The following is a 72,089-nucleotide window of genomic DNA, read 5'->3' on the forward strand; positions in this document are numbered from 1 at the left end:
CAGCAGTTGTGGACGTAGGCAATTGCCGAACCACGTTAAATTCTGTCCCTCTTTTATTTAGAATTATCTCTGTGTCAGAACAGCTCCCAACAGTGTTATCAGTGAGAAATCCGATCGCTCTTAGATCGCCATCCAACGGTGCTTCTGCGCCAAGATAAGCTAAAATTGGTGCGCTACGATTTTCACCATCCCAATACTTGGAATTAATCACATATCTTTGCTAAATAGTGGAGTAGCTTTCAGGCATATAGTTGAAGTGATCAAGTGTTTGATTACAGTAAAATGTTTCGAAGTCATCTGAAACATTAGTAGAGAATACTTTTTCAGGATCTTACAGAATTCCTCCTAGCGGACTCAGTCTAGGAATTTCGAATAGCGTTGTAGCAATAGTAGTACTGAGTACAGAGGTTGAGATGATAAGAAAGATGATTAAAGGAAGCCATTGCAATGAAGATATTGGAGATTTCATGATATCTTTTGATACAAGTGTATGTTTCAACAACTGCACGCCCGCCCAAGAGAATATAATTGACAACCCACATTAATTCCCCATATACACTTGAGATATTAAACTCCCTGCGGAATGGCTTTTTCACTCGGTATTATGCTATAAAATATGATCTCCACCAACAACTTGATGATGCTTATTGCTTTTCTGAATATACAGAGGGACATGGCCCACAAGCAAGGAGCTTTGGTCATTGTTTTTTGTCACGCGTAAACCATTTATCCTTTGGGCAGTAATTGCCAGGTTCACACCGGGAAAAGGTCTCCCACTAATGTTTTCTCTTTCTTACTATGGAAATGGATGTTGATGGATTCAGTTCAAAACAGAGAGGAATAGTACTTCAAACCCTTCTTTCCTGGAATTGATCATCATATGGATTGCTGCAGGCTGAATATACACATGAAAATCAAGTTAAAAGTATCAAAGTCAATAATAATTAAAAACATTAATAGAACATGTATGCAGAGAACCCATTGGCAGTTTTCTGAAGCAGCTAGCATCATCTATTTTGGAAACATCATGAATAGAGTTTGATTATGATAAAATAATTTATATCAAATTCAAATTATTATATTCGCAAGGTTTAGAGCGTATACAATAATGCAACCACATGCAATTATTGGGGTTACAATTGTGATAGATAGTGTCAAGTTTCTGATGAACACTTGAAAATATGATTCGATGAACACAAGATAGAGCAGAGGAGATGACGAGAAAGACTTTCGTGAAATTGACTTCATGAATTAATACAACTACATAATGTATTTATAGAGATAAAAGATAATAACAAAAAAATAACTAACTTTTTACATCTTTTTCTTACTTTAACCCGTGCTTCTTTGGACTTTAATTACATTGCTCAATTTGTGAAGCTATATTCCAACACCCCCCTCAAGATGAACATGTATATTAAGAATGTTCATCTTGTGAAGAGTGTGATGAAAAGGGAGAGAGCCTAAAGGCTCTGTGAATATACTTGCCAGTTGCAATCTGGAAGAAATGTGGAAAAGTTTGATAATATTATGTTGCAGCTTTTCTCGAACAAGATGGCAGTCAATTTGTATGTGCTTTGTTCTCTCATGTTGAACTAGATTGGTAGCAATAGATAATACTGATTTACTGTCTATATAGAATAGTGTTGGTTATTGATGGTTGATGTTTAAGTCTTGCAAGGCATAAAGAAGCCACTGGACCTCACGTGTTGTTGAAGCAAGGGCTCCGTATTTTGCTTCTACACAAGATCTGCTAATGGTAGCCTGCTTTTTACTTTTCCATGAGATCAATGAGTTGTCTAGAAAAATGCAAAGCCTGTTACACTCCTTCAAGTGTCAACACACCCTGCCCAATCACTGTCTAAGAAGGCTTTTAACTGCAATTTTAATGAAAAGGAAAAGAATAAGCCTTGGGGTTCAGTTTGGGTCCTGTTATTTTTATAACATGAAATCTCCTGTTAAATAAACCGACATGTCAAATCGATATCGCGTAGATATTTGCTGTTTTGACACAAGAATGCAAAAAGTTTGGATACACTTGCCACTAAACACACACACACACATATATATATATATATATATATATTTACCATTTTTCTCATACACTGGCCGAACTTGTTTGGAATAGTTGGTTGACGTATACTCATAAAAATTATTTTTCCTTTTGGTAAATTACTTACTTGCAAAAAGAAGAACGAGTAGCAAAAACTTGAAATATTGGTAAATGTAAATCTCTTTTGTTTTGCACTTTTAACTCTTTTATTGGTAAATTTCCATCTCCTTTTCTCTCTTTGTTCAAAGTATTTTCCTTTTATTTGAGTTGATCTCTAAGTGTTCTTCCATTTTTACTCTGAATATTATTTTTTTAAATCTAATTTGGTCTTCCAATCTCTACGACTGGTTTTCTTGAACCTTGTACTTGCTTGCTTTGCTGACTATATATATGTAGCTTGTGTTTGCCATTATTTCTATAGTTTGCTTGCTTGTGTTTTGCAGTTAGTTCTTGCTAGTATTCCAAATGTGTTTCGCTGGCCAGCGTATAGCAAAGATACAATATATCCATTCGGTTAGAGTGGCTAGGCCAACATAACTTTACACGACGACAGTTTACTTAACTAGAGATTTCCTGTTATTTTTATAACAGGACTCAAGCCGAACCCTAAGCCTTGCCCTAGTCTAGTTTTTAGATATCTGAGTACTCTAATAGATGCTTGGTAATGACTAACAGCTGGTTTGGCAAGGAATTGACTCAGAACTTGAACTGTATATGCAAGGTCAGTTCTAGTGATTGTTATGTACAATAATCTTCCAACCATTCTTCTATAAGCTGAAGGATCTTCATAGAGATCAGAATCTGTTGTTGTAAGTTTAAGATTTGATTCCATTGGAAAGGCAGTAGGCTTAGCACCAAGAATTCCAGTATCTTGAAGAATGTTTATGGCATACTTTCTTTGACAGATTGATATGCCATTTTTAGATCTTGCCACTTCTAAGGCGAGGAAGTATTTGAGTTCCCCCAAATCTTTAATTGTGAAATTGTCATGTAAAATTTTTTTGAGCAATTCAATCTCTAGCAAACTGTCACTAGCCAGTAGAACATCATCTACATAGACTAGGAGTGCTATAAAAGAGGATTCAGATTTCTTAATGAACAGAGACCAATTTGAACTTCCTTGAGTGAAGCCATAATCAAGTAAAGCAGTGGATTCAGTTTTGCAAACCATTGCCTAGAGGCCTAGTTTAAACCATAAAGGCTCTTGAGAAGTTTACAAGCTTTGTTATCTCCTTTGGCAGCCAATCCAGGGGGCAATTCCATATAAACCTCTTCATGTAAGTCTCTATATAAAAAAGCATTATTCATATCTAGTTTGTGAATATGCCAATTTTTAACTGCTGCTATAGCAAGAATCAACCGAATAGATATGATCTTGGCTACTGGAGAAAATGTGTCAAAGAAGTCTAAGCCTTCTTGTTGAGTGTAGCCTTTAGCAACTAATCTAGCTTTGTATCTTTCTATAATTCCAAATGCCTTGTGCTTAACTCGAAATACCCATTTGCAACCTATGGTCTGTTTATGTTGAGGAAAAGTAACAACTTACCAAGTTTTGTTTAACTCTAAGGCATTTAATTTATTTTGCATAGCAACTTGCTATTCAAGTATTTTGGCAGCTTGTTTATAGGTTTTGGGTTCTTATGAGGCTGAAATGGATGCTAGAAAGGCTTTAGGAGATGTAGATAGATTGGCAGAGAGAAAAGTAGAAATAGGATAGAGAGTTCCTGAATTAACAGAGCAACCAATAGAAGCAAATGACTGATTTGCACTTGAAACAGTAGAAACATTACCACAATAATAGTCCTACAAGAAAACTAGTTGTTGTTTAATTCTTGAAGATTTTCTAAGTTATTGTGTGTTTGAGTCAGATAGGTGGGAGTGATTATTATTGGAAAGGTCCTGAGCATTAGGCAAAGAAGGTGAGTTAGGATGTAAAATTGGTTCATTAGGAAAATAAGGTAGATTCTAATCTGACTGAATGGTAGGAGAAGAATCATGATCTTTTATGATTTGATCATAAAAGAATTATGAAGAATAGTTGGTTGGAGGAAATAGAAACGAGTGTGTCCCAAAATATGAAATAGGTGGAAGAGCTTTAAAGGGAAAACTGTTTTCATAGAAAACTACATTTATCTAGATGAATATCTTGTTTGTATTTAGGTCCATCATCTTATCACCTTTTATATCAGAGGGGTAACCCAAGAAAAGGTACTTTGTAGCTTTTGGATCAAATTTATGTCTGTGATTTGTAAGTGTTGAGGCAAAGCAAAAACAGCCAAAAACTTTAAGAAGGGAGAGGTTATGTGCTTTGTTAAAAAGCATTTAACATGGTGTTTTATTTTTTAGAAGGGTGTGGGAATTCTGTTTATGATGTGGGCAGCAGTCAACACACAATCACTCCAGAAAGTTAAATGTATATTTGTTTGAAACATCAAGGCTCTGCCAGTGTTTAACAAGTGTTGATGCTTCCTCTCCACAACTCCATTTTATTGTGGAGTTTCCACATGACTCCTTTGATGTATAATGCCATGATCATTGTAGAATTGAGTTAGATGGAATTCTGGTCCATTTTTTTAACTTATTGTTTTGATAGGAACACTAAATTGTGTTTCTACCATTTTATAAAAGCTTTTAAGTATAGAAGAGAATTTAGATTTTGTTTTGAAAATGCATTGTGTGAAGTCATCAACAATAGTGAGAAAGAACCTGAAACCAGAATATGAAATAATACCAAAGGGATCCATATGTCACAATGGATCAAATCAAACATTTTCTTAGAAGTAGTTTGAGATACAAGGAAAGAAAGTTTCTTTGCTTTGCCAAATGACATATCTCACAAACATTTGTGGAATCAAGAGATATGGATGATTTTAATTGTCTAAGAGAAGGTAATCTTGAGCTAGAAACATGGCCTAATCTATAGTGCCAAAGATCTAATTGAGCTTGAGTAATAGCTGAAACAAAGGATGAAGAATTAAACTGGGGTTGATTGCAGGAAGCAACTTTTGAGGTAGCTTGAGATAAGTGGTAAAGTCGATGTTTCTTAAATGCAATCCCAATCATCTTCTTTGCTGATTGGTCTTGTAAAAAGCAATAAGAATCAAAGAAAGATACATAGAGATTAGATTCTATTGTCAGTTTGGAAAAAAATAGCAAATTGAATGAAAAACTTGGAACACATAACACATTATGCTGAAATAATGTGTTCAAGAGGTAGATAGTACCAATATAAGTAGCTGGGATAGAGTTGCCATTAGGCATATTAATAGAAGTATTAATTGGCTTAGGTGTGGAAGAATAGAAGAGGGGTGCAACAGATCATGTGATCTCTTGCACCAGTATCCAAAATCCATGAAAAATTATGTTGTGAAGTTGAAGAAATTGAATAACAGGAAGTTGGTAGTTTACCAGATAATTGAGAAGTAACAAGATTCACAGCTGGTGCAGGAGATGGATTTGAATTTGCAAGTGCTAGTAGTTTAGTAAATTCCTCAGAAGTTAAAGAAAACTTTTGATTCTCATTATTATTTTGAATGTAGACCTCTCAAGTTGAAATGGTAGCATGGGCAATAGGAAGATTTCGCTTTCCTTTAGGTCCAGTCCAACCAGGAGGATAACCATGAAGTTGGAAACATTTTTCCATTGTATGTCCATTATATCCACAATGAGTGCGGTACAAAGAAGACTTCTTATGCTTGTCTTTGGAAAACTTTGGCTGAACAAATGACTGATTATTCTGTTTGACTAACAAGGCTTGAGTTTCATTGCCTACAGAATTTGTTAGTTATCGTTGGTTTCCTCTTGAAGCAATAAAGAAAAGACTTTAACCATGCTTGGCAATGTGAAAACAAGAAGTAATTGACTCTTGACTGAAGCATAAGAATCATTTAACCCAACCAAAAACTTCAACACATAATGAGATTGTTGTCGAACTAGTTAGAAATGAAAAAGACTGCATGTGCATGATGCCATCTTTCCATAGGTGCAAGTTGGGAATGGTCTGTAGCTAACATATTCATCCCATAAGGTTTTGAAAGAATTGAAGTATTCAGTGATTGATAAAGAACCCTGAGTTATAGAACTGAGAGCTTTTTCAAGATGAAAAGCTCTTGAAACATCACATTTTAAGTATCTAGTTTCCAACTCATTCCAAAGATCAACAGCCAAGATAACATAAAGCAAACTATTCCTTATTTCTTTAGATATGGAATTCATTAATCAAGAAAGTACCAAACTGTTGGCACAAAACCAAGCAATATGAAGAACTTGTTGAGTAGCAGGAGCAGTAATCGAACCATTGATAAATGTCACCTTGTTCTTGACAGTCAATGCTATGGTGATTGATCGACTCCATGCTATGTAATTATCTCTAGCAAAGATTTCTGAGATGAGAAGAGCACTTGGATTGTCACTTGGATGTAGATAGAAAGGACCTAGAGGAATCATCGAAGGGATTTATGACATAGTGAGGAGAAGTTGCAGAATTGGAAGCACCCATTTCAGAAATCTATCCAAGAAAGTGCAAGAAAATGTAAAAAAGAATGATCACTACAAAAATTCTGGAGCAGAATTTTGTAATGCAGATTTCAAGAACTCAAAGATTGGAAGATAAGAAGATGAATTTGCGGAAGCAATAATGTTTTCAATCTGATACCATGTCAAGTTTCTGATGAACACTTAAAAATATGACTTGATGAACACAAAATAGAAGCAGAGGAGATGAAGAGAAAGACTTTCATGAAATTGACTTGATGAATTAATACAAGTACAGAATGCATTTATAAAGATAAAAGATAATAATAGAAACATAGCTAACTTTTTACATCTTTTCCTACTTTAACCCGTGCTTCTTTGGACTTTAATACCATTTGCTCAATTTGTGAAGCTATATTCCAACAGATAGCAATATTTGTGGCGTGATCAGATTATCATGTTGATGTGATGATGGCAAATTGTATGCATACATGCAGTTAACATCATTTGACACCAAATAGTACTTGAACATAATTTAATTTATAAGATAAATTTTAAACTTTAAATTTTACAAAATAAATTTTACTATTTAAATTATGTAGATGATGTGCTCTACACACTAACTTAATAATAAAATAACTCTTAGTAATATGTTGGGTGTATCATTTTATACCAAGCTTCGAAATAAATTTTTAATTTTCTTATTTATTGTTAATTTCTTACGCATTTTGCTTTCTGCCCTATAAATAAACCACCAAATAGATTTTTTTCTGTTTTTCTTATTTATTTATTTTTTGTCTTAGGGTTGTGGAATTATATTTTTTGTTGGCGGGTCAAGCTATATGAGTACGTAAAACCATACGTGGCATCTGTCTAATATTCTCTCTATGCACGTAAATGGATATTATATGTAGAATGAAAAAAAAAATGAAGACTTAATAAGTCTCCAAATTATCATAGTTTCATGTATATATAAGACTGGTAGATTCATGAAACATCTCAAAAAGATGAGAGTTTTCCTTTCAAATACAAAAGGTTTTTATTGTTGCTCTTGAACTCAAATATTTCATCCTTTCTTAAAAAAACAACCAAAAAAAATTGCCACGTAGCATCTTCAATCCTATTGTATAATTTATAACATAGTTGTATATTGCACTACCTAGTTTTTACATGGATAGAGATCCCTACCATTCATATCTAAAACTCTAGAGTTTACGATGGGTGAGATATAAACACGACAAGAAGTGGGTCTCTTAATATTTACTAAGCATTTAATGTTGCTTGATTACTCAGACAGCTCACTACAACACAATTGAGTTTTTGTGATAATTTTGAATTTGTGACACTCCTAAAACCGTCATAAAAAATCATCTTCTATGACAGTTTTCAGAAACCGTCACTAAAGGTTGATGAGAAATGGTTATACATTCGAATGTAACTCAAACAATGTTGTTTTGGAATGAGTACATGCGAATGTATAAAATGTTACGTTCGAAAGGTTCATGTACATTCCGAACATTAAGCCCACTTACGTGCGAACATGTAAGTTATTCGTTTGAACGTTTGGACGATAGTCATTAACGTTTGAACGTGAACTGTTTTAAAATTAAAAATGGATTTTCAAATTAAAAATGATTGAGAATTGAATACAAAAACACTAGATATATTAAATTATATTATTCATTACATAAGTATAGAAAAAGAAATATATTAAAATATAAATACATAATACAGTAAAAGTGCAAAACACTCAAAACGAGTTGTTTACAAATATATGAAATTTCTCAATCAATGTGTTGAACTTTTCCTTTAGGATATCTAAACGATGGCCAACCTCAGTGACACTGTAATGTATTGACATGATCTGTTGGTCGATGTGTGCAGTAATATCTGAGACCATCGCATCAACCTGAGCAGGGCGACCCACATCGAGCCAAGTAGGGTGCGCATCCTTTGCAGATTTACACATCGACAACTAATTAGTACTCCCACTATGGGGAGCAACACTGGTCTCAGATTGGGTTGGAGGAATAAGATTTAGTATAGGCCTAGACTTAGAGGTGAAAATTGAAGGTATCGATGTGGTTTTGGTCCAAAACTGAAACTGCATCAATACCTTGAAATGATGTAAACCTTGACCGAAACCAGCCGATGAAGGGGAAGAAAACCATCGACATCGATCTTGACGTAACTTTGGTCTGTTTGTCGATGTCTCTAGTGGTGACAGAGGTGGCCCTACATGCAATGACTCCGTAGTGAGAGAGAGCAAGAGAGAGAGAGAGAGAGAGAGAGAGAGAGAGAGAGAGAGAGAGAGAGAGAGAGAGAGAGAGAGATAGAGAGAGGATACTTTAGTTGATGTTACCTTCTAGTCCTTACTAAATACTTTAGTTTACTTTTGTTTAATTAACTCTGTTTTAGTCTTTTTACTGTCAGTTAGTTAAAACTCAGTTGTATAAATAGAAGAGCAACTCGATGTAATTCAGTAAGTAGAATAATAACAGAAGTATTCATTTTGTCTTCTTCAATCTACTTTATCTTCTTGATTGAAGTTGTACCATGGTATCAGAGAAGTAAACCTAGGGTTTTGCTTTGAAATCGATACAAGATTTGAATTTCCACTGCAAGAATGGAAAATTATTCCTCCTCTGTTTTGTCGAATGCAGAAGATTCTACTCCATATCATCTCCAAAATGGAGATTCTCCTGGTTCAATATTGGTCTCTAATCTTCTCATAGGAGACAATTATAACAGTTGGTGTCAATCAATGTAAATGGCTTTGAAGGCCAAGAATAAAATCAGCTTCATCAATGGTGCAATTCCTCAGCCAGTTGAAACAGATTTGACATATGCCAAATGGGATAGATGTAATAGCATGGTTTTATCATGCATTCTTAATTCCGTAGTCAGGGATATTGGAGAAACAATTGTATGTGCAAGAACTGCCAAGGATATGTGGGATAAGTTGAAGCATCAATTCTCTCAAGGCAATGGACCACGGATTTTCCAATTGTAAAAACAACTTTCTTCTTTGTCTCAAGATCAAAACTCGGTGAGTGTTTATTATCGAAAATTCAAGTGCTTATGGGATGAACTCATGAAATATAATCATATGCCTAGTTGTACATGTGCAACATCTAAAATTTGTGCTTGTGGGGCTAGCTGCTCGTTTGTTTGTAGAATATCAACAACGCCAACATGTAATCATGTTTCTTATGGGTTTAAATGAAGATTTTGCTCATGTGAGGGGTCAAATTTTACTACTGGAACTCTTACCATCAATTACTAAAGTTTTCTCTTTAATAATTCAAGAAGAGAAACAAAAAGAAGTTGGCTCCATGGGAAGAGTAGGGTTTGAATCTAATGTAGCCTTTATGAACAAAAGAGTTGAAGGATCGAAGGTTAACACTGGAAAGCAATAGTACATAAAGGAAAAGGTATTGTGCCCTCACTGTGGCATGACCAATCATATAGTCGACAAGTGTTACGAATTACATGGATATCCTCCAAGTTACAAACAAAAAGGGAAGGTTTCATCAGCAAACCAAGTTATGGTTCAACCCTTGAATACATCCTTTGATCAAAATTGCATGCCTTTCTCTCAAGAACAATATCAACAACTATTGGCACTAATTCAACCACAACCAACTGAATTACCCAAAGACACCTGAGGCAGCTAATGTATTATCAACATTTAATATGCCTTCTTTCTTAGGTAAAATAGTTTTTCATTCACTTATCCATCCATGAAAAATGAGAATTCCACATCATTCTCTAGCACTTGGATCATAGATACAGGTGCTACAGACCATATTATTCATTCTGTAAATCTTTTCACCACAATCACTCGAGTTCTCAATACATTAGTCAAATTACCAAATGGAGAAAATGTTACAGGAACACACCTTGGTACTGTCAATTTATCAGAAGATTTAGTTTTGAAAGATGTTTTATATGTTCCTACTTTTTCATATAACCTTCTTTTAATAACTAAACTTACATCTTATCAGAACTGTTGTTTCCTTTCTTTCTTTTTTTTCTTTTTTTTTTCCTGAGATGTGCTATATATAAGGCCTTACCCCATGAAAGATGATTGGGCAGGGTAGAAAGACAATTGGTCTTTACTTTCTGCAACAACCATTAGTCAATACAACTGCTTCCATTTTTTCATCTAGTGTAAATTCCATACATAATTCTATTATCACTTGTGGCACAATAGACTAGGTCATCCCTCATCTTCGAGGTTGTTGTTCCTTTCAAGTCAATACCAAATTTCAATTTCAATAAATCTTTACATGAACATCATTGTACAATTTGTCCATTGGCAAAACAAAAGCGATTATCATTTCCAGTTCACTCTTGTAAGCCTAGTTCAATTTTTCATTTAATTCATTGTGATTTATGGAGTCCTTTTTCAGTACCTACTCATGATGGTTTCAAGTTTTTCCTGACGATTGTTCATGATCATTCTCGATTAACTTGGGTTTACTTAATGAAATCTAAGTCCGAAGTTAAACATATTCTTATAGCATTTTACAATCTGGTTCATAAACAATTTCAACAGAAAATAAAATGCATAAGAACAAATAATGGTTTAGAATTTCAAATGAGAGATTTTTTTCACTCCAAAGGAATTATACACCAAACTTCTTGTGTTGAGACTCCTCAACAAAATTCAATAGTTGAGAGGAAACATTAACATCTTTTAAATGTGGCAAAAGTTTTAAAATTTGAATCAAATGTTCCTTTAAATTTTTGGGGAGAATGTGTTTTGATAGCAACTCACATCATTAATTATATACCCTCCCATATTCTTGACAATAAATCACCACAACAGATTCTTTATGGTGATACATCTTCTTATAATCATTTTAAGGTGTTTGGTTGTCTATGTTATGCTTCTACCTTAAGTAATAATAGATCAAAATTTTCTCCTAGAGTAGGAAGTGTGCATTTGTTCGTTATCCTTTTGGAACAAAAAGGATAAAAGTTGTATGATTTGACATCTCACAATTTTTTTGTTTCTTGATATATAATCTTTCATGAGCATATATTTCCTTTTCAAATTATAGACTCTTCTAGAAATGTATCTTCTCAACAGTCTTGCATACCATTTGAGTTGGTGTTACCTAATTCCATTTTAGGCCATATATCATGATCGCCTCCCATCCACATCCTCTGAAATCTCACCTTGTTAAGTGAAGCTCAAAGTCAGGAAAGGAGGAAGCCACTGAAGAACCATAAGAGAGACTCAATTGCGACTTTCTCAGGTTACTCCATGAGCTCGCTTTCTTACAATAGTTTTACATCCTACAAGAAGATTCTGAGCAAGCATGGACATGAAGACAAGGAGACAATTACTCCTCTTAGGCGCTCTAATAGAATCAGAAAAAAAATCACCTCCCTATGATCATGACTAGTTCTATCATACTTTTCTACTTCTCTTGAATAGGAACGGGGCACTAACTAGTTGCTTTTTCTTAAATGTAAAACTTGTAAGTGGTACCTCCACTGATCAATCAGTAATTTTCTATAGCTAAATCTCATATCCTTGTGATTTTCAATTTAATATATATATATATATATATATATATATAATTATATCTATCACCTCCCCAGAAAGGGAAGGAGATGTTTTTTAGGTTTCCACACTTGTAGGTACAACTATAGGCAAGGAAGGGATCATCCTCGAGGCAATGAGATGGAGGTGTTATGATTGAGAAGAAGGAGAGACTGTTGAGAAGGGAAGATACATAGAGATGGGCATCCATGTTTAAAGGATATTCATGGAGAGAAAAAATAGCAAGAAAATCAAATGGCAGATGGGTATCCTCATCATTAGTATGTTCATCAATTCTGATTGAAAATTAAACACAACAAGAAAATCTCTTTCTTTCCCTGCATGGATTCTTCTTCTTCTTCTTCAACAACATCATCTTGGTGTGGGGAAAAACTCGGATTGACCCGACCCAAAATGTTCAGTGTCGGGTTGTTGTTTCTTGTTGACGGGTCAGGTCCAAACCCAACACAGGTGTCCGGGTTGCAGCCCTATTTGACAGTACGTTTAGGTCTCCAGCTTGCTGAGCAGGCTCTTGGTTTTGAGTTCGTGAGACTTTGAGACGTGGGGTCTGGCCCGTTTCCTTTTAAGGGAATATTCGACCTAACATCGAGGATATCATGGATAAAAAAGCTTCAGGCTTTGAGACTTTTCTAGCTCTTGAATAATTTATAAATAGAATGGCTTCTGAAAATTTAAAAAAAAAAAAAAAAAAAAAAAAAAAAAAAAAAAAAAGTGCAAGGCCCAATAATAATTAATAAGCTTATCTATTAAAACCAATTACTAGATTTTTGAATTTGCATTCTGGATCGAGTAGTTTTATTTTTATAAAACGTTGATTTTATTTTGTATTTAATAATGGTTTGTTAATAAAATTATAAGCAGAGAAGTGCGTAAAAACTTTACAGTCGCTTTAAAAAATAGTGAGGATTATTATTAAAAAATTAATTTCTTTTTCATATAAATGTCATATTTATTCAATTTTTTTAAAATAATGACACGATACTTACATACTCATGCTAATATCATTTTTATTAAATTAATGGCATCAGCCGGCTAGTACAGAAAATTAGTCCCATGTCTATTTGATCAGTTTTATAATGCTCTCAGCCTGAAATATTTTATAATGAGTTGACCAGCAAGACTACGTACCGTTAACTGTATGGACGGCAACGATACTCTCTGATATGTTTACAAGCACCCTGCGCGCATGCAGGAAACAGATCAAATATATTATATAAGGCAGTGTAGAGTACAATTAAATAAGTTTTTTTTTTCTTTTTTTCTTTTTTTAAATTTCTTTGTAATTCATGATGTTCATGATCATGATCATCATCAGATTAATTATGATTAATTACCCTCCGCTACTATAAGGATCTCTGAGGCCATTGGAGAATATGATGTTGCTTCCAAACTTGTTGAGAACCAATTTTATATCCTGCAATAATTTTCCATTAAAAAAACACAGAATATTTTATCTAATTAATACTACAAATGAAATATTTATATATATATATATATATATATATATATATATATATATATACAGACATACATAGCCTCCATAGTAAGTAGTGACCCAATGTGGCCGAGGAGGTACACCATATAAGCTTCTGCACCAGTCAGTGAAGTCGCTGAGCCTAAAAGGTGAGGGCTGGAACATTGGATTATTGGTAATCCCCATGGGTATCACCAACTCACTGCACGTCTAAATTATGCAAAGACAATTAAAGTCATTTTCGTAAAATATAGATCAGACAAAAATCAACTAAAATTAATTACAATATCATCAGCTTTCATGTAGGGGTCCAGGTGGAAGTTTTCAATTTTACAGTAAATTAATAGTACCATTTACCTGCCATCTCCAACCTACAGTTGTTTCAGATATATTTTCGAGTGCATTGACATAGCATTTACTATTTCCCTTATAGGCAACAACACCTGCAAATACTTTGTCAAGAATATCTGTTTCAGGAGGAGCTCCATCTATGCCACCGCAGACAATGGTAACCGGATATTTTGGTGGACTGTTATATTGAGCCGCATGGCCATACATCGACACCAAATAGTTCTTGAGCACATAAACTGAGTTTAGGGGACTGGAAAGATGAAATAAAAAAGGAGTCAATATCACAATTAATATTGAGTGGCTCTGCAGCCACAAGTACATGGCTGGGCATCCCGATCCCGACGTCAGTTCAAAAATAAATAAATTTATGTATTTTTTAATACTTTTAAATAGATTTTTTTAAAATAAAATTCACAAAATTATTAAAAAAATATTTCTTTAATCACCAAACAAAAAAAAAGAATATATATAATATTTTTTTGGCTCCGTCGGATCCCCAGTCGGACCCCGAGGTGTGGCTTCAGCATTTCTGATTAATATTAGTACAGATATTGTTCTTTTCATTTTATTGAAGGTAAAAGTACTTTAATATCTAATGTCTTTACGTACTTGCAAGTCTTGAATGTTTTGCTAAGGACAGAAAGACCGTCGGGCTTAGATGCAACTTCGTCGATTGTAGACCACGACTCTTTTATAGTTTGGTAGCAAGTCTCACTAGTTTCCTGCACATGATGCAATATCCCGAATGAGGTAAAATAAGAGAAAAATAAATAATACGTATATAATTCAGATGGTTACCCTAAAAACGTTGGTGACAATAGAGTAATATCCATCTTGTGGGGTTATGTCATCGAAGTAAAGGATTGGAGCTGACGAGGCCAAGGCGCCAATGGCGACGTGAGGATACTTTAGCCGAAACCATGAAGCTAGCACTGATCGATCAGCAAAATTATCCGAAAGGTACGTTAAAAGAATTCCAATCTATCAAAATTCAGTTCATACTCATTATCAAAAGGAAATTAATTAAGCAATTCGTCACCTACTTCCTCCATATGATCCTCCAATTACAATTACTGGAGAATTTTGTGCTTTTAGTTTTTCCTTTAAATAGATAATGATTTCTGCATAATCTGCTATAGCTTGGGCTGAGTTGAAGTACCCGAGAGTGCTTGCATTTCCAAGTGCTACTTTCCTGCTTGACCCCAATGGTATTGACTCCCCATAATATCGGTGCTAATTAATGAAAAAAAAATAATGATTTCTGTGTAACTAATTTACTCGTCACCTAAAAGCGAATTAAGACTTGGATAAATAAAATGTTCATGTGCCACGTCCTTGAAATAGAATTATACGTACCTCTATGTATACTAAAAGAGCCTTAAACTCCGCGGCGTTATCAGTGAGGAATCCGATGATTCTCAGATCCCCATCCAACGGTGCTTCTGCGCCAAGATAAGCTAAAATTGGTGCGCTACGATTTGCACCATCCCAATACTTGGAATTGATCACATATTTTTGCTGAAAAGTGGAGTAGCTTTCAGGCATATAGTTGAAGTGATCAAGTGTTTGATTATAGTAAAATGTTTCGAAGTCATCCGAAACATTAGCAGAGAATACTGTTTCAGGATCTTGCAGAATTCCTCCAAGCGGACTCAGTCTAGGAATTTCGAATAGCGTTGTTGCAGTAGTAGTACTACTGAGTACAGAGGTTGAGATGATAAGAAAGAAGATCAAAGGAAGCCATTGCAATGAAGATATTGGATATTTCATGATATCTTTTGATAGAGGTGTCTGTTTCAACAACCGCAAGCCTAAGAGAATATAATTGACAGCCCACATTAATTCCCCATATACACTCGAGAATTATACTCCCTACAGAACTTGTTGATGCTTTTTGATTTTCTGAAGATATAGAGGGACATGGCCACAAGCAAGGGGCTAATTTGGTCCTTGTCTTTTGTCACGCGTAAACCATGTGTCTTTCGGGCAGTAATTGCCAGGTTCGCACCAGCAAAAGGCCTCCCACTAATGTTTACTTTGTCTTACTATGGAAATGGATGGGGATCGATTCACTCCGAAACAAATAAGAATAGTACTTCAAACCCTTGTTTATGGAGTTGATCAGGGTTGGTTTCATTATACAAAATTAAATAATTTCATTTTATCTTATATAATCACGATTATTACGGGTGTACAAAAACAAACACCACTGGCCGCCACTGAAGGGAACCGACCGGCCGCGTCAGGAACAGGCTGAAACCGCCGGTGCACCAGTTGGCGAACGGTAGATATTCTTCAAAACCAACCTACGTCGGTTCGGCAGCGGTTTAACCTTGGTTCAAACCGCTGAACCGGCCGACGTAATAAGTTATATATTTTTTTGATTTATACATTATTTAAACAACATCGTTTCACTTAAATAAGTAAAACGGTGTCGTTTAACATCTGAAGTTCAAAAATAAAACGAAATGAAACGACGCCTTTTGGCTTAAGCCAAATAGCGCTGTTTCACTCTAGGGTTTCAACTCTTCTTCCTCGATTCTTCTTTAGTTCTCTCTCTCTCTCTCTCTCTCTCTCTCTCTCTCTCTCTCTCTCTCTCTCTCTCTCTCTCTCTCTCTCTCTCTCTCTCTCTCTCTCTCTCTCTCTCTCTCTCTCTCGGCACATGCAGTCATGCAGGACCTCTCTCTCTCACTCTCAAGTCGCACCTCTCAGGGTCGTCTCTCTCTTTGTCTCTCACCCAGTCGTTGCAACGTCATCGCCAGTGCTGATCAAAGTGGTTGTGGTGGTGACTTCGGTGTTTGTTGTTTTGGTTGTGGGTTTGGTCATACCTTCCATTAGGCTAAAGGACAAGGGTGGGGTGGTTTATGGAGGAGAAAATTAGTGGGAAAACATACATTTTTTTCCTTCTCCACGGTGTTGAACTGGAGCATTCCAAGGTAAGAATTAGCCTCCATCGCCACCGTAGATGCTGACGAACCGACCGGAGTGACGCCGAGACCGATGTAGACGGTTTTCTCCCCTTTCAACGGCAAGTTTCGGTCGAGATTTATAGAATTTAACATATATCGGTTCGGTTTCGGTTTGGGTCCAAAACCGAAACCGAATGGTCGGTTTTCACCCCTAATGATTATAATAATTTTATCAAATTTTTACATAAAATATAATAAATAATTTAACTTTTTAAAATTTTAAAATAAAACTAATATTAAAAAATTATTTTATAAAAATATTATTTAATTTTTAATAAAATATCTCATCTAAATTGTATAATCAAACAAGGCATTCCCGTGTTTATAAGAAAGACAATTAATATAGGCCAAGACTATTAAGACTGGGACATATTTTCATGACTAATTAGATCAAGACAATAATTCCTGCACAAATCGACGTTAATAAAAATAAAAGATTTTTCAAAATAATTGATGATCTATATATATATATATATATATATATTAATGTGTGTTTGAGTTTATAACTAGATTTTTCGTCTAAAGATAAAGCTCATAATTCATAGGATTCATCTTGCGATTTTAAAAGCTCATGCGTCGACATCATGTACTTAGTCAACACATCACTTTTACGTGTGACTCACGACAATAATAATACTTTTCATTATTATTATAAAATTCAATTTAGAAATACAGTATTAGGTACTGTTATTTTAAAATATTTAGATCACATATTACTTAGATCACATAATTTAATTTATAAGATAAATTTTAAATTTTATAAATCAAATTTTATTATTTAAAAGATATAAATTGCATGATCTACACATGACCGACGTTTGGAATCAGAAATGAGTTGAGATTGTTTTTTATGAAAATTGAAAGTTAAAAAAAACTATTGTTAGAATATTATTTTTTAACATTATTATTGTTTTAAGATTTGAAAAAATCGAATTATTTATTACATTTTGTATAAAAATTTAAAAAAATTATAATGATGAGATGAAGTGAGATGACACTCTCTGAATCCAAACGAGTCAAAACAACTCTTAATAATATGTTAGGTGTATCATTATCAAGCTTGGAAATAAATTTTTAATTTTCTTATTTATTGTTTATTTTTTACGCATTTCGCTTTTGCCCTATAAAATGAACCATCGGATAGATTTTTTTTCTTTTTCTTATTTATTTATTTTTTGTCTCAGGGTTGTGGAATTATGATTTTTTGTTGGAGGGGCAAGCTATATAAGTACACAAAAACATACATGGCATCTGTCTAATATTCTCTCTATGCACGTAAATGGATATTATATGTAGAATGGATTAAAAGAAAAAGGCTTAATAAGTCTTCAAATTATCATAGTTTCATGTATATATAAGACTGGTAGATTCATGAAACATCTCAAAAAGATGAGAGTTTTCCTTTCAAATACAAAAGCTTTTTACTGTTAATGCTCTTGAACTCAGATATTTCATCCTTTTTTTTAAAAAACAACCAAACAAAAAAAATTTGCCGCGTAGCATCTTCAAACCTATTGTATAATTTATAACATACTTGTATACTGCACTGCCTAGTTTTTACATGGATAGAGATCCCTAGTACCATTCATATCCAAACTCTAGAGTTTACGGTGGGTGAGATATAAATATGACACGAAGTGGGTCTTATAATATTTAGTAAACATTTAATGTTGCTTGAGTATTCAAACAACTCACTACAACACAATTGAGTTTTTGTGATAATTTTGAATTTATGACAGTCTTGAAACCGTCACAAAAAATCACCTTCTATGACAATTTTCAGAAGCTGTCACTAAAGATGGACGAGAAATGGTTATATATTCGAATGTAACTCAAACGATGTTGTTTTGGAATAAGTAGATGCAAACGTATAAAATGTTACATTCGAACGGTTCATGTACGTTCCGAACATTAAGCCCATTTACGTGTGAACATGTAAGTTATTCGTTCGAACATTTGAACGATAGTCATTAACGTTCAAATGTGAACTATTTTAAAATTAAAAATAGATTTTCAAATTAAAAATGATTGAGAATTAAAATACAAAAACACTAGATATATTAAATGATATTGTTCATTACAAAAGTATAGAAAAAGAAATATATTAAAATATAAACACAAAATATGGTAAAAGTGCAAAACACTCAGAACGAGTTGTTTACAAATATATGAAATTCCTCAATTAATGTGTTGAACTTTTTGTTTAGGATATCTAAACGATGGCCAATCTCGATGACATTGTAATGTGTTGACACGGTCTATTGGTCGATGTGTGCAGTAATATCTGAGACCATCGCATCAACCCAAGCAGAGCGACCCACATCGAGCCAAGCAAGGTGTGCATCCCTTGCAGATGTACACATTGGCTACTGATTAGTACTCCCACTATGGGAGCAACACTGACCTCAAATTGGATCAGAGGAACAAGATTTAGTGTAGACCTAGACTTAGAGGTGAAAATCAAAAGTATCAGTGTGGTTGTGGTCCAAAATCGAAACCGCATCAATACCTTTAAATGGTGTAAATCTTGACTGAAACCAGTCGATGAAGGGAGAGAAAACCATCGACATCGGTCTCGACGTAACTTCGGTCTATTATTCAGTGTCTGTGGTGGTAACGGAGGTGGCCCTGCATGCAATGACTCTGCAATGAGAGAGAGAGAGAGAGAGAGAGAGAGAGAGAGAGGAGGGGGGCGGCGTCTCTGAGAATAGTTGAAATGAGAAGTGAGAAATGTGAGGAACTAGAAGGAGAGAAGAAGAAGGAGCTCCCGCCTTGGGGGGGGGGGGGTGCGTTTAAACCCTACGGTGAAACTCATTTATATATTTTTTTTCAAACTTTCATTCCAAAACAACACTGTTTCACTCACTTAAGTGAAACGGCGACGTTTCATATATGTATAATTAATATATATATATTTAAGGTATCAGTCGATTCAGTGGTCTGTTCCAACCTCAAACTGGGACCAAACTTGTCAACAGTGGTTTTGAAAAACTTCTACCACCATCTGACCGGTTCTATGCTAGTTTCGGCCGGTTCCGAACTCCGGCGGCTGGTCTGAGTCGGTTCCGGTCGGTTTGACCAATTTTTGTATAGCCTGTCTAGGCTCACGCTGAGCACGCCCCATTTCTTGTCCGATGCTCCAACAATGTGAGGTCATGTCTAAGGAATTCATCTACTCAGTCAACCATTCCTCCACTTAAGGTGGCATTCTCTGATCCAGTAATAGCCAAATAATGATCACCTCATATGGTAGGTTATCAGTGGAGATTATGCTCGCCTTGTAATGGATCCTCTCAAATATCTACAGTCACAAGTCAATGGGTTCTCTACATGCCCCTCATATGAGGAACTGTGTGCGAGCTCAACTAAAGGTGGTCTTATGTGCCATAGGATTCACATTTGTTGCAATTATGAGATGCAACATGCTGAAAAATGGCAGCAACAATGTCTGGGAGAACGTGTTCTTCTTATTGAACGGTGTACGGTATCTCCCAGTGAGGATGAAGAAACCCTCATCGTAGTCGTCATCTTGAGGTTGATCAATCCTATTGCCCTCGATCTACATCCCTGGTCATAGACGCGACTAGGTCAATAGATGATGCAGATGTACCTACATTTGGTGCATCCTGAGCTTAAGCATCCACTATAGTTGATGCCTCAAATACATGACAAACCCCAAGTAGCTTGGTGACATTTGCCGAAACCTCGAATTGAACACTACGTACAATTACAGTGTGAAATGATGCATCCTAAGGCATGAACGAAATTTCCATGTAAAACTCATGGACCATGGAGGGATATATCCTCCTCCTTAGTTTGTAGATCTTGGCCCAACCTCTGAAAACACAAACAAATCTCAAACACTTCTCCTCCCATGTCAACATATCGAACTCGTTGATATACACTTTGTGTTCGGTCATAACAGTCCTATAGTCTATCTAAGAAGTGTCTTAGTTTTCTTCCCTCCCTCGTTTCCTAGTTGTCCAATGATGAGCTATATTTTGCAAAAAGAAAAGAAATATGAATATACATAAATATAAAGGGAAGCAAATTAAATATGGTCTGAAATACGTTCAAATATTAAACTTAATGTCCGACGTTAGAACGCACAACGTATATACAAGTAACGTGCGAATATTACAAATACTACGTTGTACATTATTTCCCATACCATACGAACGTGTCTTGTAAAAGTTCAAAAGTAAAATGAATGATTTTTTTATATATAGTATATTTATATGTAAATATTATATGTAGTATATTTTTTCAGGTATAGATCGACTAGGGAATCGAAATAGTATTTATAGTAATATATGGTAATATATGATTGTAAATTACATGATATGATGTCAATTCATAGATAAAGACCGATGGCAGAAAGCTGGATCGATCGATGTCTGTCGTTAGAGTGACTTTTCCTTTTGGCCAAAAAGTAGAAGGGAAGAGATATAGACGTAGTTACCTACCACTTTCTAAGCAGAGTACATCGATCGGTCAAAAGTCCCTCCACCATGCATATATAATTAGTGAGTGGTAGGACCATCAACCGTCCCTAGTAATGCTGCCGAAGACTTGAGGGTCAGCCCTCGTGCAACTGCAAGTAGCCATGCGTACTTCTTTCTAGGAAGGAAAATTTATGATCGAAATAATTATAGAGGCAATCCATGAAACCAATTTCTTCGAGAGTTTTATTATATATAAATAAAGTCGTGTACTAATCTGCATATTAATATTAATTTTTTTATATTTAAAATTTTAATTAATATTATTTTTAATAAAATTTATTTTTTAACTAATCACTTTAGATCAGTACACATATTAATATGCAGTTATGTTTATAACAAAATTTTTCATTTCTTCAAACTGTGATTTTGGGATTTGTTTCCTTTTTCAGAAAACTGATCATGAATACATATACACATGCACACTACCTAGCTAGCTACTAGTTGCCACTATTAATTCATATGAGAATATATATATATATATATATATATATACACACACTAGTAAACGCCCTTTGAGAAGCATTATTATAATAATACTTTTGTAGAGAAATACTTGAGGTTTAAAATTCTTTTCACGCAAAGTTTAATATAATTTGGCTATACATTTTTTTCATGTCTTTTGTCTTTTAATTAAAGTAAAAGGGCATAAAGAAGATCTTTTGGGCTTGTAACTTGTAAGTACTTTTTCGCTTTTCACCTTTAATTCAACTAAACAAGCGCAGCCCACCCTGATCGGTGTGACACTGTTTAATAAAAGCCATCAAATCCTAATTGGTTTTTTCATCTTCTCTATCTTTCCCTGCCACAACATCTACAATTTCCCTAAACTCTCTCTCTCTCCCCTCACTGTTCCGTCGAGTTTGTGCAATATAAGTAACTCAAAATAAAATAAAATAAAATTTTTTACAATATTAAAATTTTATTTATTAAAATTTTATTTCTATCAGATTTTTATGAACATTTGATATTTATTTGGAACAAAAAAAAAACTATAATAAAATTGGTAAACTCAAACATATTTGTAACAATATTTATTTCTCACCTAAAAAACAGATATTAATTTATTTTTAAAAAAAAATTATGGTGATCTAATTTTGAAATTTAAAGGCCGAAGAATAACAACTGAGGCCCAACCTTTGTAAAAGCCTAGTTGAAATAAACAAAGCCCACCCCCCTACATACCGTTTTGGTAAGGGTTAAAACTCTTAGGCCCGGATTGATTACGCAAAATTAAAAAACTCATCTCATCTCATCTCATCTCAATTCATCATTATAATTTTTTCAATTTTTCATATAAAATATAATAAATAACTTTACTTTTTCAAATCTCAATACAAAATTAATATTACAAAATTATATTATAACAATATTTTATTTATTACTATTTAAAACATCCCATCTCATCTGTATAACCAAACGGGACCTTAAGCTCTTCCCTTGCTTTTCTTCCTACCCTTCTCTTCTCTCCTCGTGCCGTACAACCCGTCAGACCCTTCCTCTTTCTTAACTCAGATTGTCTCCCCCTCTTAATTTACGCCAACAGCATCGTCCTCCTCTGTAACACCCTGCCTAAAAAGCTCCTTAAGCCATTACGTTAGTAGCTTTAATCTTAATTAATTAGGAGTTAGGATATTTGAAAGTAAGAACATTTTTAAATTTTTGAGTTGGCAAGAGGACCGTATATTTTGGGTTTTGTTAAAATTATTAAGGTTTTAGTGCAAATTTTATTTTGAGAAAAATGAAATTTTTGGATCTTGATTGGTTTAGTGGTATTATTTTAGAGAATTTTTAGTTCTTAATTAATTTTGAGAAAATGTGCCAAGAAGCTAATGTTAGAATGACAAATGGCATATTGGAGATTTGTCCACCTTATTGAGCTAAGTAATTTGGGTCAAATTTTTAGGCGAGTCTACACCCACTGTTGAGAGTTTCGCTAGGCCAAAATAATTTTTTTTTTTCACATAAATTTTTTAACACTTTTAAATATTTTTTAAAAAAGAAAAAAGTCACAATATTATTAAACAATATTTTTTTAATCACTAAGTAAAAATAAAAAAAGTTTGGAGCGATAGCTCCAAGCGGGATCACTATATTTTTCCTAAATTTTTTGATGGATTTAAGAAGGCCCAAGATATTGGTTTATTAGGGGACAAAGCTTTTTCGAATATAAAAGCTTAGGAGAGACACTAAGGTTGTAGGCCCAACTTGATGGATATAAGACTTTAGACCCTACTTGATGGATGTAAGACTTTAGGGCTCTAATTCAATAAGGATGTAATATGCTAAGGATAAGATGTTAGAAAGCCTTAGGCCCAACTTGGGAGATATAAAGTTTTAAGCCTTTATTGAATAATACTAAAAAATAGGCCCATTGTAAAGGACATAAAGTCATTTGGCCTAACTTAGTAAGAGTGAAGACCTTAGGCTCAACTTGAAAGACATAAGATTTTTGGCTTCACTTATTGGACACAAGGCTATGGGTTTATTAGATCTACGATATTAGGCCCAACTTAGCGAGCATAAGGCTATTGCGCCTAATTTAGTAAAATTCAAGATTTTGGCCCAATTGAGGAAAGACCCAAAGTTTAGGACCCAACCTAGTAGGCCTTTGAGGCCAAAGATAGGCCCCACAAATCTGGAACAAAAGCCTCCCATCAACTCACACCCAAAGCCCATGAACCATCAACTCACACTTATGGTCTTTTTAAGCCTAACAAGGACCAAAGCCTTGTTTTGCTTCTTTTCACTTTTCAATTTGAAACCCAATACACCATACCAAGGGTTTTCTCAAGCCTCTAAGTGATTTCTTGAACCCAAATTAAGTTTTGAGAATTGATTAAGACCATTAACCATCTTACTCATTATTAGTGATCTTTAAACATTGTTTTGAGTTTAATCTTATTTCTTAATCTTTATAGCCTCTTTTATCTGAAATTTTCTTGTTCCATTATTCAAATACCTCATTCTTACACCATATTAGAACCCTAGATAATCGTCCACACATGTCACTAAGGAAAATGACATGACAAACCCCAAACCATACCAATCGGCACACATGTGTCCCCTTTGTGTGCATTGGACTGTTTTGCCCTTAAGCCTAATTTTTATGTGCTTTGTTCTCAAGGGTAATATGGTCCTTAAACACATAATGAGATCCATTTAAACCCAGACCAAGCCTTGGAGGAGTTTTGTTTCAAGAACCAAACCAAAACACAACCGATTGAACCTTGGGTGCTAATTGGATGGAAATCAAGTTGGTTGAGAGTTTCAACCCCCCCCCCCCCCCCCAAAAAAAAATTTTCCCTTGGTTGAGCCATCACCCCATGCCACCTCCTTCGCCACCCAATTCCCAATAGGTCCTCATGAGCTTTGGACTCATTCTTTTCAGCCATAGAAAGCACAAAACTAAATTCTGCCCAAGAAAACCACCATTGAACCCATTTGCTTGTGTATGATGATTTTGTGTTTTTCTTTCTTTTTTTTTCTGCACCACGACCAAACTAGCTTCCTTAGGCTCAATTTAGCACCTGATTTGATGAATTCATGGTGATTGTAGGCCACTATTTCCCCTGCACAAGATGACACGAGCTGATGAAGGCAATCTGAAATTCTCAGCTCCTTACAACACCACCGAAAGCAACCAATCCCCAAGGGCTTAGGCCATCGTCCCGCTCCCCATTGCTGCCTATAAAAATTCCTTCCACCCCCTCATTTCCTCCACACCTATTCTCCAAGCCTTCTCTTGAGTCTTGAGATCATTTCTCCCCCTTAGTGAGCAATAGAGTGAACCCGAGTCAAGTTCTTGAGAGTTCTTGAGTGTTCTTGGTGTTCTTGTGAGTTCTTAAGTTGGAAGCTTTAGTGGGCCATGAAAATTGTAATTTTTCTTACCCTATATCTTATTTTACATGTTAGGACTTGTTTTCAAGTGTTGGAATGAATTTTGGTTGAGTTTAGAAAAGGTTACCATGTTTGATTCAAAACCTGGTTCATTAAGAATGGTTTAGGAGTTTAAATTGTTTTAAGTGGAAATTTTGGTTTTGGCATGTCTTAACATTTTATGATATAATTTATTAATGTATTAGAATGATCATGGAAGGTTTAGTCTTGAAATTAGAAGCATGCCATGATAAGTTTTGATTCTACCTTGTGTTGATCATCAAGCATGCTTGGTTTTTAATTAAGTTATGATTAAGGCATGAAGTTTTAATCTATTCATCTAGGGTTCATCATTAAGCATTTAAAAAACTTTGTGATTGGGATAAGAATGAAAATACATGCTTTGGGTAAATTTAGGAAGCATGCCTTTATGATTTAAGGTAAGAGCATCATGCTTGATTAATGAAGATTAAGGTTTTTAGACATGATTAAGTGTTGGTATGGACTTTCTCACTCATGAATCTGTCGTTACCATGTCATTAAAGACTATAGTGATTATTTATGATTTAAGAAAATTGAATAAGCATGCATTCATAGGAATAGTTGAAAACACACTTAAGCATCAACTAGAATGCATGCCATGGGTTGTGTATGTTTGAGCTAGTTTCACTTTGAATTTTACAATTCTAAGGGTATAGATGGTTTTACAATATAATAAATATGAGGTCCATGAAGTTTGGTTAAATTTGAGATTTGTTTGCAAATAGTGAAAAATTAAGTCCTTAGTAACAATTTTTAAGAGTTTAGAGGTATTTTTTGTAAATACCTATTTTTAAACTTTTTTTTATTATGAACATCTTCCGTAGTAGTACAAATCTTAACTTAGTATGAATTTGATTTTAGCCACAATAATATTTCCAAACTTGGGAAGTTTGTAAGTTAGCCTCTAACGTACTCTTAGATAATTTATTTATGATTCTTGTGTTAACGCCACATTCATATTAAAAGTCATTTTGAGCATGAAACGTCATATGATACATCATTGAGCATTGGATAACTTTCTTACATGACATATGAAATTTTCACCATTTTAGCATTTGCATCTATAAATGTCATTTTCAAATTTCATATAAAAGCTTACTACATATGCACATGTCATGAAATACATTTTTCAAGTATAACATGAAAATGAATTCTTTTCATGACCCCAAATGTTAGGATGGAAAATTATATAAGTGGAACTCCTCTGTCCACTCTGGAGTATTTAAGAATGGAGTGGTAACCCTTGGTTGACAAAGAACAGTCAACAGACTTCGAATGGGTTCTTTTTAAAGAACGACAGACCGAAGTCAAATGTTAAGACACCTAAGGTTGGTGGATGTACATGTTATGATGTTATGTTATATTACCAATGCATTGAGAATGATGTCTACAGACAAAGACATAGTGTCAACATGAGTTGTGCTACGGTCACGAGCAGGTGCTCATGATGCATATGAGAAATCGTGTTGCTACCATGCGTATGTTATTAATGATGAAATGTTATGATTTTTTAAAGCAATGATGTATGAAATGTTTTCTTTTGAAATATCATGTTTTTAAAATGAGAGTGAAAATATTCTCTAAAAATAGAAAGTACATCAAAGTTTTTCTAAAAATGATGAAGAATCTGGATGGGAGACAAATTATAGACTTTTCTGCATATCATTACATGCATCTTATGTTTATCATTAATCATGCATATCTTATCTCTGTGTAAGTTGGTTGTTTAACTTAATGAAATTTCAAGTAAATCTAACCCTTGTGGACCCACTATCATTCTCTCCAGAATGATAAAAGTTGTGTCAGGATCAGTAAGGGACGAACAAGATGGACCACTGGATATACATGGTTGAATAGGAGTCGAACCTTGAGCAAAAACTAGATATAATACGATGCTCATAAGCATTGACTCTTCATACTTTAGAGCTTATGAAATGGTTGATCTAACCATAAAACTTGGAGTAAGTATTATTGTATTAAGGAAATGCTATCCTTAAGTTTGAACTTATGATTATTAATATTATTGAGATGTTTAGTTCATTCTAGCACAAATTTTTATAAGTCAACCTATTTTTCGCTGCGATTATTGCATATTGCTAGTTGAATATTAGGAGTCTATGATGCATTACATGTTAACTATCAGGAACAAGGATATGTAATCTTGTGTTGCATTTGTCGACGCTCCAAGTTTCTGTTTCATCCCAAGCGAAGGTTGAGGGCATCACATCCTTAAACCACGACCACTGTGGGTTTCACCCCCAAACCACCATGGGTTTCGCTTGAACTCTCTCTATCCTAGTGGGATTCCAGTGGGTTTTTATTTTTTATTTTCTTTTTATTTTTTTGTGTGCTTGTTGTAGGGATGGACAACTGCGATCTGGCATGCCACAAGCATCCATCCTAAGTTGACTCACAGTCGGTTCTCTGGGTTTAGTCACGATGGCTTCTCCGCCAACCTACAACCACGCTGTGGGTTCTCCCCCATGACAGAATTGGACACCTCCCCTTCCCTCTCCTCCTTCATAGATCTGTACTCTCTCTCTCTCTCTCTCTCTCTCTCTCTCTCTCTCTCTCTCTCTCTCTCTCTCTCTCTCTCTCTCTCTCTCTCTCTCTCTCTCTCTCTCTCTCTCATTATAGAATTATTCCACGGGTCAGAATAATTCTATTTCACTACTAGTCAAGGTCGGTTTGGTCGGGTAATTACATGTTAACTAAAAATGAAAATGAAGTATTATTTAACTGCTTTTAAATGGCACCATTTTACCAAAGAGCGCTGCTATTCTGCCGTCTAAGTAGCACCACTCATTGTGACCAATAGGTACTAAAAAAAAAAGCAGTCCAAGCCTCTTATTATAAATACCCTCATTGAGGCGGAGGAACAACCGTCGAAAAATTACATCAAGAACGAATATAAGGAATCCCCAATTTATCCAAGCAAACTAAACCCCGAAGTTTGTTATGCACCCCAGAAAATCTACAATCTATCCTTTCACCCCTTCTTTTGCTAGAAAATCCACAACCACATTAACTTCTCTAAAATTGTGTCAAACCCAAGCCTAGAGCAAACTAACAAGCCTCTTTACTTCCTCCCAAAAATTCCATAAGTACCAATAATTGCAAATACCCGACGCCAACCATCCAACCACTACAATAGAGTCAAACTCCACCAAAAAATCCCTCAACCCAAGCAAATGACACAGTCGTAACCTGTCCAATAAAGCACGACACTCCGCAATTGTGTTCCTCGCTTGGCCAGAAAAATGAGCAAATCTAGCCAAGACTCTTCCTGGTGAATCCCAAATAACACCTCCACAATCCGACATCCTCGGATTACCACAAACCCACCATCCACATTTAGCTTTGACATACCTATAGCCGACATCGTCCATTTGATCAACCTCGGCACTTTCATACACACTAGCACAATGGGGCAATTTAAATCCTGCATCACTCGTAAATCTTAAGCTTCCATTTTTCTGAAATGCCGCAATCTACTAGTAATCTCCATTAACGTTACTTTCACCACCCGAATCAAATTTCTCCAGTCATAAGTTATATTTTCCATCCTAGCTTTGCACGAAAATTTCTAAGAGTCCAAGAGATAAGAATTGGAAGGATCCCGTGAATCTAGCCAACCTGAGGGGAGCCCCTCGCATGACCCCACCAGAATTTCATCACGCCTTCCCAGTTCTGAATTTGAGGCACCCGCACTCCACAAATTGCTACAAAATACCGCCAAGTTCTCGTCGTTCCCTCCCCTTCCCAGAGTAGATGATTTAATGTTTCAACTTTGGATTCAACACAACAGTAACAGTTGGAACACAACGGAATGCCAAGCTGTTGGATCACCGCATCCACAGGCAATGCTTTTCTTCTCGCCCTCCAACATAGGAAAGACATCTTTGCCAGCACATAAACCTACCACTGTCACCTCCTCCATGACAAACAATCCCTTGTTTTCGAATCAAATTCCACGCCGACTTCGTTATGAATTTGCCATCCATGGTATGCACCCAAATGCACTTATCAGCCCCTTCCCTCAAATGAACGTTTGCATGCAAAATTTTCTCTACCACTGGTGCTATAACAAGAGTTCTCCATAAGCCCAAGTTGCACCCGTTTTCATCCATCACCTCAAGCACCTTCAAATTCACATTCCCAACCACTGAATGTTCCTCTGCCAAAGGCCCATCACCCAACCAATTGTCATACCAGAAATTAACCTCCCCATTCTAGATCGGCCATCTTTAGTTACATAACACAGTGGTCATTAATCTCATAACCCCTTTCCAAAACTGAGTTCCTTTTCCCAAGGAGATGACTAAAGAAATATGTAAATTTCCCACATTTAGCAAAGAAAAAATTCGACAACAGCGAACCTCCCATAATTAATTTCCAAGCAAACTTTATAAGCAAAGAATTTTGCACCTCATCCAAATCCCTTAGTCCAAGTCCACCTTCCTCTACTAGCAAACAAATATTCATCCAAGATATTCGTTTCCTCTTTTTATTTTCCATAGAAGAATCCCATAAAAAATTAGAGAAAATTCTTTTAATCACCGACATTACCCCCTTTGGTAAATTCAACACTGAAAGCATATGAATTGGCATATTATTCAGAACATGCTTGATGAGAATCATTTTACCTCCAAAAGAAAGCAACTTGCTTTTCCAACTAGCTAACTTTTTTTGAATTTTTCCCAACAGTGGATCAAACATCCGTATTCTCATTCGCCCCACACGCAATGGAATCCCCAAGTACGTACACGGCCAAGTGCCTTATGCAAATCTAGAAATTTGCTTTAAGGCCTGTTTTTGATCAACAGATATATGCTTAGAGAAAAACAAAGAAGAATTATGAGGGCTAATCAACTAACTAGACATATTCTCATATTTGTGCAGCACATCCATTAGCTTCCAAAAAGATGCCTTTCCACCATTAACAAAAATCAAGAGATCATCCGCATACAACAAGTGACTAATCATAGTTCCGCCACTGGGGTTAAAAGTCTTGATCCTTCCCAACTAGGCACTTTTAGGCTTTTTTATTTTTATTTTTCTTTTCACTTTTTTAATATATTTAAATATTTTTAAAAAATAAAAAAATACACCAATACACTTTAAATCACTTCCTTAATAATTAAGTAAAAAAAACAAAAAACTTTTTGCCTAGCCGTCAACTAGAGCGGTATGGTTAGGGAGGCAAAGTAGTTTTTTTCTTTACCGAATATGTTGAATTTGGCTTCTGATTTCCAGTCTCTTATCTTCCCTCTCAATCCCCGACTCTCCTAGGCTCTTAGCTCTCTCAGTTGCATTTTTCCTCTCAATCCCTAACTCTCCCAACCTTCACCGCTCTCTAAGCTCCCTTGGACCCGCTCTCTAAGCTCCCTTGGACTCTCTCTCTCTCTCTCTCTCTCTCTCTCTCTCTCTCTCATACTGAAGGTAAGAATGTGTTTGGATTAAGGTTTATATGGTGGTTGTTGGGTTTGGAAATTTGTGGGTCAGTCTCGGTTAGAGAATTTTTGTATGGTTATTGTTAAATCGTTGGATCTTAGTAGAGTTGCATCTTGGTTTTAATTTTTTATATTGTTGGATTTAATTTTTTTTATTATTATATCTGCCCCTTTAACAAAACATGTTGTACCATTATTATCCTTGTGATAAGAACTTTGTATCATTGTTGTTTTTTGAACTAATTAACTGTGTGCAACCAATTTGCATTTCTGTTAACCCTTTTTTTTTCCTTCTTGTCATCTCATGTGTTGATCAAAAAGTCCCCATGATCTAAATTCATTTTCTACTCGAGAGCCTACTATGACCTTTTTGTGTTTCTTTTGGCTTTGGTTGTTGGGTGTTTCTCTTCCTATCCCTTGAAAAAAATGCAAAATTTGTTGGTATCTGAAATTATTCCTTGAAGAAATTTATGAAATAATGGTGGGGTATTTATGTTTGGAATCATAATATTAGCAATTAATAAAAAGATTAATTGCGCAGGATGTGGTTAATGATCACCAACCTTGCATTAGCACATGAATGAACAAGATGGGGCCTGTTACTGTTCTAGAGAAGCTTCCACTATAATCAGAACTACTCAAATACCCCAAATTAACTAATATATGCTCCAAACTCATGAGCCATCAGTGGTATATATCATTTTTTCTTTTTCTTTTTTTGGTGATTTTTCAAGATTGAGATTGTGTACCATGTCAAAAGAAGAATGTGTCTATACATGCATCTACAGGGAAAGCTACTTTGCTAAAGAAATTTCTTGCACATATATTTTATCCCAAAATAGTTAAGAGCTAGTTAGTTCACAAACTACAGGGAAATTAAGCTACTTTGTAAAATAGTTAGATTCTAATGTTACAAGATATTTCTCAAAATAGAATCATAGTTGTTGTCATAATTTAATACATATATATCTTATGCGCGCTCTTGGTGCTTTGTCTTTGTGTTGTAGTTCCGTTGCATGAGTGTTTGTTCTTTAAATTGTTAATGACGCTTGCTTTTATATCAAGTTGCATGAGTCTTATAAAACTTAGTGCTACCATGCCTTTGTCAGGGTATGAATCAATCCCCAATGTGATTCACTTGGATAGATGATCTCTGCCTCCAAGTTTGGATAGCTCTCTACCTACAATTAATCCTAGTGGTCGCCCTCCTATCACGCATAAAAGATCTCGGGATAGATCATAAGTATAACAACATTTTACTAGGATTAAGGATGTGGATCTCAATGAGCACAAAGCGGTATGCAATTAATGTGGTAAAGTTTTATTGTGTCATCCTAAAAAACAAGGTACTTCGTCCTTGAAGTACAATAATGGGACATGTAAAGCCTTTCTTGTTAGTGAGATTGGAAGGGATAACCCCCAATCCAAAATGACCGGAACTAGGAAGGGGGTAATAGTACAACTAGCAATCCTAGTCCTAGTGTTGGACTAGCTAAATACAATGAATAGAAGATAAGGTAGGATGTAGTTAAAATGATCATTCTAGATGAGATACCACTTAGAGTTGTTGAAGGTCAAGGATTTAAAGAGTTTATGGCCATAATTGAGCCTAGATTTCCAATCCTTTTTGCATTACTATTATGCAAGACTATTTGAAGTGATATATGTCAGAGAAGGACAAGTTAAGGGAAATGTTTGTGACATCTAGTTATAAGATTTCCATCACCACTGATTTATGGACATTGATTCAAAATCTTAACTATATCTACATTTTAGCTCATTTCATTGATAATGATTGGATCTTGCATAAGAGAATAAAAGATTTTATGAAATTTTCTGATCATAAAGGGTTACTGACAATAGGAGGAGAGATCGAGTCATCCATACTTCAATGGGGATAGAAAGAAGAAATTTACCATCACTATTAATAATGCATCTTCCAATTAAACGGTCATTGATTATTTGAGAAAAATGGCCAAAGTTAAAATTTGTATGGTATTACCTATTGAGTTTGGGCATATAAAATATTGTGCACATATTTTAAATCTCATTATCAATGAAGAGTTGAAAGAAGTTGATGAACCGATTGTGAAGGTCCAAAATGCAGTGAAGTATGTGAAATCTTCCCCTATAAGACTCCATAAATTCAAGCTATGTGCTGACAAGCAAAATATATTGGGTGGCGGGCTACTTTCTCTTGATGTTCCAACCAAGAGGAACTCCACATGTCTGATGTTGAGTGTAGCTCTAAAGTATCTTGCAGCAATTGATGATGCAAAATGAAGACGGTTAATGTACCACATCTATTGGGAAACCAAAATCTAATGATTGAGAAGCCATTGAGGCCTTTGTACAGTTTTTGAATATTTTCTATGATATCACTTTATGGATTTCAGGCTCAACTTATGCAATTTCAAATTTGTTCATTAAAGAAATTGCTACACTTTTTAGCCATATGAACAATTTCTAAAAGTGTTTATAAGAAGTTGGCAACCATGTTAGAGATGATGATATTGAAATATGATAAACATTGGGGGGAACCCAAATCTAATGATTAAGAAACCACGGAGGCCTTTGTATAGTTTTTGAAGATTTTCTATGATGTAACTTTATGGATTTCAAACTCAACTTATTCAATTTCAAATTTGTTCATTAAAGAAATTGCTACACTTTATAGCCATCTCAACAAATTTTCCAAAAGTGTTGATAAGAAATTGGCAACCATGGCAATGATGTTACTATTGAAATATGACAAATGTTAGGAGGATTTTGAGAAGGTGAACAAAATCTTATTTATTACAACAATGCTTGACCCGAGCGAGCATCCGAACTTGTTGCATGACTAAGGGGAATCATTGAGCAGTTGTATAAGCAATAATCAAGTGGGGGCCAATCAAATGCTGGTGAGACCCAAAACAACACTTCTTATGATGATGAGGATGATTTCTAAAGTAGGTATCACCAATATCAAGTATCAAAATGTGTTGTAGAGTCCAAATCAGAATTGGATAAGTATTTCATGGGAAGCTTTGAAGGATTGATACCCAACTTTATATTCTAATGTGATAGAAGATGAACTCAAGCAATCATCCTATCCTTGCCAATATAGCACTGGCTATTCTCATATCTACTATTGCTTCTGAGTCGGCATTCGGCATTGGGGTTGTGTGTTGATTTATTTCAAAGCTCCTTGCCCCAAAAAAATAGTTGAAACTCTTATTTACACTCAACTAATCACTCAAAATTAGTTGAAAGCTCTCTCTATTAATTAATGGAAGATGCTAAAAGCTATAAGCTGGAAAATGGTAAGATTCATTTAGAAATATCATATATTTTCATGTGGTCTTTTTAATAATTACATTTTTAACATAATTTTTTCCTCATGTAGAGAGAACTTTAAATAATGTTTTGAATATAGACAGCTGAAGAATACTAGGTATTGTACTTTCTTGATCAATTGGGGTTTGTACTCATGACATATATTGAAATTCAAGCAACTTTCCATTTCCTTTGTTGTGTTGTCCAGAAATATAGTAAGAACACGTCCATTGCTGTCTTCTTATGGTGATTTGGGTGTTTTTATTTTTCCTCTAGAATTTTTGGCCTTTTGATAGTGATTTGGGCAGTTTGATTCTCTCTATTTTGGTAATATTGTGCAGTTCTTTTATGAATTTGAAGTTTGTGAGACTCAGAAAAATGGAGTTTTTGATGACGTCGGTAGTGCTGCTTGTATCTCATATGCTAATTCTATTCGAAACTCAAATTCAGAATTTCGACTCAAAAATCACCAAACGGGAGGAGTTCATTTTCGGGCCGGGTTGAAAGGCTCAAATTCGGGTCGGGTGAACAGTCTTACATGCAACAAATTGTAAGGAGGAATCAAATGGGAACAAAACTCGTATACCTTTGCCAACACAAAGGTGCAAAGACAGACAAATTGTCATTCTCAATCACACATACTAATATAGCAGATTTTAAGTGGTTAATAAATCAAACGCCTTAAAATATATCACACCACCCAGTCGATGTGACTAAATATGACAAATTATATTATGCAAACTTGTGATCTTGATTATAAGTAATTCAGCCTCATTAGGATTTAACATGAAACTCCCTTGTGTCTTCAATCCCATGAAAGAGGATTCTATTTTATTTCTGAAGTATAAATCATGTGAATCTTTCCCTTGTCATCATTTTGTATACAAAATTAGGATGTATTGTATAACTTCTGCGCATACAACATCAAATGTTTGCTGGGAATAAAATGTGTTTAGATTAAAGTGTCATTTAACATCAAAGATAATAATAATATGTCCCATGAGTTTGTCCTCTCATTTTGACCGTTGATGTATTAAATTTTTTTTTCTCTACTTAATGTTTAAGAAAATAACTTTGTATTGGTGTATTTTTTTTTTAAATATGTAAATATGTTTAAAAAATGTAAAATAAAATAAAATTTGTACTAGTGGGCACGATCAGTGATCAAAACTGGGAGGCAGACTAGCGCCACCCTATAAAGATTTTAATTAACTGTTGCTGACAATTCCAAGTCTTTACAGAACTGAAATCCGAAGCTATTGGTATTGGTAAAGGAAGAAATAAAATTCTGAATTTCTTTCAGAAACCACATCCCTCCACACTTCTACTAATGCAAGTCAAAGTATGAATTTTAATATAACCCTGTAAATTGTATTCAAAGCCAGGAACCAGAAAAACCCGGTTTTTTAAGGCAACCCTAGAAAAACTGGCCGGAGAGAAAAAATAAAAATAAAAAATAAAATCAACTCTTTCTACTCTATATATACTCAGACCCAAAAAAAAAAAAAAAAAAAAATCAATAATTGACGCACAAGAGAAAATGATAACATACTATATGCACACAAAAATAACAGACAACCGGACTGCCTGCATAAGCAACAAGCTCACACGCACACCAGTATACTCAACTAGCAGCTGTAGTACATAAAATGCAACGCATACGACGCACACCCGACTGCGAACCTTCATCATGACTATCATCATCATCATCATCTACATCACCGTTATCATACTCATAGTCTAAAGGCTCCCGAGAAGTGGTTCCATACTCTTTCTTGCCGCCAACATTATAGGTAGAATCCATAAGACAGTTCGTGTGATAAGCATGACAGCAAAAGAAAACGATGACTGATACATTTTGAATAGAGAAGGGATCAAAACACATGCAACACCTTGCACCCCCCTTAGTTTTAGACTTAACCTCCGCGGTTCTTACACTAGATGATTTTTCAGTCACCTGAGAAGACATACTGCTGTTCCTCTTTGCCCGTGCTTCATCTTCTTCGTTGCTCAAGTAAATCCCATGTCTTGCCTCTTTGTAGTATTTAACCAAGAGGTTGACACAATCAGCCTATCACAATCACAGTAAAATTCCAGGCATTTCATACTGCTATTTGAATAAAATGCAACGATGATATGCGAAACAAGGGAGTACCTTGAGAATATCATTGCAACCATGTCTTAGAGATGTTTCAGTCCTGTAATCGGTAATGATCTTGACAAGTCTATCCCTAAGCCTGAATGAAGCAAAGAAAAAAAGGAGAAATTACACCCGGTTCCAACAGTGAAGGATTTGATGCTTCAGAACACGTCATACTGAAGTTCTTATCTTTTGGTGACGTGGAATCTTACCAAGGAAAAGCCCTCCAGACCAACCCCTAAGAGAAAACCCCAGATAGACATGACTCTACCCACCAGAATATATCAAGCAATCTTGGAGAATTCCAAGACTGTCCTTTACCTACTAGGCCACACCCTGACGGGTGATGTTTATTGATGTTACAGGGGAAAAACACATTTTTTTTTTTATATATAAGCAGGGGAAAAACACCATATTCTAGTCGATTTGGGGGCATATAAAGTGTAAAAATAATTAAATACCATAACCATCAACAAGAACATTTTTGAATAATTGAAGACAACATAACATGCATGCTAACAGCATTTTACTCACAAAACAATAAGTTCCAATAAGTTACTCCTCTTTTTTCCTTTCCTCATTCAATTTCTTTCAGATGGGACAAGGGGAAGGGGCAGGGTGGCAGGATGATAAGCATTTAAGATCACTACTTGACAGAGTTGTTAGATGAAAACAATCAAAGCTCCTGAAAAACATGAAACAAGGTCTGGGAATGTACGAAACCACAACAATTCACAAAATCTATTGCATCTTCAAAATATTGAGCTGCTCCTGGCACCGAGATATGTATTTATCATTAATATTCAAGAAAAACTACAGTTTTAAGAGGGAAGAGGAGAGAAAGGAGCTACAGGAAGAAATTCAGTATCACTCTGCTCTTACTAACCGAGGTATCTCCAAGCCATTGGGAACCATATTTACAATATAGAGAGGATCAAGATTTCCAACCGTGTGCTCCAACAAAACACCGACCTGGTATTAGCAAGAGCAATTTTAGAAAAACTTCTCAAAGAAAAAATAAGAAATATTCATCTGCATGTCAATCCATACATTGACTCAGGTGAATATGTTTGATACATACCATTTCAGGTTTGTGAAGACATTGCTTTATTAATTCTTCCCAAAGGTCATCATCATGCTGCATGGTCACAAACTCTACAGCCTGTGCCAATGATAATGCTTGCCTCATCACAATGCCAAACTTCAAAATTAACCGAACTATAAATAAAATTCCCAAACAACATGCAAAGTACCTCCTCTATATCCCCTAAGTTATTTATAATGACAGCAAGGGCTTGTTTAGAATTTCCCATTCTTCCCAGGATGAATACTTGTTCCCTTAGAAGATCTCTTCTGACGCAAATTTCATATGCCTGAGATTTGATTTCAGAGAATTAATTTATAAAACTATACATAAATTACTGAAACTGACCATGTGTTGAAGATTCAAACCTTTTCAAGTGTATAATGTTGACTACTACGAAGAAAAGGAAGTAACATCTTTGGGTCATAGTCTGCATAAAGCTCCACCTACCACGGTAAAACAAAGGACAAGAAATCTTCAGACAAGCTGTGTGTGTACTCAAATTTGTTTAACTGCACAAAATGCTGCAATGACCAGATCCAAGATCTTGAGAAAGTAGGGAAAGAAAAAGATCCAATCCAACACTATAGTTACCAATCTGCAATGATCGTATAAGACAATATCAGGGATAAGCATCATGAGAGAAGAACCCCTATTTCATTCTCTGACTACCACTAAGGTCAGACTATGGCTCCACCCGTCTCAAGGGAGCGCCTATGATTTTCATCCATTTGGCCCCACAAATAAGGGTACTTCTATGGTTATGCCCAAATAGAGTACCAACCTCTGGCATCCATCCCTTCCCCCCTCCCTCCCTCTCTCTTGCCCTTTATGCGCAACGGAACAATTCAAAATTGCTTCTTGGTTTCATATTGATCTAGCTAGGAAAATAGGTCAGAAAAATGAGGCATATAAATAATAATGAGAGGGCTTATCCATGGATAAGCTTTGCAAAATAGTTTTTTGATTGGCACAGGGTGTCCAGGAACAGCATCCCGACTAATCCCAAATGGGCACAGGCCCTCGGCAAGGAATTTTCAGCAAGTGCGGTAATTCAAGGGAAAAATACCCCAGTCCGATGGCCCCTCTAGATTGTTTACATCCAAGGGGATTTGAACCTTAGACCTGGAGAGATCACACTCCCAAGCCTAAGGCCTTTACCACTTGAGCCAACCCCTAAGAGTTAACTTTGCAAAATAATCTTGTGTACTCTCTTTTTCTCACTTAATCGTAAAATAATTGGTTTCAAAATCATGCCCTAGGACAGCTTAATTGACCACACACCCTAAATTGGAACTTGGTGCTAGTGTCAACTCAAACAAAGGCCAATTGGGTGGTTCAATTTGCTTCACAAGTCAATCCTATCTGGTAATTGAAGCACTACTTTCTTTAAGGATGCAAGTCGAAAAGGAAAATCATATATAGTTACATTCAAATACCTAATATTTTTTTCTAGGATTCAAGTATTTCTTAATCACTTTAATGAAAACAAAACTCCGGAACTAATTTTCAGATATCTGTACTTTAATTTACAAAAAAAGAAAAAGTGATAACATTCATAAACCAACATGCCAAAATATGCATCTGAAAGTTTAAAAAAATGGCATCTGTGATTTAAAATTTCTAACAGGCTGCAAGAGACTCAAAGAGGTCATAAAGAAAGAGCCGTGCAAGAAAATTCATGGTCTAGTTCAGTATAAATACATCATGGCTCATGAGGATAAATCAAGATGATTTGACGATCAAAACATTTTACCTAATTGATATGTCTGCAGTTATGTTTTAAACATGAACATGATATTTAAAACTAAATTAGATATTTGTATCTTCACTGGTAAACAGAGTTCAAAGCAAAATGTGGTTCAGCTTTTCTCACTACCTGCATGTCATGAAAATCCTTTCCAGAATGTGGATTTACTTCAAATAATGAATGGAGGTATAGGTGCAGGAAATATCTATGATCATGCTTATTGCTGGCGTTCAGAAGTTGTGAAACAACTTCAGATGGACTGATCAAGTCCTTATTTTGTATAAATAACGGAACTGCATGCTTGCAATCTATCATCATAAGTTGCACAACCTACATTGCAATTGGTAACATAAAAAGTAGTTAGAGATCTTATAATGGCATTAAAATGGGAAGCGTGTAACAGAAACTAGCATGCCTAACAGGAAAAACGGAAATAAATCATCCATTTACTTTTTCATATTTTGCAATTTATATGTTTCCAAACCCACATATTCAAGAATTAGGCTCCATTGAGTTCAATAGTGTCACAAAGTATCTCCATGAGAGCAATCACCTGATTAATGATATATAGCAGAGCCAGCTATGTTGTTCCTAAAAATCTATAAAATGGCCTATTAATATGCAACAAATATTGAACTGACAAAAATTTCTACTTGGAAAACAATGATAACAGCAAACATAGAAACCTATAGATAGACTAGTAACATGATAAGAATTTCAGCTGATTTTTCATTGACATACCTTTTCACGAATTGCATGATGCAAGTTATATTTTTCGATGAAGTCAAAGACTTCTGGCTTCATAAGCTGAATGTGATACCCAAAATAATTAAGAACAATGTAGCCAATTTGTTAGAACATAAAACAGGGGCGCAGCACCATAATTTTCCAAAGAATTTAACATAAACATTTTATCTAGTATCTTAAATTCTGGTGTTGGATGTTTGTAAATAAATATTCCACATGCATCAGTAACACTTACATCGGCATAGATTGAAAAGGCTTTCTCATATTGCCCATCTATTATATACAACTGTGCTAGTGCCTGACAGAGAAAAGGAATCCATAAATAATAAAATTAAGTGATCAATATATATAGGAAGCCCGTGGTATTAATAGAGGAAAAAAAAAAAAAAAAAAAAGAATGAAAAGAAAAAGAGAGAATGTGTATGTTTGTCTGATGGACCTCTTTGAGCGGATCAGTCATGGATGAAGTATTAAGCTGAGGTTCAATGGCCGAAATAACAGGCAATGCAGAATAAATCACACGTGGCCAAGATTTGACAGTTGACAAGAGATCCTCATGGAAAGAAGGATTTGTAGCCAAAGCTACAAGAGCAACCTATAGCACAAAAACAACAAGAAATCTTTAATTCCAAGTTGTCACGTTAGAAAGAAAACAGAAAGATATCAAAGATCTTTAGGCACAATATTTTTTCCTAAAGGACCTCATAAGCAGTATCACGCAGTCTTGGGTTTTCTGTTGGTATGTATGGAACCAACACAGGAAGCTGACGGAGATGAGCAAAGTGGAAGACCCATCTGAAAAAAGAATCAGCCCACGACCAGTTAGATGAATGGTACAAACAACAATGAGTATAAGGCAGGCAGTACCTTTCCCATGCTGAAGCAGATCCTCGCAATAATTTGGGACACAAAGATGCAGCTTCAGCATATTTCCTTTCCACAATCAAATGATCGAGATACCTAGATCCCACCTACACATATAGCGGCCATATTGGTCAAACTATGTCATGAAGCATATACGGAAGGCAAATATTGGAAATGTTGAGGCAATAAGGTAATCAACTAACAAAATACTATTATATCACAGTGCAAAAAAAGCGAAAGAGTCATCTTAAATATATATTTATCCCTAAAAACTTATTACTATACTGAATGAAATAAAATGATTTTGAATTAACCAAAACTAGTACCCTGTGACTCAATATGGGCTTACTCCAATACTCTCAATTCAGAGAGGAAAGGTAATAAATCAAGTATCAGGATGTGGTATCTTATGCTATGCCACAGCCAAATTTTGAAAAATTGAAAAAAAAAGAAAAAGGAAAACCCACACTTCTGTGGTGTCTACAGAAAGTTATAGCTCTAGATAGGGAAAAAAAGATGAATATACAAAGATTCACTAGCATAAAAAACACAAGCATAAACACATGCTACATCCACAGGCTCATGTATGTTCCATGTAAATGAGATGAAATTGAATATAACCGCAACCAGAACATATTGAAAATACCTCGTCAAGTAGCTCACTCCGTCCTTGACCAGCTTCAACAGCTGCCAAAGCTTTTTCATGCCACCCATGTTGAAGAAGCCAAGCAATATGATCTTCGGTGTCCCTAACAATAATTAGTGCATTTTAAGTTATATGCATATTTGCAACACTACATGGACTGTTAGCAATAGAAGAATTTTATAAAAAACATTTTATACACTACTTAAAAGAAGCAAGTTAACATTTCATAATTCAAGACCTTCTATCAACACAACCAAAGACCTTAGAAAACTAAGGTTAAATTGTAGCGTTATAACTTATAACTTCATTAAAAATTCAACAGAACCCATCAAATCCCTTGAAAATTTTACCAAAGTAATTATTTGTTACTAACTAATATCACATACCTAAATTTTTAAATCCATGACATTAATTTGACTCTGGATTTACAACTAATTTCAATATCCTTTTTTCTTCATTCAAGACACTCATATACCAGTATGACAATATGAACAGAGATGATGCATTTAACTTATAAAAAGGAAACAGAGATGATGCATTTAATGTATAAAGACAATTGCATAATAATCAACCTTAATATCAATTTCTTGTTATCGAACTTCTGTCTTCACGGTGATTGTTTCTCTCTAGGATACCCCTTATATCATTCATTTCTTGTATAGAACCGTCTGCTTTAGTAACATGCATCTCTTTTTCTGCCGTTTGTGTTCTTGTGCATGTTAACTTATTGTGGAGCAGGAGCCAGTAAGACCTGGGCTTTGTTTGTTTACTGAAAAAATTATTGGAACTCCTTTCAAGAAGAAAGTTTCTCCTTTATATTAAGAGCAATGCTACATACAGTCCCCATTTGAGGACTGCAATTTCTTTAAAAAAATTTAAAATTACTAAAATATCATTCCTAAAATGATGCTTTTTCTCTTTTAATAAAAGGCCTGCATATGCAGTCCTCACTTGAGGACTACAAATAGAATTTCTCTTATATTAATATTCTCAAACTCTCTCCGTACACATTCCCCGTGCTTGCATGCATGCCACCATCCCCCACTCCGGCGCCCCTCGCTGGAGTTGATTCCCTCTCCCTCCCTGTTACCCTTCCCCCTCCACCCCCTTCCCCTTCCTTTTTCTTCTTTCCCTCCCCCTCTTTCAATATCTACCCTTCCCAACTACGATGGAAGGTAGTAGGCAATTTACTGTGGAATCAAAAACCTTCATCTTCTTGAAGATGGGTGTAAACTGTTTTCGTATGATTGAGAAAAGCAGACATATGGCTATTTTCCTCCTCATCAACGGGACAGCGGCTTCATGGGTGGTTAAAATGGTGGTAGAAGCCACCGAGACTAGGTGACGTGAAAACTTCTTCAAAAAGCTGAGGTTGGTAATGGGGTCCTCACCCTTCAACTCCTTAGAAATGCTAGGGGCTGTTACCTTCAATTGGAGGAGTTCAACAATGGCAGGAGAAGAGGCTCTTTAATCATCCCTAAAGGTGCCAAGAGTTGCGGCTGGGAGGATTGTGCCTACAATCTCAGAAAAGTAGCCGAATGTGTGGTGGTGCACTTCGAGGGTGCTCCGTTTCGGGATGGGAAGTCGGTTTCTTACGCCGCGGTCTTGTCTGGTGCTGCGGCAAAGTGCAACTCTGCCATGGCGTCGACGGAAGGGAAACTTGGTCACTACCCAGTGGACCTGGAGGGGCTTTCTGACAAGAGTACAAAGCTAGGAGAAATTGAAGGGATTTTCTGGAATGTCAAAGCTAAACTTTCGGGTGTACTTCAGGAAGTTGCCCTTTTGATGAAAAAAGTAGATATGGGTCTGCGCATGGCGATGGGACTGGGCAGGGAGGCCATTGAGTTTATGTCTGTTGCACTCCCGAAAGCTTCAGAGGATTTATTTCCCAAAATGGGAAGGCAAATCTCTGCTAGGGCAGAGAAAAGGGATTATAACATGCCTTCGTCAAGCACTGGGCCAAAAGGACCTTCATTAGGCTCTGGGCTCAATGGGCCTTTGAGCCCTTAGAGGGTTAAAAGCCCTCAACCCCCTCACTCACCAGCACGAGCTTTAAGCCCTCAGCCCCCTCACTCTCAAGCCGGCCCTTCTACTCGGATTGGGCCTGCAACCCAGCAGCACAACTCCCAAGTCATGCCAGCCCATCACCTCGGCAGCCCTAAGGCTCAACCCGGCAGCACTTCACCTCGGGTCTAAATCTCCCCCTCAGGCTCGAGCAGCCAAACCTAGCCGGCAACATCGCCAGCAGCATAGACAGCACCGACGACCCTCTTCAAACCTACCGGCAACAACAGTACGCAGCTTTTGACAAAGTCGTCTGGAGAGGAAAACGAAGCCACCATCGTTTCTCAAGCCTCCGGAGGATGGGCGCCACCATAGAAAGGACCGATCTGCCCACCGGAGTCCCTGGCTGTCATCTGCTTTCGCGGGAAGAAGTCTACACCCTTCCAGTGGTCTGCATAGGCCCCTCCTTGATGGAAGCTTCCGAGTTTCCTTCTAGAATTCTCTATACAGTTGAGGAAGAGGTAGAACTTGGCTCCGAAGAGGAGGAAGAAGAGGAGGGAGAACGAGGGTCAAGTCACGTAGTGCCTTTCACTAAAATGGGGAACAAAGGGGATGATCCTAGTCCCATTTGTTCTCTGTCCCCAACACTACCGTGGCCTGACCCACAGACAGATTGGGTGCTAAAGAAGGTAGAAGACATTCGACATTGTGCAGGGATCTCTTGCGTTGGCTTCGAGGACCAACTGACAGTGCTTTTCACAGCCATTGCAGTAGAGCAGTCTCACATTCACCGCTCTGCCAACAAAAGAGAAAGGGAATTAAAGAGACTCTCATGCTCCGTAAATTATGGCTCTCGGGAAGGAAGCACTAGTAGGGAGAGGATTATCGATAGGGTGAACCTAGGTGATCCATGAAACCCAAGATCCTTTCATGAAATGTTCGGGGTTTAAATAAAACCCGAACAAACGCTTTAGAGTGAAGAACTTAATCCGGGATTGGAAGGCTGACATCGTTTGTTTACAGGAGACCAAATTGAAGTATGTGGATAGGAAAATTATTAGAAGCTTATGGAATTGTGCTTATGCGGGATGGACTAGCTTGCTTTCCAAGGGTGCATCAAGGGGCATTATTGTAATGTGGGACAAGAGAGTCGTTGATTTGGTGGAGGAATCCATTGGTGAGTTCGTGGTTGCATGTTCCTTCAAGTTTTTGGAGGACGGGTTTGGATGGGGCTTTGCATGCGTTTATGGCCTGAACAATGACAATAGCAGGAAGCTTCTTTGGGATGAGATTGCTGGTTTGTGCGATTGGTGGGAGGGCCCTTGGTGGGAGGGCCCTTGGTGCATTGGAGGTGATTTCAATACCACTTTATTCTCGAGTGAAAGGTCAGGGTCACTAATTCGGGGTCAGCCATGGCCAACTTCTCAGCCTTACTCTTCGAGCTGGGTTTCATTGATCTCCCCTTAGCTGGGGGCGACTACACTTGCTCAAATGGGAGGGCATGGTCTCGCCTGGACAAATTTGTTGTCTTCCCCTCCTGGAAGAGACACTTCCCCACCCTATGTCAAAAATGCCTCCCCACGCTTTGCTCAGATCACTTTCCACTTTTGTTGGACTGCGGGGGTCTTCATGAGGGGCGGAGACACTTCAAATTCGAGAATATGTGGTTGAAGACGGAGGGATTTATGGACAAAATCAGATCTTGGTGGTCCTCCTATCAGATTTCGAGCACCCCAGTTTTGTCTTAGCCGGGAAACTAACCTTGAAAAATGATCTGAGGACATAGAACAAGGAAATTTTTGGGAACCTAAATGATCAAAGAGAAAAAAAAAATTCAGGAACTGCAGAGATTCGAGGATAAAGAAGTGATGGGGGCCCTCACGGCAGATGAGAAAGAAAGGAAAACGGTGGCAGTAGCTAAATTGGAAAAAATCACGCTTATGGAGGAGATATCATGGAGACAAAAATCACAGGCCCTTGGGTTGAAAGAAAGGGACAAGTGCACTAAATTTTTCCATCGTGTTGCCAACTCTCATCGACAAACCAACGCCATCGAAGTCCTACACACCGAAGGGAGGATTATCTCTAACAGGGTAGCCATTAAAGAACACATCGTTCACTTTTATGATCAGCTTCTTAAAGAACAACACCCCTGGCGGCCTAAGGTAGATGGGCTAACTTTCGACTCTATCGATGCATCAAGTGCAGCGTGGTTGGAAAAGCTGTTCGAAGAGGAGGAGGTGTTTAAGGTTCTAAAAGGGATGGAAAAAGACAAGGCCCCAGGCCTCGACGGTTTCACAATGGCTTTCTTTCAAGCTAGCTAGGACATTGTCAAAGAGGATATTATGAAGATATTTCTCGAATTTCACTCTTTCTTGAAATTTGAGAAAAGTCTCAATGCCTCTTTCATCGCCCTTATTCCAAAAAGGGCAAGGTTGGTTGAGGTGCAGACTTTCGCCCCATCAGCTTGGTGGGTGGGGTCTACAAAATCATTTCCAAAGTGTTAGCCCGGAGGATTAGTGCAATTATGGGGAAGATTATACCAAAGTCCCAAAACGCCTTTGTGAAAGGGAGGCAAATTCTTGATTCCGTCCTTATTGCTAACGAATGTCTGGAAAGCCGGGCTAAAGCCAGCACTCGAGGTATTTTATGCAAGTTGGATATGGAGAAAGCTTTCAATCATGTAAATTAGGACTTCTTGATGTACATACTTGGCAAGTATGGCTTTAGGGAAAGGTGGTGCCAATGGATGAAACATTGTATCACTACCGTCAGATTTTCTATCTTGGTGAATGGCTCTCCTGAAGGTTTTTTCAATAGCTCTCGGGGTCTACGGCAAGGGGACCCTTTATCACCTCTTCTCTTCATTTTAGTAATGGATGTCCTAAGTAGAATGTTGAATGGAATGGTAGAGGGTGGTTTCATCTCAGGCTTCTCAGTGCGCGGCTCCACCCATGGTAATCTCTCAATTTCCCATCGTCTCTTGATGACATATTGAAATTTTTGCGAGCCAGACCCTAATCATATTCGCTCCCTAAGGGCTCTTTTGCTCTGTTTTGAAGCCGTCTCTAGACTCAAGATCAATCTTTCAAAATCTGAAATTGTTCAAGTCGGAGAGGTGGATAATCTAAGTGAATTGACTGATTTTCTGGGCTGCAAGGTGTCATCCTTGCCTATGAAGTATCTTGGTCTCTCTCTGGGGGCCCCTCATAAATCCAAGACTATGTGGGATGGGGTGGTCGAGAAAATCGAACGCAAACTTTCGCGACTCTACCTATCCAAAGTTGGCAGAGTCACTCTTATTAAGAGCACACTTTCTAACCTTCCCACATATTTTATCTCCTTATTCCCCTTGCCTGCAGGTGTGGCACATAGATTGGAGAAGACCTTTCGTGATTTCCTATGGGATAGTTCAGAGGACATGAAAAAATTCCATTTGATCAGATGGGATAAGGTATTCACACCTATGGCTAATGGCGGATTGAGGCTCCACAACTTGAGAACTTTCAATAAGGCTCTACTTGGCAAATGGTTATGGAGATACCACAGGGAAAGAGACGCCCTTTGGAGGGAAATAATCAATGGTAAATATAGGAGCTTACGGGGAGGTTGGTGCTCCAATGCAGTAAGAGGGGTTTATGGCGTGGGTTTGTGGAAATTTATATGCACTGGTTGGGAAGTTTTTCTTACTAATTGCAGGATGGCGGTGGGAAGAGGCAACCAAGTTAGCTTCTGGCACGACACTTGGTGTGGCAAGGTAGCCCTGAAGATCACTTTTCCTTCTCTATTCAGGATTGCGTCCGATAAGGAGGCCACAGTTGCTGACAATATGAACAGCTCCTCTAACTTCACCCATTGGTCAGTAAGATTCACTCGAGCAGCACAAGATTAGGAGTTGGGAGACATTGCTGACTTTTACAGCGCGTTACAAGGGTTGAATCCACATGCTGATGGAGAAGATCATCTACTCTGGTCGCCCACAGGGAATAAGCGTTTCTCAGTGCGTTCCTTAAACAAGGTACTTTCGGCACACCCCCTCCACTGCATTCCCTTGGAAGTGCATTTGGAGGACTAAGGTTCCTCTAAAAAGTGGCCTTCTTCGGTTGGCTAGCATCCCATGGGAGTATTCTGACTATTGATAAACTGAGAAGACGTGGCCTCTACCTAACAGATTGGTGCTTTATGTGCAAACACAACAGTGAGACAGCAGATCATCTACTCCTCATTGCGAAGCAGTTATGGCCTTATGGGATGACATCTTCACAAGGCTAGGCTTGGCATGGGTAATGCCTAGAAAGGTGATTGAACTATTGGCATGTTGGAGAGGAATTCGGGGAAAGGGGCAGATTGCAGATAGGTGGACAATGGTGCCACTTTGTCTAATGTGGTGCACTTGGAACGAAAGGAATAGTCGCTGTTTTGAGGATAGGGAGCGTTCCCCGGAAGGGTTTAGGGATTTCTTTTACCACACTCTAGTATTATGGGCTTCTTCTATTGTACTGAATGGCACTTCCTTCACTGAACTTTATGCTACTCTTCGCAACTCTTAGACTGTAGCTAGGCTCTTTGTATACCCCCTGTGTACTCGGGCATTGCCCTTTTCATGATTTAATATATTTGCTTTTACTTATCAAAAAAAATATATCGATTTCTTTTTCCGTGTGTTCATCGTGATGACCAAATCAATCCTTATATCCCACCAAATTTATACTGTGGAAATACACCATCCTTGTAGTTTCTAATCTATAAGGAATCTACAAAATAAGAAACAACCATACTAACCTTGGTTTTGCAATAACTACATCCTTTGGGGATACAATATAATACAATGGCTCATCACCTGCAGCCCATTGACCGCCAGCATAGCTGCTACCTACATTGACAAAAAGTATTACACCAATTTAAATATTAATAGTCTTATGTGCATAAATATGAATGTCACTGACAAAGACATTAACCTGAGAAAGGAGCATGAGCTAGGGAATAGTCCTTTGCCTTGTAATGCTCAAAACCATGAACAGGCAGGGCATCTGTTGAAAGTTCATCATTACTCCATGTTACTATGCGTACTTCTGGTCTCTGTGCATGTCCCTGGTCATAATTACATTTTCCCATGTCAGAAAATTTCATTGGTACATTTCCCATGACGTAATCACACCTTCCCCAGAAATTCATATGAATCAGGAGAGATATAAACCAAGAAGTAGTTTCGATAAGAGCAACAAACTTGCAATAAATATATTTTCCAACACAGAAATTACCACAAATTTTATAATTAACGAAGTACAAATAGTACCAAAAGATTGTTACAATAAAATAGACAGAACAAATAATTTAAACAATTAAAGGGGAGAAAACTCATCTTATACTTTTCCATCAAAAGGACAGTTTAAGAACTCGTAAAGAAAGTATAGGAGTTACAAAAACCAATATCAAGATGGCTCAGATTCAGAAGAAACTTTCTACAATTAAAATTGATGCTTTAGCTTCAAGAATTATATAAATAAAATATTTCATACAAGGCAAGGGAGAAAGTACCTGCCGTGATGGAAGGTTGCTACTAAATTGCTTCTCCCCATCTTCTTCCCCAGGAATATATGCTAGAACAACCAAAGTGTCACCAAAGGGAGCAACTCCTGAAATGAAATAGCTGGTTTGGAAAGATGCCACAATATCCACCTGGTTCATACTTGGCATTGGAACATGTCTATATGTCCCATTAGTTACTCTATGTTGATTCGTTCTAATGGATGCAATTTTTATGGATGTTCCCCAGCCAATGACCAAGAGAGTGTCATCCTGAAAGAGATGAGAAGGAGGTAAGCCAAACCAAAATTTTTGGAAACAACAAAACACTTATGCATAGTGCATGTATTCACATACACAAATATACGCAAAGATAGATATGCGTAAGTGTGCATGCTGTAGTAGCCGTTGAGACTATTGCTGCAAGCCTGAAACAACTGCACTGGCTTGCATTAAGCATTTCCTAATACAAAGCCCATTAATCTTGGACAAACCTGCCAAACTAAGTGAGGAACCAAAAGTTCAGGATGTGGGCTTCCTCTTGGTCTTTCAATAAATGTTATACGCTGATCATCTGCAGTGTCATAAACTTTCACGCCTGCATCATTAGCCCAAGCAATGAGACTTGTTCTCCATTTCACCGCATGAATTGGACCTTCACCAGAATGCAAAACCTAGAAAACAGATATATTTTATTTTAGTTTCAAGAAACCAAAAGATGCAAAGCATTTTTCCCATACTATTAGCCAGCACACTAGTACAGACCTGATCACGATAGCCTAGCCATTTCTTGGTATTATAATATAAATGACCTGCTAAACCACCAGCTACAAATCTTCTTGACGTTTTTCTTGCATAATCTGGGTCCAGAGCAATAGCTTTCATCGGACGATGATACTCAAACTTCATTTTCTCATCAGTGAAAAGACTGTTTATTACAACAGATCCATCATCAGAACAGCTTCCTACATATTCTCCTTCCATATCGAAGCTAAGGTCATTGACAGCTGCTTTATGAGCATGGAATTCCTTAACCTGTGAAGAAGAAAATAAACTAAATACTTCAAACCTAAAGCATACAATTTTGCTTTCAAAAATTAATATTTTGCAATCATCTATCAGCTGAATCAGAATAAGAAGTAAGGCTCAAAAGCTCAATTTTTGTATAAGTGATGCAATTTTATTAAAAGCGGACAGGGGCACAACCCAAGTACGCAAGAAACACACACAATAGGATATGCCCAACTAGCAAAGAAAGAAAAAGAGCAAAATACTAGAAATTCAGATAGCTAGAGAATTGGGAGATGTTGTGAGAAACCATTCAAACATAGTGGAAGTTGAATATTATGGTTTTTAACTCTTTCAACATACCAACAACTTTATTTCCTGCTAGGGTATAACCCACTGAACATCAAAAGTGATGAAAATCACTGCCCACAATTCCATAGCCAACTCAAAATGTAGTAGAAGATGAGGCATAATCTCCACTGAGAAACCTAAGGGAGCCCCTTTTTACAATAGCTGACAATATTTTACTCAATGCCTACACCACATTGACAAAGAGTAAAGGGGATAAAAGAACCCCTCTCAATCCTTGTGAGCTGTTAAAGAAGCCTAAGGGGGTGTCATTTATCCATGCCCATAGAAATACAATGTGCCATCCACTCACACCATCTCTTCCAAAAGCTGTTATCTCCACAGTATATATAACAAGAAGCCTCAATTCACATGATCGTATGCCTTCTCCATATCCAATTTACGGAGCACACCTAAAGTCCCTATCAAGTTATAATATCAAGGCATTCGTTAGTTGTGAGAACTGAGTCTAAAATTGTCGCTCCTTGATGAAAGATTATGAGATCTTGAGACAATCTTCGCCAGCACTGTCTTCAACCCCTTAGTAAGAACTTTTGCCATGATTTTGTAAACAATACCTACTACTCTAATAGGATGAAAGTCCTTAATATCAACCACCCCAAATATCTTGGGAATAAGGGTGACAAAGGTAGCATTGAGGCTCTCCTCAAACTTGCATCAAGCATAGAAATCATGCAGTACATTTATTCCAAAACCTCCCAAAAAGTTTGAGAAAAGGCTAATGAGGAATCATCATGGCTTGGGACCATATCACCATCTATAGCCTTCACCACCTCAAAAACTTTCCTAAGAGGCTTTTTCCAAACACATCAAACCCTCCAAACCCTCTTCACCAATAGAATCAACGCTAGGACCACCGAACTTGAGCCTCTGCAAGAACAGTGCAGATAAAGACAGTTGTAGAATTTCAAGATATGCTCCCTAACTTGTGTTGTATGAAGAATTTTTTTTTTTTTTTTTTTTTTATCGGTAAACAAATTTATTGATCAAAAGAAGGCAAATGCCCAAGTATACGGGACATATACAAGAGCAATGCCTAAGCGTGCTAGTTTAAAGATACAAGTGCTGTGCGAAGAAAATTATCAACTAGTAACTCTCTTTTTTACAAGTAAAAGTGCTCCACTAATAACTAGAGAATCAAACGTGTTGTTTTTGCAGTTCAAATTGGCCAGCAGATGGAAAAATTTTGTATTCTGGTCTTGCTCGTGCCGAAGAGCACCTGATTTTCAGTCTTTTAAGCATGTTTTCTCTTGGAGAATAATCATTTCAACTCACTAGAAACCTCAGACCTTCTCATCAACTCAGCCAGATCAAGTGCATTCTTTTGCAAGAATACCCAGTTCTCCGTAAAGTGTTGCTTCCTTTCCCTAACATGGCCAAACATCTCCATTCCATTTTTCCAATATAATTTCAGGGATTTCATTGCTAGCCAAGACATAATTGGGGAAACTTGAAAATTAAAGCATCTCCACCACTATTTCAACATGGCCACATACTTCTTGACATTGGTGTTCATCCCTCTTTTTCTAGCCTCTCACATTACAAGATAAAACCTTAGGCTTCATTCTCAAAAAGATGACCCAACCCCTCTACTGCTGCCACTACAAGGATTACCTCCCTCGTAAAGATAATTAACAGAGCATTTTAACCACTTCTAACTCTCATTTCCTTCTAATTATGGTTCTAGAAGAAGAATGAGGGATTTGATAGAAGTTTGTAGGTGCAGCAAGTCTCAAGGGAAATAAACAGTGCCATAGTAACTTGCTACAAAACCCTCACAGAACATGCTCATGGAGTTAATAAAATCCTTTCACCTTCTATAAAATCCACTCCAAACATTTTGGTGAAGGAGATACAAACTCCTCTTCTACAACTCAACAGTTTATTGATTCAACGAAACTTGAACCATGCCAGGAATACGCAATTAAATTTGATAAAGTAAGCCCCTTCTTATCTATGCAACATGCTTTGCCTCAACAATTCCAGCTTGATCCTCACTGTGGCCTTTTCCCTTACTCTTCGCTATTTGAGGAGCCTTCTCTAAGGCCACAGATAATGTCCCACTTAATCAACCTTCCCACTTTAGCCCAAATGATGCTCACCTATGACAGAGGAAACACCCTCCACTGAAAACTCGTTTGGAGGCGCTTCCAAGAATAGAACTCGGCGCAAGCACCTCCATTGGCAATGTTTGTGCAAGACTCTATGCTGAAAAAATTTGGATCCACTCCATACTTTAGCCGAAGATGTTAAGACTATAAGTTCACATATGCATTAAGACTCTAACAATGTAAAGTAAGTGATAACTAACACTTTTTTTTAATTGGCACTAGGTGTCCGGAACAGCGTCCCAACTAATCCCGTGATAACTAACACTAAGCCAGGTCCATTTCAGTTTAAAAAATATGTTCAAAGGCTTTTTGCTTTTTGTGAAAGGTAAACTGCCACCAAAGGCCATGTGGATGACTCTTTAGACTCCAATAAGAAACTCTAATGAAACAAGCACTGCAGTTCCCGTTAAATCCATTGGCATCTAAATAGGATGGTAAATAGCAAATAATATTAAGTTTATATGGTGAGAAATGATTCGATTAGTTTTATAGATATATATATATATATATATAACTACTCATTGAGTCATTTCTCACAATATAGACTTAATACTTTTTTAATAAGTAAATGATTTTATTAAATAATGAAAGGCATAGCCCAAGTACACAAGGAGATATACAAAGGTTCGCCCTATCTATGTGGATGCAATAGAGACGAGAAAATCATGTAGATCGAAGCCATTAAAATCTATAGCTATGACCCAAGTACATAGAGTTCTAATAAAAAATGCTTTTAGTTCCTCTATTTAACTCTCCTTGTCTTCAAAAGTCTAATCATTGCGCTCCTACCACAAACCCCACAGAATGCATATAGGGATCATTTTCCACACAGCTTTAATTTGTTGAATGCCTCTTATATTTGTCCAGCTAGCCAAAAGTGCAACCATTGTCATGGGCATAATTCAAGCTAACTCTAGTCTACTGAACACCTCATTCCATAACACTCTAGCTGTCTCACAATGTAGAAGGAGATGATCCACAAACTCACCACATTTCTTACACATGCAGCACCAATCCGCTATGATCACCCTACGTTTCCTCGAGTTATCGGTTGTGAGGATCTTACCCAAGGAAGCTGTCTAGGTGAAAAATGCCGCTTTAAGAGGCACCTTATGTCGCCAAATCCTTCTCCATGGAGAAACTAAGTATTCAGCTCATGTGTGAGAGACTTTTACCTGCGGGTATCCACCACAACATATCATCTCACTGGTTGCTCGGTTTTGTGGAGTACAATAGGCTGGAAAAGTCCTCAAAGCTGCCCACTTCCCAATCTTGGGCTGCCCTGCTGAAACTAATATTCCATTGGATTTGCTCCCTTGATATCACCATGACTTCAGCCACTGAAACTTCTTTTTCACATGCAACCCAAAAAACAGAAGGAAATAAATCCTTTAGTGCATTATCGCCACACCATATATCGCTCTAGAATTTAATCCAGAGCCCTCACCTACAACAAATCTTGTGTGTCGAGTAAAGACCCCCATTCTCATCTTGTGTGCTTCCAAATTCCCACTCCATAAGCCTCTCTCACTTCTTTAGTACACTAGCCCCCTCCCCCCCCCCCCCAAAAAAAAAAAACACCCCCCCAACACAAATCTCCATATTTTCTCTCAATCACCAACTTCGATAGGGCTTCCGGTTCCTTATTATATCTCCACAATCATTTTCAAGAATTGCCCGATTAAAAGTTCTCATATTTCTAATACCCAACCCACCAAAGGAGATTAGGGAACATACCTTATCCCAGCTAACTAGATGGAATTTGAACTCCTAGCCCACTACACTCCTTAAGAAATCATGCTGAAGTTTCTCAATTTGAGACGCCACACTTGCTAGAATAAGGAATAGACAGAGAGTAAGTTGCTAAATTAGACAACGTACTCTTAATTAATGTAATCCTACCAATTTTCAATAGGTACATTCTCTTCCATCCTACCAATGTCCTCTCTATTTTCTCGATCACCATGTCCCATATCGCAATCACTCTTGAGGCAGCCCCCAAGGGGAGCCAAGGTAAGTCATAGGAAGAGAGGAAACTTTACACCCCAGTGTGCTAGCCAACTGTCTTATATTATTAACACCTCCAATTGATACCATCCCTGATTTGTCAAAGTTCACTTTCAACCCTAGACTTATGTAACATACAAACCTAGAATAAGACCTTAGATTAATTCAGTTGGAAATTATTTATTTATGTTATTATTTTATTTATTCATTTTATTATTTACTTATTTATCTTCAGTTGCTTATAATTATTTATTTGTTAAATGAGATAATAAACCAGATTAATTAGAGTTTTTAGGTGGTTTCCTTTTATCTTGTATTCTCTGTTATTATCGGATAGGTTTAAAATTTTTTGAAAAGATTCTAAGATCAGAACCAAATCAGATCTAGCTAATCTCCTGAGAACTCTAGATAATCTCCTAAAAACTCACGTAAAACCCTTCCCCTCACATTTATAAAATCCCACCAGACCCTCAAATTAATCATTCAAAAATTTAGTTGACAAAGAGGAAAAAAAATACTCATACCAGCCCAACGTAACAGCTCCTACAAACCTGGAAAACCACTCTCACAGCCAACCGAGGCAACCAACTCGCCGGAAACCGCCACAGAAAGTGCCGACCAGCCCATTCCCGTCGAACCCACTCCCTTCCGGTAAGCCCACACCAGAATCTTCTCTCTTCCTCCCTTCTTGGTTTCAGTTTGACAGATTTCTCTCTCTCTCTCTCTCTCTCTCTCTCTCTCTCTCTCTCTCTCTCTCTCTCTCTCTCTCTCTCTCTCTCTCTCTCTCTCTCTCTCTCTCTCTCTCTCTCTCTCTCTATTGTATTGCACCACCTTTCCGAGAAGGCCAGTAGTGTCGCCGATCACTCCCAACCACCCCGAGTCGTCGTTGCCTCAGTTTCCTCTCGGTCACGAGCTACGACGTGAGTTTTCGGAAGCAGCGCTAAGATGTAAATAATATGATCATATAAATGTATGCGTAATGTAAATATTATAATTGGGTATGATAATATGATATGGTTTTGATGGTTATCTACGTTGCGCTAAAAGCCAAATCAAGGTTTGATTGCTTTCACGAACTTCTATGAATTACGATGATTTACATGAAAGTAAGCCTATATATGTTATGCTATTATGGATTGTTGATTGATGAATTGAATATTCCTAAAATCACATGGAAGCCATGATATGATCATATAATAATTTAAGATAAGTATGCTATGAATTAAAATAGCTAGATCATGCATGCTTCATTCATGTAGTACTTAGACCATGTAAGCCATGTATTGTTCATGCAATAACTTAAGACAAGCATGCCATGTAATAAATAGCCAGATCATGTATACCATGTTCATGTAGTTCTCAGATCATGCATGCCATGAAATGTCATAAAATGATTAAATCATGTTAGGCCATGTCATGCTATGCTATACCATGTACAAGAATATATCATGTTATGCCATGCCATGTACAAGAATATATTATGTTATGCCATGCCATGTACAAGAATATGACATGCTAGAAAAGTCTGTGAAGTACAAGAAAATTATCATGCATTAAGAAAGATAAACATTTTAAAGTAACATGGACCCAAGCGTGTTTACCACAAGTTATGCTAAGACGGTACCACGGACTCAAGCGTGGTTACCACAAGTTAAGTGAAACACAGACTCAAGCGTGTTTCACTCCATGTCATGCAAGTTAAGTGAACATGGACCCAAACATGTTTCACTCCATGTTATGCAAGATAAGTAAAACACGGACTCAAGCGTGTTTCACTCCATGTTATGTAAGTCAAGTGAAACACGGACTCAATCGTGTTTCACTACATGACAAGTTATGGGATGCCATGGACTTAAGCGTGGTTTACCATGAAATAAGTATAATTCAAAATAAACAAGCTACTCATGCATTCACGCTGCATGTTTACCATGATTATGAATGTTTCCGCTCATGTTAATCTATGAATGTTATATGAAAGTTATGATAAGGCTTTAAAAATCAAATTTATGCTAAGCTAGATAGTATTATACGGTATGATGTACTATTTACTGAGTATTCAACTCATTTTTGTTGCTTGTCTTTTTGTTTTCTTCTATGTTGATTGCCACAGATGGTGATTATGATGATGCAGAGCTGGATGGTCAGGAGTAGTTTTAGTATAAAGACTTACAGATGAATAAGTGTCATTTACACAAGGATTAAGTTTTCTTTTATGTCATTTCAATAGCTAGTCTTGTTTAAGACTAGCTCATGTTTTGCTTTATTCAGTTTCAAGTTTCAAGACTATTTATATCCTTTCAATTAAGTTTTTTCTTTTATAAATGAGGTATTTCAGAATAATGAGTCTCTTTACCGGGCATTTTGTCATGTATGTTAGTAGCGTCTCTATCCTACGGGAATGGGGTGTTACAACTTAATATTATCCAAGTGAAGAACAAAGTCCTTTGGTTTAAACTGATTCGCTAATGACATGGTCCAGTTTGTACAATGAGAAAGATCTGTTCTAAAGATAGAAATCAAATAAGAGAATGTTTGGATAGGCAAATAATTCTCGAAACTTCTCAAAATCTTATTCCCAAATATCACTCAAATACAAAACACATTTCAATTTCAATTTTCAACTTTTTCATCTAATCATTACCTAATAATTATCCAACCATAAAAATCAATACAACTTTTACAAACTTCAAAACAGAATACAAAAATCAATACAACTTTTACAAATTTCAAAACAAAAATAATATTAAAAAATTATATCCAAACATTTTTTAACCTCATAATATTTTTAATCATTTTTTTTCTCTTTCCTTTCCCAAAACCCAATAAAACACCTTCACTTAAACTATTTCACTATTATTCCCCAAATTTTGAGATACTCCAGGTGTATGCCCTAAGACTCATTAGATCAATGATCGCATGGACTTTAACAGATTAACAGTGTTAAATCAAATAGTAGCAGCTACAATGTTCAATGCGCCAGTCGGAATTTGATGCTTTAGCAAATGGCCATAGTTTTTTCCCATCAGATCAAAGCACAACAACATTATCAACTTGTGTCAAATGGTTCGTTTAAGAAACTCACTGAATCTAGAATCCCAAAAAACATCTCATTTATGACTCCAATGCTGAATTCTAACACCCAACAGAGTTCAAGAAAAATAGAGATGAAAAAAGCTCCAAATTTAATCCGGAAAAATTCAGAATTTCCTATAATCCAAAAAAGAATAGCTAATCTCGGAAAAATAATTACAAAATGGGTAAAAATAAACGCGATTAGCAAAATCGTCGCTGACCTGGTTCCCAAGAAAATCGAGGATGTGGACGGTGCCGCCGTGGGTACCGAGAGCGATCATGCGCTCAGCGACTGCGATACACGACGCCGTATCGCTCGCCAGCAGGGCCGGTATACTGCCCCCCATTCTCTGGTACTTAAGCCTCGGCTCATCTTCTTCCTCCTCCTCTTCTTCTTCTTCCTCGTCGTCTTCTTCTTCTCTCTCATCGTCTCCCTCGACGCCGTTCTCCGAGGGAATCGGAGCCATTTGGAGAGGAGTTCCGGGTGTCTTCGTCTTCGAGAGGTACGGAAAGAGAAAATAATTGAGAGAGAGAGAGGGAGAGAGGGAGGTGTTTTGAGCTTTTTCGTTAAAATCAATAGGTTATTTCCTCCTACGAAGCTTATGGTCAGCCTCTATTATTTATTTGCAAAACAACAAAACGAGTGATGACGAAGGATGCCCTCCCACTACTCTCCTCTCCTGAGTCTCCTCCATCTCTCTCTGTTTCCTCTTTTTTGGTTCTCATCTTTTATATATTTAGGTCAGGTCACTGCCGAATGACGTTGTTGCTCTAGAATTTGCCAGCTACCCACTTAATTATGAAAAATCAGTCTCATTCTACATTTATGATGGTCCAACAAAAATAAAAAGTATATTTTTAAGTTTTTATTTTTTAAAATTTGCACATTAAAATATCAAAACTTTATATTCATTTTGTATATTCTTAATTTACTCTCGCGTACTTCTTTTAAAAAAATATAAAATTTATCATGAAAAATTGATTTTTTTATGTGGGTTCAAAGTATTTCTTACTTTTTTTTTCAAATAATGTGTACAGAATTTACATATTTTAAAACTATATAAATTATTTCCATTCTAAGTATTGTACCATTTATAAGACATTATAATATACATGAGGTTATACTAATGATCACAACCATCTTCATTCCATAGAATGATAGAAAGGATTACCTCAAACTCAATATGTGATATAGTTCCCCCACAAAAATGGACTATATTAAGTTGACATTTTAAAGCCCATTTAGGCATTGACTCCACAAAGTTGTGAACATGATGATACCCAAGGAAGTGTCACCTCCAAATGTTGATATTGCTGAGGAAATGAAAAGTAAGGCCAATGCGGGAATTAGGTAATTGGAGGGATAGAAGTCACCATGCATAAAGAAGATAATGGGTTAATATGAAAGGGGATAATGAGATAAGTAGAATGATAAGTTTGTGGTTTTATATTTTAACCATTTTTCAAAGAAATTTATTTATTTGCAAGCTTGCTTATTGACACATTTTTTGTGTAGAAGTTTACCTAACCAACTAACATGAAAAACAGTTGTGTTCTAAGTTTTTTTCAGTCCCCAATAAGTGATGTGCTTATAGATCTTGACTTGTAAGCAAAATAATTATTTTCAAAATTCATTCACCACCTCTAACATGTAATGTTGTATTATGTTATTATCATTGGATTTGGAATAGATTCTCATATTATTTTAAATGATTGTATGATTTATAACTTGTATATCAATGGTGTGAGTTCTTCAACACTTCTTTTCATTTATGAGAATTGATATTTGCAGTTTTAAAATATGCAAACAACACGCATTTTCTTTCAAAAATATATATTTCTGGGTCCTACATAAAATAAATAAATATTAAAAAATTTTTAATAGTAAACTCTACTTTTTTTTTAAAATGAATACGTGAAACTTTCACACCTTAAGATTATATCTAACATTACTTTTCATTTATAACCATAGCGCTACTGATTTAAGGATAGAGCGCATAGATAAAAATATATGAGAAGCCCCAAATACACAAGTCTTATGTAAGTCCTTTATAAAAAAAAGTAGACCCCATCATTAAAAATTGTAAAAAATTCACTTTTTTTATCAAGTCTACATATTTACAAAAGGCTTATACAAAACTTGTATGTTTGAAACTTATACCTAACATTACTCTTATATATTTTTTGACAGAAAATTGAGTATGAACTATCGACAACAAGACAGCTAGACGTGTCAAAAATTTTGCCAGTCATGGCATAGCCAATTTGCTTCAAATAGAGTTAACGTGGTCACATGAGCATCATAAAAAAAAATGATCGTGAGTTGTGACTACAAAGAAATGCACGTTGCAAGTTGGGGCCCCCAACTTAAAAGAGAAAAGGCCATTCTATTTAATTGATGCAAGGCTGTCAATGCAATGGAAAAGTGTAATTGTGTTGGACATTGTCCATTGTCAAGATGGATTCAAAATTTTCAGATATTGTGAATTGAATATAATTATTTAATACTCTATGATCTTTCTACTTTTATATTACTCATTTGGATGTTGAATTGAGTTTAGATGATTTGAATTTTTTATTAGTAGTAGTGAGTTAAGATTGTGAATTAAATTTTGTGGGACCCACCTAAAATGAGTTTAGATATATTTATAAAAAAAATTGAAAAAGATTGTAGTTCTCATATGTAAAGATGTTTTGAGATAAGATGAGTTTAGTAATTTAAGAGTTGGATATTTAGATGTTAGATTCAGTTTAAAATTAGATTGAATTGAATTGATCTCAGTTGAATCCAAATTCAAAATTGCGCGTAAACCATCCATGTTGAACTTCCTAAACCAATCTTCCGAGAAGAATGAACCGTTTGCCTTCTAAATTGAAATACTAATGATTTATAAATACTGAAAAAATAAAAAAGGAATACTGACATGTATCATAATTATGCTTTCATGTAGGGTTGCATTTAGCTGTTTGTATCTTTACTTTTTAGGTTTATAGATAAATATGAAAGGCTTATGCAGAAATTAGAGATAGTCAATATTGAATGTTTCAGGGGATATGACAATTGTTTGGGGCTTTTTTTTCCCCTCTTTGTATTTGAAACATTTGATCAGTAAATCCTCAGCTCAAGTGGAAAAGGCTTAACCGACTCTCTTAATTGTTGGAGAGAGAGGTTTTGCTCATCACAACAGTGGTGCAATTTGGGGTGTGGTTCTGCTTATTGTCAGGTGTATACTCAGGCATGATAGGAATAACTGTTCGCCTACTGGTGTGGAGCTCAATGGAAATTGCTTAAAGCCATGTTTCTTGGATATAATTTGTTACTTTTAGAAGAAAAAACAAAAAACAAAACCTTTGAAATTGATTTGGAGCAAGGAAAAACAAGGGACCTTGGGGGAAATTCAAACCAACTCTAGAAGATAAATTACAATCAAAATAGTCCCCAAGTAACAGGGAAGTTGCAGCATGCACAAGGATGGCTAATTTACAAAGTAGGTGGAAATGATTTTTTTTTTTTTTTTGGATACATTGGGGGGAGGGGTTTCGAGCCCATTATCTCCATTTTGAATATGTGGGTCTTGTGCCATCAGGCCACAGCCGTCGGCGATGGGTGGAAATTAACTTGATTGAGAATCATCAGCATAAACATATCCATAGGGCATGCAACCGCTGAATTTGGTGATGACAGAAGGTTGGGGTCTTCAACTAATTAGAGCTCTAAGATGCACCAAAATCCTGGTTTCTGGCCACTAAAGATTTCTATAAAGCTTTGACCTGACTTAGTACTTCATGGGAAAGTCAACTACGGGAAGATGAAAAATGGAACTTCCAGTCAGAAGCTAGACTAGATGAAGTACTCACTATTGCATAATACCAGTAAGCTTGATGAAAATATTATTTCTCTCAACTTAGCCTTTCCTTTGTCCCCTTGTGATTAAAAGTGGCTGTGATTTCTGAGATGAAGTTGATACAGCCTGTAAGATTTTTTTGATAAGTAATACAGCCTGTGAGATATATGGTATTGCCATCTTTTCTAGCCAGCATGGGCTATATTTTAAGAAAAATTCTCTTCGATCATTATCCTTATATCATACACCACGATTGATTTTTATTTTTTTTATATTTTCCTTATTAAATGTGTGGTGTATGGAGGATAAATAGAAAAAATCCTTTAATTTAGCAATAATAAAACAAAAAAATAAAAATAAAAAAATAAATCAAATATGGTGGTGGTATAAAAATGATGAGTAGAAAGACTAATTTTTTAAAGCAGCCCCAGGCTTTGTATTGTCTTGTTTTTGAAGGCTATTGTAACTGGTATTTATGGGTAAATGCTAAATGCGAAGTAAAGAGTTTTTTCTAGAGCATAATAGGTTTATTAACTTGTCAAATTTATCATATATAAATATATTTTTCTTCATGCTCGTGAACTCGTGATTCTCATTTATTAATAACATTAGGCTCTATATTTGTTACTTCTGTGTGTTTAGTACTCCACGAGAAATTAATAAGACCTTAGACATGTAATAAGATCTGCTCTTCATTCTATTTCAAAAAAAATAAAAAAAAGATCTGCTCTTCATACACAAACTTAGGATTGCAATCCGGCCATGTAATATTAGCATATGATCATGGGATGCTTTTCGGAGAGATTGATTTATTATAAGAGAAATGTTTTACCTATAAAGGAATTTTACAGAAATAAACTTACAAACTGATGTGACTTGATGTAATATATAATCAGATTATAAAATTACTCTTATTTATGCAAAGTGATCTAACGTGACCATGAAGCCAATTTTGTTTGTTATTTTATTTTTATAAAATCTGTGGTTATAGCATTACTATGGCTAATCATAATATTAAGGGCGAACGGAGACTCCACCATGGGAAGAGCTGCCTTGTTCCTATGTGATAGCTGGGTGTAGGGGTGCTACCCACACCATACGGTGCAGGGTAGCCCCCTCCCCGCACCCCGCCCCGCATGGTGCGGGGGTGGGGTTTTCTTCCCCGCCACCCGCCCCCGCATCCCCAGGGCGGGGTACCCCGCCCCGCTAGGCAGGGTGCGGGGCGGATACCCAATTCGCCCTACTTTATTTTCACTTCAAATATTAACTATATTTTATTATTTTAAAAAATTATTTCTAAATCTAAAAGTGATAAAAAAAATATATTTTTAGATCTAAATTGTAAATTTAAATTCTGTAGATATGACTATAATTTAAAAATTATGTAATTTTTAAATTTGCTAATGCATATTTTGTATAAGTTGTAATGTAGTAGTTTTTAAACTATATAATTTTTAAATTTGCTAATGTATAATTTGTGAACAAGTCTAATAAATTATAATATATATTTATATATACACAATTTGTAAAATATAAATATATATTTATATATATAAACATATATTTATGTTTTTGTATATATAAATATTTATGTTTATATATATAATATTTATATATATAATATATATATATATATATAGGTGAGGGTGGGGCGGGAGAAATGCGGAGCGGGATTGGGCCCTCCCCGCCCCCCACCCCCGCTAGGGGGACTAGATGCGGGGCGGGGGCCCCGGCCCATGCGGGACGGTGTCCCCCGCCCCGTCGTGCGGGGGCGGGGTAGCAGGGTGCGGGGCCCCGCTGCCCACCCCTAGCTGGGTGTTCTCCCATTTACAGTTTCACTGCTCCTGCAAGGACACCCAAGACCATTAATTCCTACGTGCATTCCAGGTGAAAGGCCTACAAATTCCAAAGAGAAATTATGATGTGAAGATTATCTCAAGTTTTGGGTGCTTAGTTAAGGATATCTTGAATATATTTCCTTCATTTCATCTTTTGATCAGTGGTGGTTCTCATTTATACACCCTACATACTCGGCCTTTTGATCGTTAAAATAGTTCCACACTTGGAAGTTTATTCAACTTGGAAGGACTTTGGGTTTGTGGGTACGCTCTTAAGTCTAAGATTCGAACTTTGAATACAAACAATTTCAAGAGTCCCCTGTATCCATGTAAAGCATAGGTCTGAAGTTTAACAAAGTAAAATAAATAAATAAATAAAATTCTACATATAATTGTAAAGTGCGTAAATACTGCATAATCATTTTGAAAAAGAGTAGGATCTATTATTAAAAAATTAATTTTTTAGATTTATTATTAAAAAATTAATTTTTTTTATGTGAGTCTCATGTTTTATTTATTTATTTTAAACGATTACGCAAAAGTTGTATAATTTATAGTTACAAATATTATATAAAGAAAAAAAAAAACATATTGCATTGCGTGTTTTCCCTTACGCTGTTCCACCCTCTAGAGTTTCCTTGCTTATTTTGCCAGAAAATAAATAATACTTGATCTTTAGATAAAATGGCATCTCCTTTCTCCTTTCCCCAAAAACAGGTTGGATGTACCGGAGAAAATCAGATGGCATCTTGCTTATTGACTCTGCATCGATAGCATCTCACCAAGCCTCTTTCCTGTTGGTTTATTGTACAGTCTGAACAACATTTTCCACTTGATTAATTTCTAAGTAGAAGCCGCTGGTGACTGCGCAATGGCACCCACCATGTTTAATTAACAAGGCTAGCCGATCACTTGGTCCCAGCAAAAATCACAGTAAACAATTCCTTCCAGCTTAGAGAAGAAAAGTGAGAATCTTTTTTAAGAATCTGAAAAGTGAGAATCTGATACGCAGGCATATGACATCCGACCACTCCACACCGTACCACCTTAATCGCGTTGTTTTCAGAAAGTCGGGGAACCCTTGTATTGTCGATTATAGTCTCCCCACCCTGAAGGCTGACACTGCTGTCTATAGTACTTGCACCATTACTGCCTGAACTTGCAGACGCAGTACAGTCATTACCTGATCATCACGATCTCTCACGTAATTGTCTCTGTATGCAGCATGCAACTGAAACCCCATTCTCACTGTTCCCACCCTTGCGTGGCTTTCCCAATCCTTTTATTGGTTTTTGTTTCTAAGCAAGGTTTGGTAGGTATATTAAACACATGAAAAGTTTCAGGACACAACTTATTTTAAATAGTGGATTCTCCAACAAACATACAAACATAACTAATGCAGTAGGGGTGAGCCTAAGTGGGAGCGGTATTCCCTTAAATCTGACTTTTCGAAGTAGAGTCAGATTTAGACTTTTAATTTTGAGCATTTTTTTTACCTTTATATTTAGCCAATTAACAAAAAAAAAAAATTATGGACTTTCAAATTTTAATTTTTTAAAAAAATTAAAAATTAAAATAAAATCATTCACTGTTAATTTACTTCTATACTAATATCTAATTTATTTTTATTTTAGATTTATATTATAGTGTCTAATTACATGTTATCATATTATAGTAGTACAAATTATTTTTAGTGTCTAATTACATATTATTATATTTTAGTAAATTAGTATTATGTGTTATTAACTAATTATTATAGTAGACTTATTAGTTATTTATATACTAATGTCTGATTTATTTCTATACAAAACTTATATTTTAGTGTCTAATTACATTTTTTTTAAATCAACTAATTACATATTATTATACTTTAGTAAATTAGTATATGTGTTATTAACTTATTATACTAGACTTACTTAAATACTAGTTTCTAACTTGGAAAATGCTACAGACCTCGCTCGTTGATCCCGCTTTCTCTTCCCGTATGACATGGCTGCTCCATGTTGCACTGCTTTTACTTTTCTTTTTGTTTCTTTTTTTTTCCACGTTGCGTAAAACACATCCCCTGAGTCTCTCTCCAGCCCCATCGCCTCCATCGTCCATCGACTTCACCTCCCAGCCCCCTTGCCGATTAACATCGACTTCGCCCCTCAGTGCCATGAGTGAGTCTCCCCTCCCCTCCATCTCCGACCATGGACAATGTAAATTTTTTTACTCCATCTCCCCAGCCCCATCGAGCTCGCCATCCCCAGCTTCATCAAGTTTGTCCATCCCAGCCCCACGAGTTCGTCTCCCCTCCCCTCCACTTCCGAAGGAATCTCCAATCTGCACAATAGGTAAATTTATTATTATTACTTTACCTCAGTTTCCCCAACACCGGCCAACAATAAGGGAAGAAAAGGCATCCCCTGCCCCCCAAACTTCCAAAAGCACCCTTTATAGATTAATAACAAGGGAAAAACCAGTGAAAATTATAGGCTGTAACTACTAAAATTGCACAAGTTTTACAAACAACTAAAACCTTGTTGAACACACAAGAGAATATGAGTGGTTGTACCAGTCCTGTTCTAGTCTTTTTCTTCAGCTTTCTTTATTTTTTGGACAGTTCAATGGGTTTGGAATTTGGAATCTTTTTGGACTTCGAAGATGAGGTCGAAGATGGAGGGGAGGAAGTCGATGGGTGATAGGGCGATGGGGTTGGGGAGAAGGAGACCAGGCTCAGGGGATGTGATTTATGCAACGTGGAGGAAAAAAAAAAAAGTAAAAGCAGTGTAATGTAGAGGACTACGTCAAACGGGAAGAGAAATCGAGATCAACGAGCAAGGTCTGTAGCATTTTCTTTCTAACTTATTTCTTTACTTGATTATATATAATAGAAATACTATGATGTTTACTTTTAATAATGAATTGTGTATCCTCAGTCTCTTTCTCAGTTATGCTGAATGGTGTTCCAAAAGGATGCATTAAACCAACTCGTGGGTTGAGACCATTATTTTTGGTACCGTACCGGCCGGTACGGTCAGTACATTTCATATCGGTCACTAGTCCGGTACAGGTATGGTACCTATTTTGTACCGGCCTAAATTTCAGCCTGTACCGACCAGTATTTCGGCCTTTAGCTTCTTTTTTTTTTTTTTTCAAATTGTAATCTCATTTTTTGACCCCTAATTCATACTAGACTATTTATAATTTATATATATATATATGTATTCATATATAATTATTCATATATACACTATTATTTTGAAATATAATTTTTATATATATTTATATATATAAATTATTTATATATCGACTATCCCGAAACGGTACACGAAATGGTACCGGTACTGAAATATTTCATTCCAGTGGCTTGACCGGTACGACATCCGGTATGGTATTCAAAACATTGGTTGAGACAAAGGGACCCCGTGTCCCCTTACCTTTTTCTCCTATGCACTAAAGAACTAGTCTGTATGTCGAAGCAAGCAGCCATGAACTCAATGATACCTGGAATTCGGATCTGCAGAGGGGCTCCATCCATAAACTACTTATTTTTTGCTGATGATAGTGTCATCTTCTATAAAGTTGATGTCCAAACAAATTTTGAATTACAAAGAGTCCTAAAGAGGTATGAATTGACATCTGGGCAGAAATTGAATATGGATAAGACAAATATGGTTTCAGTAGCAATGTAAGTGTTTCTATGCAAGAGGAAATAAGGGATATGTGGGGTGGTAGTGTTATTCAGCAGTATGAAAAATATTTGGGATTGCCTCTAATGATAGGTAGGAAGAAGTCAAGTGTTTTCTCGAAAATTAAGTCAAGAGTATGGAAGAAATTGCAATGTTGGAAGGAAAAACAATTATCTCAAGGAGGTAAGGAAATCCTACTTAAGGCAGTATCATTGGCTATTTCCACTTATGCTATATGTTGTTTCAAATTACCAGACTGCCTGTTTAGAGCATTGGCAATGGACTAGCCATTAACTAGACTAGTCCACATTGGACTAGCTATTTTAAATTTTAAATAATAATATAATATTATATATTTTAATAATATTTGATAATTTTTTTCTAATATTTTACAAATACACTTCATATATTAATTAATAACTTGATTAAAAAGTAAAATTATTATTTTGGAAATATTTTTTCACAAAATATCCAAGTTTTTACAATAAATATATCCATACTATATTAGAAAATTGTAAAAAATAGTAGACATTTTTACAATAGATATCTCCTGCTATATTAGGAAAAAAAATAATAGAAATATCCTGCATGTGATTGTCAACGAGAGAGGGAAACTTTTTATGTAATTTTGGTCTTTGTACAAGTGGGGAAGGAAGCGTGAGTGTGAGTGTGGGATTTAAAATAATAAAATATGAGTTTGAACTTTGCATAGGAGCTCTCCAAGTATGATGAGGAGCTTAAATTTACTGTAGATAAAATCTTAAACTTCTTATATATGGCTAGTCCAATGTAGAGAAAAATAAGCTTTATCTTCAAAATTTTAGACTTGCATTGGGCAATGGCTAGTCCATTGCCAATGCTCTTAAAGAGCTTGAAAGATTGATGGCCAGATTCTAGTGGGGAAGAACAGAAAACAACAAAAGAATCCACTGGGTGAGTTGGAAGAATATGTGCAAATCAAAATTTCAAGGGGGATTGGGCTTTAAAGAACTAAAACTTTTCAACACAACCATTCTTGCAAAACAGGGTTGGAGGCTTGTTACTCACCCAGATTCCTTGATGTTCCAAGTGTTCAAAGCAAGATATTTCCCAAGAGGGGAGTTTTTGGATTCAAAGCTTGGTCACAACCCATCTTATGCATGGAAAGGAATTTGGGAAACTAGAGCAATTCTAATGTAGGGATGTCAAAGAAGGGTAGGGAATGGAAAAACTATTAGGATTTGGCACGATCCCTGGATTCCAGGTTACAAAAACTTGCTGCATGAACACACAAGAGGAGAGGGGCAAGACATCATAACTGAAACAATGGACACTCTTATCAGTGGGGAAACCAGATGGTGGAACACTTTAAAAGTTCGAGCTCTATTCAATCCAATTATACCAGAGAAGATACTGAATATAGTAATCTATCTAGAGGGTTATGAAGACAGGTGGATGTGGATTGAAGAGAGAAGTGGGGAGTTCAGTGTTCGTAGTGCTTACAAGCTGCTATAAAAAGGCATTTATGATGCAGAATGGCAGAGTTCAAATAGTAGTAGTTTGAATAGCCTATGAAGAGCAATATGGAAGATGAAGTTGCCTTTGAAAATAAGGATTTTTGCATGGAAATTATGCAAGGACTGCTTACCAACAAGATTGAATTTAATTAAGAGACATGTTGATATAGATTCCAAATGTTGTTTATGTGCTGAGCAGGATGAAGATTTGGGCCATGCAATTGTTTTCTGTCCCCAGCTAATAGAATTCTAGAAAAGCCAGCTTCCTAAACTGTTTGATGTACAAAAACCTTTCCATTTCATTGACCTAATCAATCACGTGCATAATACAGGCACTATAGAGGAGTTGCAGAAATTTTGTTTGTTAGCATGGAGTTTTTGGTATAGGAGAAACAGAAAGATACATGATGCTGTTGTTCTGTCTATTAAACAAGTTGTGGACCATGCCCTCTCAGTTCAGTCCAGTTATACTTCCTGTTCTCAACAGGAATATCTAAACCATACTAAACTAAATGGTTTTAAGAGTCCCCCTCCAGAGGGGTTTCTAAAACTCAATATTGATGGTGCTTTATTTTTTTATCAAAAGAAAGCAGGAGTTGGGGCAATGCTTCGGGATGGAAGAGGTGAAGTAATCTTTGCAGCTAGCAAGATAGAATTCTTTATAGAAGAACCAGAAACTATTGAACTAGTGGCAGTTTGCCTTCATTTATGCATTCAATCGGGTATATCTAAGTTGATGGTGGAGTCAGATTGCAAGTTGCTAGTGGATAATCTGCAACAAGAGTCATAACAGGATGCATTACACCTAGGAAATTTGGTCTCAGAAGTTAAAAGATTGATGTCTCACTTTGATGTTTGTCTATGTAAATATATGAGTCGTTTAGGTAATAGTGTTGCTCATAAGCTAGCTAGAATGACTTGGAATGTGAATGATTTGGTTGTATGGGGGGAATCTGTACCAAAATCTATTGCCCATGTTATTTGGGTAGATAAGTTTTCTTGTAATCCCTGATGCAATATAGAAAAGCCATTTACTATCAAAAAATAAAAAAATATTATAATTTTTACATGTATTAAACTATTATTAGTTTATTTATATTACAGTATAAGTATATTTTTTTTATAATAATTAGCTCATACTAGTATATTATTGAATTTAACTACATAGGTTCTAGTTTTTTTTTTTTTTTAAAGGACAGTAACCTAATTTTATTGATTGCCCTCATTTGTGATGAAGGAAAACCGTGGTTATAACATAAATAGCTGAGGGATACAAATAATCAAGAAAGTTCAAACCCAGCCATAAAAAACCTAAAACTTCCAACCACAATACAAAATATCCAAAAGTAACAAGAAACTCAAAAGACCGAAACAAGACAAGAAAACAAAAAAACAATCCACTAGGAATGAACAAAAGTAAGAACCTGCAAAAAAAACAAGAAGAAACATATGCAAATAAAATAAGTATACAATTAAACCAAAAACAACTTACCAGGAGCAACATTACGAAATCCGAAAGTAAGGAAGACCAATTCTATCCATGTGGAGAAGGCCTTTTAAATTTTTGGGAAGCCTATCTCTATCACCATTCCAATCCATATTTAAAACTCTAACTTCACTCTTGGCAAGAAAATCAGCCACCGTATTACCTTCTTGAAAAACATGTGTTGAACTCAAGATTTTAAGTTTCGTGTAATTATAAATCTACACATGAATTTTGATAACAAATGAATTCAAAGAATAAATGAGTCTCAATTTCAAGTCATCTACACAATGGAGTTAAGGACATCAAGGAACCAAGCATGAGCAAGAAGGGAATAAATTCACATTAAAGTCATATAGTAATGTTATAAATCTCTTAAACATTCGAAATTAGGATTAAGGCTCGAAATTAATATTTTACCATAAAACATTAAAATATATTTTTCACATATGCATGAATGTTTTGAAAATTAAATTTGAAAATTTTAAAAGATGATTGATTGTCATCTTTCACATATGCATGACATGATTAAAAATTTGAATTTTGAAAATATTAAAAATGATTGATTATTATTTTTTACATGTGCATGCTTTATTTGAATATTTTAAAAAATGATTGATGCTTTTTTTTACTTACGCTAAAAATAGATGATTTTGTTTGAAATTTTTTAAAATATTAAAGATGATTGATTGTCATCTTTCACATGTGCATGTTTTATTTGAATATTTTCAAAAGTGATTGATGCTCTTTTTGACTTATACAAAATGTAGATAATTTTGTTTGAAAATTTTGAAAAATAAAGTGTGCTCCTTTTGTCATATGCAAAAAGTAAAAAGATTAGGTTTGAAATTTTTAAAAAGTAAAGTGTGTTCCTTTTGTCATATGCAAAAAGAAAAAAGATTAGGGTTGAAATTTTTGAAAAGTGACTGATGTTGTCTTTGACATGTTAGCCTTTTTAAATTTGAATATGAAGTCTCATATGCTTATAAATAAATCATTTGAGAGCTTCACATTTATAACACCAATAGCATACAATATTCATTCAAAGCCTTCATTTTTTCTTCTCTAAGCATTGAGCCTTAACCCTTGTTCATTTTGAGAGATATAGTTTGAGCTGTATTGTTTTTATTTCACTCATTGAGGAGTGTTTTCTGATAACATACCCACTATCAACTCTTGTATAAGTAAAATGATATGTATAACCCTTGTACATTTAGAAAGTATTCTACATAGAATAGTTGAATCACCACGTATAAGGTGATTATAACTGTAGATGGTGCTGTACATAGATCCTTTGTAGCGGTGTTGTTCAAATGTGTAATAAGTTTCTATCTCTATCTGAAGGGGATTAAATAGTGAATTTGGAGATCTTCAAGGAGTAGCTTGAGGCGAGGACGTAGGCAGTGGGGCCGAATCTCGTTAACATACTGAGTTACCTTCTCTCTTACCCTTACTCTTTATATTTATTGTTGCTTTATATTTTATTTATATTTATATTGTGTATTTGATTTATAATTGTTAATTTTTTAAATATAACTCAATTCATTCTCCTCTTGTGGTAATGATCTGGGCAACAATATATTTCACATGGTACTCCATAGAAGCAAGATAAACATGTAACTCATCCCAAAAATCCTCTAGATACTAGAGATTGCAGGCACCCTTAGTGATCTAGTTAGCAAGAATATGGGAATTAGTCTCAATTTCTATCCGATTGAAGCCAAGCTGATAGCACCTCCTAACCCCTACCAGCAAACTCTGCATTTCAGCAAAATTCTTAGATCCCTGACCAAGAATACAAAATATGCCTTACACAAATTACCATAGACATCACAAATAACAACCCCGGATCTAGCCGGTGCAGGATTACCAAAACTACTACCATCTGTATTTAATTTCACCTAGCCTTGTTGAGGCCTAGTCCACCTCACCACATGAACCTTCTTAGAATTAGGATGTAAGACTGGGATCTCCAACCTATTTAAAATATCAACATCCTGATTTGGTAGCCTTGAAACTTTCATGATCATATGCATAATCCGACTAAGCCAAACTTTAATAACATGCCAAATAGACTCAACCGTGTCGAACTTATCTTCAAACATGGCTTTACAATGCCTCTCCCAAAGCTTCCAAGAAACTATTGATGAAAGGAGACCAAAAACAGTCTGTAACTGGGAAGATTTCCCAGCATGATAAAACCAAAAATTAACTTGCTCCTGCTATGTGCAAAAAATACCCATATGCACACCTAACTAAACGGCAGCCAGATGCCAATTTGGCAAGCAAAATTACCAATACAAACCACATGATTAAGATCTTCAATATGACCA

General features: G+C 36.0%; 2 protein-coding genes across 4 annotated transcripts; both read right to left on the minus strand.

Annotated features, from left to right (window-relative positions):
• Nucleotides 1-12,325: 12,325 nt before the first annotated feature.
• Nucleotides 12,326-15,798, minus strand: LOC122291468 (lysosomal Pro-X carboxypeptidase-like). Of its 3 annotated transcripts, XM_043099193.1 has the most exons (9): nt 15,286-15,798; nt 14,973-15,162; nt 14,728-14,861; nt 14,539-14,651; nt 13,936-14,179; nt 13,636-13,788; nt 13,439-13,518; nt 13,233-13,282; nt 12,326-12,683 (listed from the first exon to the last, which is right to left on the minus strand). In XM_043099193.1, exons 1-9 carry the CDS (start codon nt 15,766-15,768, stop codon nt 12,667-12,669), a joined length of 1,464 nt encoding a protein of 487 aa, XP_042955127.1. In that variant the 5' UTR covers nt 15,769-15,798; the 3' UTR covers nt 12,326-12,666. The 3 variants fall into 3 exon arrangements, with proteins under 3 accessions (XP_042955127.1, XP_042955128.1, XP_042955129.1); XM_043099194.1 differs by lacking the exon at nt 12,326-12,683 and having other exon boundaries at nt 13,225-13,282; XM_043099195.1 differs by lacking the exons at nt 12,326-12,683; nt 13,233-13,282; nt 13,439-13,518 and having other exon boundaries at nt 13,641-13,780.
• A 19,622-nt stretch (nt 15,799-35,420) lies between these two features.
• Nucleotides 35,421-58,117, minus strand: LOC122291713 (vacuolar protein sorting-associated protein 41 homolog). Its single transcript, XM_043099608.1, has 19 exons — nt 57,642-58,117; nt 49,619-49,888; nt 49,348-49,527; nt 48,866-49,126; nt 48,286-48,418; nt 48,110-48,200; nt 41,324-41,426; nt 40,681-40,784; nt 40,515-40,608; nt 40,253-40,408; nt 40,049-40,111; nt 39,808-39,873; nt 39,196-39,396; nt 37,685-37,762; nt 37,486-37,605; nt 37,314-37,394; nt 37,119-37,204; nt 36,248-36,329; nt 35,421-36,163 (listed from the first exon to the last, which is right to left on the minus strand). Exons 1-19 carry the CDS (start codon nt 57,885-57,887, stop codon nt 35,717-35,719), a joined length of 2,862 nt encoding a protein of 953 aa, XP_042955542.1. The 5' UTR covers nt 57,888-58,117; the 3' UTR covers nt 35,421-35,716.
• Between the last annotated feature and the right edge of the window lie 13,972 nt (nt 58,118-72,089).

The sequence above is a fragment of the Carya illinoinensis genome, chromosome 13 (assembly GCF_018687715.1).
Source record: "Carya illinoinensis cultivar Pawnee chromosome 13, C.illinoinensisPawnee_v1, whole genome shotgun sequence".
NCBI lineage: Eukaryota > Viridiplantae > Streptophyta > Magnoliopsida > Fagales > Juglandaceae > Carya > Carya illinoinensis.

Coding starts and splice junctions, on each gene's coding strand:
- LOC122291468 (XM_043099193.1), bottom strand. CDS start 15,768: ATGTGGGCTGTCAATTATATTCTCTTAGGCTTGCGGTTGTTGAAACAG. Junction 14,652..14,727: donor TTGTCACCAACGTTTTTAGG/GTAACCATCTGA, acceptor CATCATGTGCAG/GAAACTAGTGAGACTTGCTA. Junction 13,789..13,935: donor CTGTAGGTTGGAGATGGCAG/GTAAATGGTACT, acceptor TGCATAATTTAG/ACGTGCAGTGAGTTGGTGAT.
- LOC122291713 (XM_043099608.1), bottom strand. CDS start 57,887: ATGGCTCCGATTCCCTCGGAGAACGGCGTCGAGGGAGACGATGAGAGA. Junction 49,889..57,641: donor TCGATTTTCTTGGGAACCAG/GTCAGCGACGAT, acceptor TCTTCTTCACAG/GTTAAGGAATTCCATGCTCA. Junction 37,395..37,485: donor ACTTAGGGGATATAGAGGAG/GTACTTTGCATG, acceptor TCATTGGCACAG/GCTGTAGAGTTTGTGACCAT.